We start from the raw sequence: 72,089 nt of genomic DNA on the forward strand, positions 1-72,089 counted from the left end.
ATGCTACAGATACTGTACCCTAAGTAACCTTCTCCAATAGAACCCATCCCTTAACTACTCACCAAATATCCAAGGTATGCAGATGGCATATAACTCGATCACAATCAAACCGCTCGAAAATGAAATGCTCAACCGACAATGATGCAGAACCATAACAATATAATCATGCATAAAATAAAAGAACTGAAAACGGAAGTCGCATACCTGCAACGTCCTGCGCTGCTCGCGTCTCCAAAGTAGCCATCTGGAAAGCCCTGCCTCCCACTGCAGGCACCTCGGCACGGTCCTGACGGTCGCCCGTGATCCTCAAGGTTGCAGGGGTAGGTGCCATCACCTCTCCTGCTGAAAACAAACTGGGGCACTGGGCCTTCTTGTGGCCCCGCTGATTGCAGTGAAAACATATCAAGTCTGATCCCTGAGTGACGGTAACAGTACAATCCCTGCTAAAATGACCAAACCGACCGCACCTGAAGCAGCGAGACTCACCACCACTACCACTCCTACACGCGCCCCCGTGCGCCCTGCCGCACTTCCCGCACCGACTGCGGTCCTGAAAATCCCTCGATCTCGAATTTGATCCTTTGGGCCTTTTGATCGAACTTGCGACTACCTGAACCTCATCCGGCTTCCTCTTCCGGATCTGCTCCAAATCAATTTCCCTCTCCCTGGCCCGAGAAATCATATCTTCCAGCGTCTTACAGCCGAACCTGCTCACGAACTCCCTGATGTCATCCCTCAGCATCTCGTGATATCGGGCCTTCTTCATCTCCTCATCCGCGAAATACTGCGGAACAAGAAGGGCTCTCTCCCTGAACTTGGCGGTGATCTCCGCCACAGTCTCAGTGGTCTGCGTCAAATCCTAAAATTCCCGGGCCAACTGTTGCACCTCAATAATCGGCAAAAACTCTGCCTTGAACCTTGCTGAGAAATCACTCCAATTCATCGCGTCCAACGCGGCATCATCACCCAAAGCATGACCAATCTCTTCCCACCAATCCTTCGCTCTGTCCTTCAGAAGACAGGAAGCGAGTTTGACCTTGTCCTCCTCAGGACACCAGCTCGTACGGAATGCGTTGGCAACATCAGCCAACCGTCTGCTGCTAGCGATGGGGTCCCTAGCCCCATGATAATCTGGTGCCCCGCAAGCCCTGAACTCCCGAAATGTCAAGGTACGCGCTCCCAACAAAGCCATCATCTCAGTACGGAAGGCTCCCAGCCTCTCATCCAAAATCTCCAATATACCCTCCTTGACTGTGTCAAAGATCACAGGAGTCTGAGCTAGAATACTGCGCGTAACCTCAACTGATATCAACTCTCTCATTTGCTCCTCGAGCTACTTGATCCCCGAACCCGAGCCTGATCCCTCTCCGGCGCCTGATCCGCCCGTTGGTCTCTCTTGCAACGTCACCATACTGAAACATATAACATAACCATTATTAGAATACTCCTCACTGCTGCGAGACCAAACATACTCACTACCAGGTTCCCGGTCTTGTCTCGGCCTTTCCCGAATCGAGTACGGATCCTCTGCTTTCAGTAGTACGGGCCCATACTACCTTCCACATCTATCCGTACTTTCCTCAAGAACTGCTTTGACTCCACCAGTTCCCTTTGCTACTACTATTGCTCCCAACACTACCTCATCCTAGGCCTGCCCTAGGGAAACCTCTGACTCAACTCAAACCAGCCCTCAGCTGCTGAAGGTCTCCTTGCGATGCCAATTAGTCATTACCTGGATACCATCACATGTGACGAGGCTCAGATAATCCTTCAAATAGAGGACTCGTTCCCACAACGGTTGGACTCAAACAAGAGCTGCGTAGTAGAACCAAACCCAACACTCTGAGATTATTCAACCCTGATCACATGTGTCGTACCGTATCCACCTAATGGCTAACTCCCATCACTCAGAATCCCACAATGCACAAAGCAAGCAGCATTCAGACAAAGGGAAAATCTAACCATAACATACTCAAGCAATCATATCCACATAGCAAGAATCTGAACTAGCATGCAACACAACTCATAAACTCAGGCATAACCTAATCAGGCTATCCTACTACTGTCTATTCAGCACTATCATGCAGATCAAAAGCACATATAACAGGCACATAAGGCATCCTCCCTAGATCCTTAGTCCTAATCTAGCATGTTGTTCTGTTACTGATAATCAACACATAGGCTTGTATGGGTATTTTGGGGTACTTACTTGAGCTCGGCTGATTGCATGCACCACACCCTTTTCTCTTTTCAAAGTTCTTTTCTTTCTGAATTCTTTTTGCTTTTCTAAAACCGTTTTATTTCTCAAAACTCTTTTTACAAAACTATCTTTCCATTTTGAAAACTTCTTTACCAATTCCTCAGTTTGAGTTCAGACACACCCGAGAGCATGTCCGAATCCCTCAAACCAAGGCTCTGATACCAACTTGTAACGACCCAAAATTTAGGACCAAAAATTTCTTTTAATAAAACATTAATTAAAGCAAGTCATCATTCCAAAACATAATATGAGTATAAGTTTTCAAAACACATGTTCATTATCAGAGTAAACGTTCCCAGGTTGTCTAATCTATGGTGTGTGCCATGCGATCACCCCGAGCTCTTTCCTCCGCTACCGGATGTACCTGAAACCAAAACTGAAAACCGTAAGCACGAAGCTTAGTGAGTTCCCCACCCTACCACATATAATGCATAACCACATACTGCACATACTGGGCCACGCCCGCTATCTTGGGCCTCGCCCGCTACAACGACCCCGCCGCTCCAGGCCCCGCCTGGCTTCGAGCCCCGCTCGGATACAGATCTATTTTACTTAAGCCCCGCCTATCATAGGGCCTCGCCCGCCAACAATTAATATCACATAAACATATCACAACACATAACTAAACACATACAACTGGTTCTGTCCTAAGGCCTCGCCTATTAGGGCTTCACTAAACAGCGTGGACTCGCCGAGTCCACGAATGGACTCGCCGAGTCGACGAATGGATTCCCCGAGTCCGGTCATGAAATAGAATGAACATCCGCGTCCCTACTCGGCGAGTCTTGGCGTCAACTCGTCGAGTTCCTTCACAAACTCCAAAAAAAAAATTAAATGAATAATAATATACCTGGGAATCCGGATGTTACATGGACCTAGCATGCAATATGAATATATGTTTGGTTGTGTGTGGTGCTTTTAGGGAACTCACTAAGCTTTGACTTACAGTTTCAGATTATTATTTTAGATACTTTAGACGATCGTGGAAAATCAAAGGCGTGATCATGTATATCATCTTGGTTTTATGATTTTTAATTTTGGAATACTCTAATTGTGACTATTACTCTTGGAAACAATGTTTTTGTAAACAACTGCGGTCGTTGGATTGTTTTTGCAAAAAATAAAAATTTTACTCTAATTTTTTATGATGTTACAACCACGTAGTATAATATATATATTCATGTATGTTAGTAGAATCTAAAGTGTAGTGTCTATATGCGTAATTGTAGTGATATTAGACCTAGGTATGGATTGATTGTGGAACAATTAAAGAGGTCGGGAACCTATAGACTCACATAGCTTTAGGTTGTGTTTAGCACGCTATATCTAGCTTATTTTTCGAGCTTTATTATGTTGTCATCTTTGGTAAACTAAAAAGTAGCTTATATGCTAGCTTTTCAAAAAGCTACTTAGACTAGCTTTTTAGGAGCTTTTCTAAATATTTCCAAATATACCCCTTAATTAATTATAGAAACATATTCTCTTAAATGTCCTTTTATGTAATTTTATATCTTTCAAATAATTTTACCAAACATCATTTTTTATTAGATAGTTTTTCAGCTATCAGCTAGTTTTTCAGCTAGTATGCAAAACATAACCTTAGTTGACCCACATAGCTTTAGTTATGGGGATGATTGTGGAACGGTTAAAGAGGTCGGGAGCCAATCCCAAGATATGTATTGGTAGATCGTGAACCATTGTTTGTATGCATGTATATGTATTGTAGTATATGGTATTTTTGAGAATTCACTAAGCCTTCGCATACCCAATTTTTATTAAATGTTTTTCATGTACTTCATGAGAAGGGCAATGTTCGACTGTATACACGAGCATTCGCCACATGTTTCCGCACAATGTAATTAGACTTTGATATATTTTAATAAATAAAAATTTTGGCTCGGAACAATACGATTTTTAATTTTTTCAATAAACACAATTTTCGATGGAGTGCATTTTTACTCATCCAATAACCAAAAGCAACCAAACTACACCGATTTAATATATCAAATAATTATATAAAATATTTATTATTTAGTTAAAATGATATATATATATATACTAGCCGTTACCCGCGCACAGCGGCGGGGACAAATAGCTTCTTTCAACGATATTTTTTTAAGAAAAATGTTATGTTCCAAAAGAAAGTTCATGTCGTGGGTGAGAGGAAGGGCGGTAGTCGTGATAGTGGTTAGTTGAAAGCGAAAGGAGGCAGAGTGGCTGTGGTGGTGGTGGTGATACTATCTTGGTTACTGGTTAGGTTCTTCGAGAGAGTGTGCGTATATTTCTTACTTTGAAGGGATTACGAAGATAGATATTATGCGATGGCTTGTTACCAATGTGAGAGAAGAGATCCTCTATAAATTGTTGACATTGACCGCTTCAAATGGCTGAAGTGTTGAGATTGACGGATTCAATTTGCAAATGAATTCTTCTATTAATTTGATACGAGATTTTTAGGGGATAAAGGATAGGGTTAAAGTTTTAATATTATTATATTATAAATAGGTTGTACTTCAAGCTTAATAGTTTGGACGTCTTAAAAAAATAATATTATTATATTTAATCTATTTATAGAAATAGTTAGATTTCTTTATAAGTAGTATATATATATATATATATATATATATATATATATATATATATATATATATATATATATATATATATATATATATATATATACCATAAATACTAAGATGCTAATTGTTAATTATTTTGGAAAATGGGGAAATTTAGTGTTTTTAAAGAAGAAATTACAAATTTAGTCATTTTCCCTAATTATTTTTCACTTAATAGCAAAAAACTAGCCTTTAGCCAAAAATAACCATCAAAATATTATATTATTAGCGAAAACTACAATTTCAGCATGAAACATACGGTTTCGTGATTTCCGGTTTTAAACGAGATATGGTTGGGTGCATTAAGCTACTGTTTCAGAACTCATCTACTCTTTGAAGGCCCTTTAACCCAAAATATATAAAGTCGAAAATTTCCATGTAAGTCATTTTCCATAGTTTGAAGCAGAGAAACTCTCTCAATGGTAGCTCTAACTCTAAACATGCGGTTTTTTTTTTTTTTTTTTTTTTTTTTTTTTTTTTTTTTTTTTGTTATTTTATATGAAGTCTATTAGCATTTGTTACATTTTTTTTTTTTGCAAAAAAATGGGGAAAAAACGGATTATGTAGGTGTCATTAGCCACCTATGGTGTACAAGATGTTAATGTACAAATTATATATTATCAAGTGGTAAACCGTATGTGCTAACAACACCTACGGTTTCCGTTTTTTTTTTTCGTTTTGTTTGTTTCAAACTTGTATAGTGATATAGTTGTTTATAAAGATAAATTATTTGGGTTGATTCTGTAGTTTGATCGAAAAAATAATTGAAAGTCAAGAACAAAACAATAGTTATTCGTAGGAAACAATAGCTTTTAGAAGGAAACAATAGTTATTTGAAGGAAAAAAATACTTTTTATAAGGAAACAATAGCTAACCTCATCTATGGTTAGGAAAACCATATTTTATTAAGAGCATACAGTAGGTGAGTTTATCACCTACAGTTTCATATGCAAAAATGAATATGGGAACACCAAACCATAGCCCATCCATGAAAAAGTTGGCGTGTTTGCTCGTCTATGGTTTTCTTGGCTATTTTTGGGTATTAAATAACAAGTAATTAGGGAAAATGGCTAGATTTGCATTATCTCTTTTTTAAATGTTAATTGTTAATTACTTAATTTTATTGGTTTGATGGTATTTTAAAATGTCCGAAACTTTCATGGTATTTTAAAATGTCTTGAAATATGAAAATTGGTATGGATCAAATGCATTTTTAATTCAACCGTATTTTTTCTTCTAACAAATTTTGGATTTTATCGATGTGTAATGATGTTAATTAAAGGGAAATTAAGTAATGTAACACATTTTAATGTGTATTTGAAAAACATAACCAAAAAATTGTTTTTTTTTTTTTTTTTTGCAAAAATAACGGATTGGTCCGGAATAGACATTTTATACCAAGGAAAAATACCTTTTCTAACAAAAAATACATTTCAAGCCGACTTCGGAACGACATTTTAGATTCCTGCTTAACATTCTAAATTTCGGACTGAAATTTCGGATTTTGAAAAAAAAAATAACTCTAAAATTTCGGATTTTCACCTTAACAATTTTAATACTAAAGACACCCCACCCCCCAAAAAAAAAAAATAATAAATAAATAATCCCAGAGTACACTGGCGAGTGCCTTTTTTCGTAAAATTATCCAAGATATGGAAGTATATTTCGACATGAAGACTCGGCAGAAATCGGTTTTCCAGTGCTTACGTGCACCACATGCTCAAGATTTTCTTTTGGCTATCCCTATAGATGGGCTTAGCCAACACATGTCTCCCGTTGAGTATTGTACTATTCTCAAATATCGACTCATGATTCCCATTTTCCCAGCTGACGATATATGTCATGTGTGTCGCAAGGCATGTTTGGACTCTTTTGGAGAGCATGCAGTTCACTGTAAAGAACTCCCGGGGTTCAAATACATGCACGGTATGGTTAGGGGTGTTTTGTTTGACATATTTAAGCGTGTCGGGGTTTCCGCTAAGAAAGAGGCACCTGTTAATTTCTTGACTGACCCGACAGAAGGAAGGTCAACCCTCAGACCGACTGACATTTTGATTTTTGGATGGGTCGGAGGGAAACACGCATGTGCGGATCTTACAAGGGTATCCCCTCTCGTGGTCCTGAGGGCTGGGGGTTTCACAGCGGGACATGCTGCTTTAAAAGCAGCCACAAGCAAAGTCACCAAACATGAGAGATCGTGCCTTGAAAATCAACATGTGTTCATACCATTTGCATTTGATACGTTTGGCTTCCTTGTACCGGATGCGGTGGAGCTTCTTAAAAGAGTACAATGAATCATGTTATATCCCCTAGATCTTCGGATGTAGTCTTAAAAGAATTAGCTTTACCATTCAAAAAGGTTTGGCGGCACAATTTGTTGCCCGTTTGCCATCTCACTCATTGTATGATGACTTTTAGTTTTAAATTATTTGTCCTTAAAAAAAATTCTGGAATTTCCAAGAAAAAAAAATTCATTTTTACTTAAACCTAATAAATAGTTAAATAAGAATAGTAAATCAGAATTATATAAAATATAAATGCATAAAATTAGATATTATATTGAAAAACGGTAATATTAAACATTTCGAAATGTAGTATTTAGAATTTCAAATAAAAATAAAAAAAAGTTTCTTTGAAAACTAAAAAAAAAAATAAAGAAGAAATTCAATATATGAACATTATTGAAACCAATTAAGTATTAGAAAACACAAGTAATCAAACTAACTCTTTGATTAATTGGAAAATAACTCAAAACCAATATTGTTTTTCTGTACAAACCATGACTCGGTATATATATATATATATATATATATATATATATATATATATATATATATATATATATATATATATATATATATATATATATATATATAACATTCCTAGTCTACCAACTTGTAGAATAAGATTTGGAGACTAAAACTGACTTGCTTAAGCCCCAAGATTCTTGGACTCTAAGTCCTACGTGACTTAGAATTCCAAAAATCACCCCCGAATCTATAAGTCCTTCTAGAGAATTCTTCAATCCCGATCAAGCTCCGCATTTCCTTGAACTTGGTTCGAGCTAGTGGTTTCGTAAGAATATCTGCCCTTTGTTCTTCACTGGGAATGTATTCCACCTCCACTTGTTCCCTTTTGACGCAATTACGAATGAAGTGAAACCTCGTGTGAATGTGTTTACTTCTTCCATGAAAAACGAGATTCTTCATTAGTTCGATAGTCGATTTGTTGTCAACTCTAAGAATCACTTTCTCTTGCGCTTTGTTCAAGATTTCTCCAAGCAAATCTTGAAGCCATATTGCTTGACATTTGGTTGTCGTGGCCGCCATGAATTCCGCCTCGCAAGATGATAAAGCAACGATATCTTTCTTTTGCAAACACCATGCAATTGGAGATGACCCATAGTAGAAAATGTGACCGGTTGTGCTTCTTCCGTCATCCGGGTCAACATTGTGACTACAATCACTATAACCAATAAGTCGCCTTTGTCCCATCCTCTCGTATTTAATTCTGTATCCCGTTGTTCCTTGTAAGTACCTTAGAATGTGTTTGAATGCACCACCATGTGATTCTCTTGGACTTCGCATATATTGGCTAACAACTCCAATCGCATATGCCATATCGGGTCTTGTTTGCAAGAGATATCTAAGACATCCTACCACCTTTCGATATTGTGTCGGTTCGATTTCGGGTTCATCTTCGGCCTTTGACAATTTATTTCCTGGTTCCATTGGTATGTGGGTCAAATTGCAATCATGTAAACCGATTTCTTTTAAAATGCGTTGAGCATATGCTTCTTGGTTTATAGTAATCCCTGATTCTTCTTGCTTAACTTCAATGCCAAGGTAATAAGTCAATCTTCCAAGATCCTACATCCCAAAGTTCTTGGACATCTCTAATTTGAACCTCTTGATCATGCTCAAATTTGTACCTGTGACAAATAAATCATCAACATAAATTGCTAAAATTAGCAAGTTAGATCCTTCACATTTCCGGTACACCGATGGTTCTTTCATGCACTTTTGAAATTTCATCCTCTTCAAAATCCCATCAAGCTTCTTGTTCCATGCTCGAGGTGCTTGTCTTAGATAATATAGGGCTTTTGTAAGGCGATATACTTTATGCTCGTTGCCTTTCTTTATATAGCCTTCCGGTTGTGACACGTAAACAGTTTCTTTTAATTCTCCATGTAAGAACGCTGTTTTAACATCCAAGTGGTGAAGCTCCCACCCATGAGTAGCTGCTAAGGCTATAAGAAACCGAATGGTTTTGATTCGACCTACCGGAGAAAATATTTCTTGAAAATCAATATCAGGTTGTTGCACGTAACCTTTAGAAACTAACATTGCCTTGTATTTAATAATGGTGCCATCTGCATTTTTCTTCAATTTGAACACCCACTTGAGTCCAATTGGCTTCACCCTCGTAGGCTTGTTCACAAGAGTCCAAGTATTATTTTTGTTTATCGACTTGATTTCCGCATCCATGGCCTTGACCCATTCTGGTTCTTTCTTCGCTTCTTCAACCGATATCGGCTCATCATTGGTTGTTAGAAGGAGTTCTTCTAGATTATCAAGATCAAGCTCATAATCTTGAAATCGTCTTGGAGGTACTCTTGTTCTTGAGGATCTTTGATTTACATCTCCTTGTTGAACATTATTACCGGACTTGGTTGTTCATTATCTTGTACTTCCGCTCTGTCTCTAATCCTAGATCCGATTCAATTGGTTCAATTGGATCATTGTCTACATCGTTTCCTTGGTTGTTGTTCGCATCGTCTCTCGGATAGTCCCATGGTATTATGAATGAGCTCGGTTCTTCATTGTTGGTTCCTGCTTCTTTAATCTAATCCCACCCTTTGGTTTCATCAAAAATAACGTCTCGACTCACGATTATTTTTTGTGTTACCGGGTTAAACAACCGATAAGCTTTCGTACCCGGTTCGGAACCAACATGCACTAGTGGTCTTGATCTTGCATCCAACTTCTTTAGATTAACCGGTTCAATTTTTGCATGTGCTAGACACCCAAATATACGAGCATTTTCTAAATTTGGTTTTCTTTTATACAACTTTTCGTATGGAGTTGTATCACCAAGGACTCTTGTGTAAACGCGATTGATTAGATTTTGTAGAGTGATTTACCACTTCTCCCCATAAGTAGTTTGGAACATGCATTGCCTTCATTATACTTCGCGTCATGTCCATAAGTGTTCGTTTTCTTCGTTCCACAATTCCGTTTTGCTGTGGAGAGTATGGGGCGGTAAGATGGTGTTTGACTTATTTTTTTTTTCACAAAAAGAATTAAACTTGAGAGAAGTAAACTCACCTCCTCGATCACTTCTAAACACTTTCAAAGGCTTTCCAATTTCATTCTCCACCAAAGCTTTGAATTTTTTGAAGTGTGTAAATGCCTCACTCTTTTCTTTTATGAGATAAGTCCACATAAATCATGAAAAATCATCAATTAGTGTAAAAATATACCAATTTTGACCCTTGGTTGCCGGCGTGATTGGACTGCATAAATCACCGTGAACAAGTTCTAATGGCTGTTTCGCTTTGTATGTCATCATAGTCGGGAATGACTTTCTTGTTTGCTTGCCCACCAAGCACGATTCACACAATTGATTCTCATGATCAAATTGAGGTAACCCTTTGACTAAACCCTTCTTGGACATCGTTTTCATTGACTCAAAATTGATGTGCCTAAGTCTTGCATGCCATCGCCACGTATCTTCACTTAGTCTCGAATGAAGGCAAATAGGGACTCCAATCTGTAATTTTATTTTATAAAGGTGGTTTGGTGATCTTTGTACTTTCATTAATAAGCAATTATTGGCATCGTGCATGGTTAAATAGTTGCCTTTCATTCGAATATCACAACCGACTTTAGTTGCTTGTCCGAGACTTATAATGTTGTCCTTGAGATCCGGTATGTAGTAAATCTCCGTCATCAGCCTTTGTTGACCTTTTTTGCCTTGGAAAAGTATAGCACCTTTTCCCTTGATTTTTACACACGAATTATCTCCAAATTTAACCCTCCCGGTTATGCCTTCGTCAAGCTCTGAGAAAAATGACTGGTTCCCCATCATGTGATTGCTCGCCCCATTATCCAAATACCACACATCGTTGTCCTGTGAGTCGTATCGAGACTGTATCACCTTCTCTTCATTCAAAAACACAGCCTCGTGTAAAAATATGGTCTCGTCGGTATCGTCATATTCGGCAAAATAACTTTCTTTAATTTTTTAATTCGGTTCGGACATTGAGACGTGAAGTGACCCATCTTATCGCATCGGTAACATATAATTTTGGATCGATCCTTTTTCGGTTTACTATTCAGATAAGAATTAGGATTGGGCCTACTGTTGGATTGGTTAGTATTGGACCGACCATTATTTGGCTTTCCTTGGGCCTGTTTTGATTTAATTTTGCTTGGGCCAGCTCCACTTGATCCATTCGACCCACAGGATCCGGATCCACTTGAGTTATTAAACCCATGTGTTCTGTTTCCAGACCCGTGAGCTTCCATCGATTTCCCCTTTGATCTCCGGTTGCGATTCGAAGATCCACCATCGACGAACAAGGCTTTTGATCCTTCTCTTCCATCATCTGCTTCCTTCACCCTCTCTTCATACGCTTTCAACTGCTCGACGATGTCCTCAAACCCGACTGTCTTCAAATCAAGAACCTGCTCAAGTGACGCCACGATATGAAGAAACTTTCTTGGTGCGGATTTTAGCAGCTTCTTCACCATCTTTGATTCTTCGATGGTTTCTCCCAGTGACGCTGATTGAGAGGCGATTCCTGAAAAATTCCCGGCAAAGGAATCGATTGATTCTTTCTCTGACATCATCAATCTGTCGAACTCGGTATTTAGGGTTTGAAGTCGGGCTTCTTTCACCCCGATCGGCGCCAACATGCCTCGATTTGATCGAGTTCCAGAGGATTTTAGCTGATTCGATATCTCTCAATTGCATAATCAAGGATTCCGGTATTGCTTGGTACAACAATCTGATTGCCAAGTAATTTTTTTCTTCATTCTCTTTTGTTCCAGGGTAAATTACACTCCATGCTTTATGAATTCTGAGCACTACTTTCATCCTTAGTGCCCAGACGGTATAATTAGTGGAAGTAAGCAGTGGACATGCCACTGTGGTTGTCCCAACCTCCTTCACTCTCACCGGAGGAGGCCCTACACCGTCTTCTACGTCTGACATACTGACCTAGCTCGTCAATAGGTAAGTAACTCGGTCTCACATCTTCTTAACTTAAGCTCTGATACCAATTCAAGTATTAGAAACACAAGTAATCAAACTAACTCTTTGATTAATTGGAAAATAACTCAAAACCAATATTGTTTTTCTGTACAAACCATGATTCGGTATGTATATATATATATATATATATATATATATATATATATATATATATATATATATATTTATATATAACATTCCTAATCTACCAACTTGTAGAATAAGATTAGAAGACTAAAACCGACTTGCTTAAGCGCTAAGATTATTGGACTCCAAGTCCTACGTGACTTAGAATTCCAACAATCAAGGCATCATAAAAAAAAATTATTTTTCAAAAACTTTAAAAAAAATAATAATAATATATTTTCTTAATATAAGACCAGAGCTCAAAACCGGACGGGATAGAGCCAGACAAGTCCAAACCGCCGACCCTAAATCAATCCGTTGTTTTCACTTTTCTTCTTCGACGCTGATTCTCTTCAAACCCCGATCGCTATTTTCAACAGATGCTCTTCAATATTACTCGTCGTTGTTGGTCGGGATGTCAAGCCCACCAAGAAACTTACACCCTTTGATTGCTAAATAAACGTAATATAATGGTAAAAAGGGGTATCGATCCTCGGGGAAATGGTTGTATTCAATCACCAATGCAATTCAATAGAACTAGTGAAATTAAACTAACTAACTAAAATTAAAATAAAAGAGGGGGTGTTTGATTACTTGAAAACTAAAATACTTGAATAACTAAAAACCTTGCAATTAAGCAAGTTGATGAGATGCTCAAAGATTGGGAATAATTGGTTAACTAAGGCAATTCAACACAATGAACATTTGTGTGTTTATCATTAGGATCTAATACAAAGCTTATCCTTCATCCCAAATTGGTTTTAGCAATCATGAAGCATGATATGCCAAGATTCCTCATAGGTAGTATGGAGGTTGGGGAAGCCCACAACACACCTTCTTAATTAAGATCATGGGTTAATTGAAGCAATTAATCCCAAGAAATCAATTAGCCTTAAGAATGAAGGAATCCCCAATTCCTAGAGGATGTCAAATGCTTACACATCCATAAAGGAGATATGATTCATAAGCTAGAGATGATTTCTACCATCATAAAGCCTTTGTTCTAGATGAATTCAATGATCCAATGTAAAATCAATGAAATAAATCAACTATTGCTCAATCAAACACTAAGTTCATGATCAAAGTATCAAATAAGCATAAGAATTGCAAACTAGAATCATAAACATGGAATAAATTGATAATCAACATAAATCCTTCAAAACCCACAAACATTCATTGGTTTTCAGCCAAAGTCAACCAAATAAGAGTATTAGCCACTCATGGCAACAAAGAAACAAGAATAATAATCTAATTGCATAAAGAAACTACCTAAGATTTGGAAAGATGAAAGGAAATGGTTTCTAGCTCCCAAAATCGCCTCTTGCAGGTCTCCAATGGTGGAAAATCGTGAATGAACCTCCAGATCTGATCCCCAAGGGTTATGGCAAGCCAAATGACCAAAATGCCCAAACTGGGCAGTTGCGCGGGTACCCGCGCGACGGAAATTCCACCCGCGCAAATGTTGCTGTAATGCTATTGGTCCACCAAGCCACTCCACCCTTCCACTACCAAAGATTCCTTTGGTCCCCCCTTCTTGTCCATGTAATTTGAAATGCACCAATCATCATTTAGCCACCAAATGGATGCTCCAAGCCCAAAATTTGAATTTTATGATCCATCTTCACAAGCCCAAATAATCCAAGTCAATAACTTTCAAAGCCCAATTCTTCCTCTTTGATTCCGCCAAGCCCAATAATGCCTCGGGAGCCCACTAAGCCCGTCTCCAATCAACCCGCAACCGCAACAAGCACCGAAAAACCTACAAAATATCTTATGCAACATAACAAGCACCCGGTACGGTCAATACTAAAGAAAAATAAATAAAATACAATGCATTAATGATAAAAAGATCTAAAAATCTAAAATAAACTAATAAAAATAAGGAAATAAAATAAGCTATCAAATCACCCCAAGCTTAAACCTAACTTGTCCTCAAGTTAGAACAAGACTAAAAATGAGCTCGGGATGAACTATCTAAAAAGGAAAAAAGAAAGATACCATAGAACTTGGTCAACATCAGTCAACATGGTCAGAATTAGTCCTTCATGGACACTACGCATCTTCAAAATGTTCCCCGCTTTAGAGCCATAAACCACATTTTCAACCACTTGATGGGCGAATAGATCACGGCTGGATGCGGTCGCGGTGTGCAAGACAAAGGAAACAGAGAGATGCGCCCAGTGGGGGCACTTTAAATCACCAATGTAGACCATAGTGCACGAAGGAAAGGCGCCTCTTCACACACTATGATTCCTACATTTGTCAGGCCAAAGTGTATAATAACGAAATAGGGTTTTGCAGCACGGCCTCCGGGAAAACATCCGGTTTCAGAGGCTTCTCCCTTGTACTGTCCTTTACAGTCTACCGTCTCATCTTCGGGGCCTTTTCTCACCAAAAATCAAAAATAAAATAATAAAAATTATACTTAACCTAAATCTTCAATCTTGAACTTCTGTTATTGGGTCTTCAATCACATTTTCTGCTTGACATCCAGTTTTTTTTTTTTTTTTTTTTTTTTTTGTAAACTAGATATATAACTTAAGTCTTGAACTTGGAATCTTGTTCTTCTTTTTGTGTTGCTCTTTTTCTTCATTTTTTTCTTCTTTGTTTTTGTTGCTTTTCTTGAATCATCTTTAATAGGCTCTTATTTTTTTCACTTTTTCAAATTTCTTCATTCTTTGTGTTGCTTCTTGGAAGGTCTAAGGATTTTTCACCAAGTAACATAGGACTCCAATAGTGAAAATTGATTGATAGATGGAGGCTAATATGAACACCTAATGATCATTGACAATGTGCCAAGATCAACTAAAAAGGGTGGGAAATGACTCAAAAATGGGTGTTACCGAAAAGACTTGGTCCCAAAAGATGTGAATTGGGGGACCCATTTCAAAGTTCATCAAGCACCAATACAAGGTGTGATAAACAAAATCTATCTAACTATCTACTCTAGACCCCTAGAAAATTGATAACCTATCCTAAAAAGGCGGTGAGAATCTAACTAAACAAGGCTCGGACGAGACTCGGGAGTACTAAGGGGTACTCCCTCCAAAACCAAGATGCGAGTCTTCAATATATTCAATGTCTTCAAAATACCTTACCGGGCTAGTCTTTGCTCGCACACATTGGCATGACCAACCACATCCCTCCGCACCTAGACCCAATCAAGCTACCTGCATCTGACCCCCACACAAGCGGTCTCAAAGTGGCCTGTGAGGCTCAAAACGTGCCCCATTCATCAAATACAAGGAATTTCATATCAAGACCCAGGACCAATCTATGATTCAATACTTATGACTCGGCGCTATGGTACCTGTAGGGATGAGAAGACAAGAAAGACAAAAATGCATGAACTTAAACTAGAATGCGTCTAAAAAGTATGAAAATTAGAAAAGAAAGAAAGAAAATATGCAATATTTTTGAATTTTTTTTTTGCAATTTTTATGAATGCCCTAAATGACTAACTCTAAATGCAACTATATACAACCTAAATGCATTAAAAATAAAAGATTAGATTACCTCACCCCAAGTTTAAAATTAAGCATTGTCCTCAATGCTTAGGATGAGAGTAAGGAAGGATCATACCGGGATCAAGATGGAGGAGGCCCGCGAGGATGGTATGGAAGCAACACATGGATCGCATAATGATGCTTGGATGGAGTTCTTGGCAGCCTAAATACACATGGATGAAAGCTTGGTCACGCAAAGGACGCACATGAAATGGCTCGAAATTTTCTTATGAAATGACATATTTGCGCGGGTACGCTCGCAAACTTTACGCGGGTGGGGGGCAGCCGCGCGCACATGTCAGAATACATCCCATGTTGGGGTAATTTGGAACTCGGAATCTGCGCGGTTGGGGGCCGGTCGCGCAATAGCTGCGCGGGCACCCCCGCGCAGCAATCAGAAAGCACCCCATGTTGGTGTAATTTGGAACTCGCGCGAAAGTCAAATTTTTGGAATTTTCCAAACTTCACCAAAATCACTGGAAGACTTCTATATGCTTATTTTTAGGCCAACTTCAAGTTTAGAAACACCCAAAACTTCAAGCGGAGATTATTTATTCACAATGCATTTATTTAACGTCTTTGCCAAGACATAGCCCCGCTTCCATCAACTTTCGTAATTTGGGATTTCCAATGTTATGTTGTCGAATTCTCCCATATCAAAGCCTTCATAAAATAGTTTCAAATGGTGCCCATTCACTTTGAAGATTTGGTTTGTTTCCAAACTCTAGATTTCAACCAAACTAGGATCAAACACTTTTATAACAATAAAAGGTCCATGCCATCGAGATCGCAATTTTCCCGGGAATAACTTTAAGCGTGAATGATAAAGAAGAACTTTTTGACCCGGAATAAAGTGTTTTTGGGTTATATGCTTGTCATGAAATGCCTTTTTCTTCTCTTTGCACCTTTTGAACCTTTTAATTATCTTCTTCTTGACCACTTCCATCATTGGAGGATCCAATCTTCTTTGAGGTTCCCTCTTAGGATTACAATCATCTTCCATGATTATCTTGTCTGTGCATACATTAGGGCTTATCCTGTTTATTAGCTCAATCACATCAACCCGATACAACGGAGAAATGTTACTAGGGTACCTCATTCCTTCAAAGATGTTGAAGTGAATGGTTTCTCCATCAAACTCCATAGTTATCTTTCCTTTATGGACATCAATGATTGTGTGAGCGGTATGCATGAAAGGTCTTCCAAGGAGGATCATAGATGATTTGGAAGGAGTCTTCTCTTCAAGATCAATGACATAAAAATCCGCCGGAAAAACAAGTTGATTAACTTGTACTAACACATCCTCCAACACTCCTCTTGGAGACACACTTGACTTGTCTGCTAATTGAATGATTACTCCAGTTTCTTCCAAAGGTCCAACATTAAGAGATTGAAAAACAGAATATGGCATCACATTGATCGAGGCTCCAAGATCTAACATAGCACTTTCGACATGCAAATCACCAATGGTACAAGGGATAGCAAATATTCCCGGATCCTTGCATTTGGGAGGTAACTTCTTTTGGATAATCGCAGAAACATTTGCATTGACTTGAATCTTTTCATTTGCCTTGAATTTTCTCTTCTTGGTGCATAAATCCTTGAGGAATTTTGCATAACTTGGAATTTGCTTAATAGCATTCAGCAGTGGAATGTTGATTTGGACCTTGCGAAAAGTTTCAAATAATTCATTTTCTACCTCTATCTTCTTGGAAAAGGCTAACCGGGAAGGGAAGGGAGGTGGTATGACCAATGGTTTAATGAGTTTGTTGGAAGAGTCGGGTTGATCAACGTTTGGCACAACCGGTTCCTTTGGGGGAGCTACAACTTTTGAAGGTTCAACCATGATGACTTCATCTTCTTCTTCTCTTGAAACTCTTTCCGGGTTGCTTTCTCCAAGTGTTTTCCCACTTCTCAAAGTTATTGCACTCACATTGGGGTTCTTCTTGGTTTGAGATGGAAGTTTTCCCCTTTGTTCTGTCTTGTTGAGAGCGGTTTCCAAGTCTCCAATTTGTGCTTGAATGTTGGAGAAAGTATTCTTGGTTTCTTGTTGAAATTGGGTTTGACTTTGAGCAAGAGAAGTAAAAAGTTCTTGAAGGCTCATTTGAGGGTTACCACTTGATTGACCTTGTTGTGGAGGGTGTTGGTAATGTGGCGGGTTATAAGAATTTTGTGGATACGGAGGTTTTTGGGATTGGTATTGTGGATGTTGGGGTCTCATCAACAGATTTGGTGGATTTTGCTTTGGTGGATAAGGGTTGTTTTGGGTATTCCTCCAATTTGGGTTGAAGTTATTTTGAAATCCCATGGGTTGTGGTTGACTTTGATATCCGCCTATTGCATTCACATCTTCCGGTTCACTTCCAAGTGTGGGACACTTATCCGTATAATGACCCGTCATTGCACAAATACCACATACCATCAATTGTTGACCACTTCCCACCACCATTTGACTTAACACATTAGTCAAATCCAAGAGCTTTGATTCCAAATGTTGAGTGTTGCTAACTTCACCAACCACTTGTGTAGAATTTCTCTTCATGTCATTTTGAGTCCCAAAATTCCTTTGATTTTGAGAAATGGTACCAAAAAGTAATCGGATCTCGTGAGGGGTTTTGTTGAAGATGTCACCACCACTTGAAGCATCAATCATCCTCCGATCTTTTTCATTCATACCCTCATAAAATTGTTGAAGAAGTAGTTGTTCGGGTATATTGTGTTGAGGACAACTTGTACACAAATTATTGAAGCGCTCCCAAAAATCATGAAATGTTTCATTTTCCCCTTGACGAATCCCCAAAATGTCACTTCGTTGGCTTGATATCCGGGAGATGGGATAGAATTTGCAATTGAAGGCCTTGAGTAACTCTTCCCATGTGTGAATAGATCCCGGTGGTAAGTTGAATAACCACTCTCTAGCTTTGTCTTCCAAGGTGAGCGGGAATGCGGTTAACTTGAAATCATCCAATGTCACATTGTCGGGCAACGTGCTAACACATATCATATGAAAGGACTTCAAATGCTTTTGAGGATCTTCTCTATCCAACCCATGGAACTTGGTAAGTTGATGGATGAAACTTGACTTCAATTCAATCCCTCGGCGGTTTGCGGGATAAACAATAGCAAGAGGTGTATGAGTAACATCCGTTTCCATCATTTGTCTAAGTGTCAACTCTTGAGGAGGATTGGGTGGATTGGGGTTATTGGGATATTGTTGCAAGTAATTGGGTGGTTGTTGGTAAGGTGGATATGGGTATTGTTGGGGATTGTAGATTGGTGGTGGATAAGGTTGGTAGTTAGGGTATTGGTTGTAAGGAGGTTGTTGTTGTGGGTACATTGGGTTTTGGTACATTGGAGGGGGTTGGTAATTGAGTTGATTTGGGTAATGTACTTGTTGAACTTGAAAAGCATTGTTTTGAGGTTGGTTGTTTTGGTGGAAGTGTTGGTTTTGTAGTTGTGGTTGTGGTTGATAATTGGGTTGGTTTTGAGGAGGGGCTTGATTCCAAGGTGGCATATCAATGAGAGGTTCTTGTGGTTGTTGTCTTGGTTGATGGGGTGGGGTATTGGCATCTTGATTGATTGGGTTTGGGTTGGGATTATGAGGTGGAGTGTGATTCATGGCTATGTGGTTTTCAAATGGAATGTCTTCAAAGGAATGACCAACAATTGGAGAACTCGGTTCGGTGTCGGTATCACTTGAAGTATGAACTTGATCTTCTATGTTAATTAGTGGAGAAGAGGAAGAAGCTTGAACTAGTTGTTGTTGCTTTGCTTGTTTGGCTAACTTTTTCAACCTTTTTGCTTCTCTTTCAATTTCCGGATTGTAGAGTAGCTCACCGGTTCTTGTAGACCTAGGCATAAACAATCAAATAACAAAAACCAATTTTCCCCGGCAACGGCGCCAAAACTTGGTCGGGATGTCAAGCCCACCAAGAAAATTACACCCTTTGATTGCTAAATAAACGTAATATAATGGTAAAAAGGGGTATCGATCCTCGGGGAAATGGTTGTATTCAATCACCAATGCAATTCAATAGAACTAGTGAAATTAAACTAACTAACTAAAATTAAAATAAAAGAGGGGGTGTTTGATTACTTGAAAACTAAAATACTTGAATAACTAAAAACCTTACAATTAAGCAAGTTGATGAGATGCTCAAAGATTGGGAATAATTGGTTAACTAAGGCAATTCAACACAATGAACATTTGTGTGTTTATCATTAGGATCTAATACAAAGCTTATCCTTCATCCCAAATTGGTTATAGCAATCATGAAGCATGATATGCCAAGATTCCTCATAGGTAGTATGGAGGTTGGGGAAGCCCACAACACACCTTCTTAATTAAGATCAAGGATCAATTGAAGCAATTAATCCCAAGAAATCAATTAGCCTTAAGAATGAAGGAATCCCCGATTCCTAGAGGATGTCAAATGCTTACACATCCATAAAGGAGATATGATTCATAAGCTAGAGATGATTTCTACCATCATAAAGCCTTTGTTCTAGATGAATTCAATGATCCAATGCAAAATCAATGAAATAAATCAACTATTGCTCAATCAAACACTAAGTTCATGATCAAAGTATCAAATAAGCATAAGAATTGCAAACTAGAATCATAAACATGGAATAAATTGATAATCAACATAAATCCTTCAAAACCCACAAACATTCATTGGTTTGCAGCCAAAGTCAACCAAATAAGAGTATTAGCCACTCATGGCAACAAAGAAACAAGAATAATAATCTAATTGCATAAAGAAACTACCTAAGATTTGGAAAGATGAAAGGAAATGGTTTCTAGCTCCCAAAATCGCCTCTTGCAGGTCTCCAATGGTGGAAAATCGTGAATGAACCTCCAGATCTGATCCCCAAGGGTTATGGCAAGCCAAATGACCAAAATGCCCAAACTGGGCAGTTGCGCGGGTACCCACGCGATGGAAATTCCACTCGCGCAAATGTTGTTGTAATGCTATTGGTCCACCAAGCCACTCCACCCTTCCACTACCAAAGATTCCTTTGGTCCCCCTTTCTTGTCCATGTAATTTGAAATGCACCAATCATCATTTAGCCACCAAATGGATGCTCCAAGTCCAAAATTTGAATTTTATGATCCATCTTCACAAGCCCAAATAATCCAAGTCAATAACTTTCAAAGCCCAATTCTTCCTCTTTGATTCCGCCAAGCCCAATAATGCCTCGGGAGCCCACTAAGCCCATCTCCGATCAACCCGCAACCGCAACAAGCACCGAAAAACCTACAAAATATCTTATGCAACATAACAAGCACTCGGTACGGTCAATACTAAAGAAAAATAAATAAAATACAATGCATTAATGATAAAAAGATCTAAAAATCTAAAATAAACTAATAAAAATAAGGAAATAAAATAAGCTATCAGTTGTCCTCGCATCTCCTTCTAGTAAATGTTCTTATGTTTATTTGGTTGTTTTTTGAGCTTGCCTTCGTTGTTTGTCAGATCAAAGTTTTATGTCTACCATCCGTTTGGTAATGTCTCAAATAATGTACGCACTTTTAATATATTTATATATCTACAAAGTCCACCAAATATATTTTTTATAAAACATCATCAAAATCATTTGCGATATCATATGTATTTATTGATGCACAAATGTACATATTCGATGTTTTTCGGGTATTTGTTGGACTCTATGGAAACATAAGTTAATAAATAAGAAAATTTGTTATTAATATTGTACCGCAAAGATGATGAGGTATGTGGCTTTGAGTTTGATAGATTTTTCGTTGCTGGAGGGGTACACAAACATGAACACTTATATATCCTTCCATGGTAGCTCATAAAATATATAAAAACAAATTCTTGAAGTATTTTTTGCATTGTATGCTCCTCAAAAGTTTTAGGTACTGACTTTTGCGTATCATATATGCCTAAAAATTATAAAAATAGTAATGATTTTGGTACTAAATTTCAATAATAGTCCAAGAAAAATCATCAACATAAGTCATCAAATGATAAAGCGTAGAAAGAACTTAATATAACATGAAGCATGAGGATGAAAATTGACTAAATGAAGCATTACCCCAACTATCAAGACTAACTCCCATAAAAATGAAACTTGGCCCAAAATAGGTAAACAGAGCCCCAATTGAAAGTTAGCATCTTTAATACTTTTATCACACAAGTTCTCCACAGGATCTATGACAAATCCAAGTGTTGAAGTCCTTAATTTTTAAAAAACTTAAAAGTTATTGAAAAACATATGTGCAGAACTGTTGACTCAAAACCTTGATCATTATCATATCTCTATATTATTATTATTAACAAAGATTCGAACTTACTTAAACCGAAACAAATCATCACATCTTCAAATAATCTTTTGGCGCACCAATTTTAGAAAGATCTGCCTCATACTCACCATTTGAGGAGGAAGACCCACATTTTACATCAATATTACGTTGTGCGTTTCTTTTTAGTTCATCTAGTTTGTATTTTAGTTGCATGAGCTCATGTATCCCAAGGCTTTTGATATATTCCTCATATGTGTTCCAACCCATTGATGCCTTCAATTGTTCTTGAAGCATTTGTCCTCGTTTTTTCTCATTTGCCAGTTTCTCATTTAGTTCATCAAGTTCTTGGTTGAGTGCTTGTACGTCGGACTCATGGTAAGAATTGACAAACCTTGTAATAGAGTCATCCGGTTGTTGGTCAACTTGATTCAAATTGAGAAATTTGTTTATGATAAAAGGAACACTCGGGATACCAAAAGAAAGAGGCTTTCCTCTTAAAGAGAAGCAAATTATTGCAATCTGTACGCCACATAGAGTTGCAAGCTCATTGGCCTTCTTAAATAATCCATTGTGTCGCTTTGTCAAGGTAACTGATCGTTCCCTTTCATTTTCAATTCTTTTTAGTTGTATCTTCCTGCGACCACCTCCTTTTCCTCTTGGTAATCTTGGCATGATTTCAAATCTAGAAAATATGAAAGAGTATCAAAATTCAAATCTAAAAATTGTAAAAGAACATCAAAAAATGTGAAAGAACATGAGGATGGTTGTGAAGAGTTTGATTCATGAATGGTATTTATAGCATGTTACTTCCAAAAGCATAGTCAATTTCCAATATGATGGTTGACCCTTTTCCCACTTTTAGATATTTGGTAAATAAATTAACAAGTTATTATTTAATAAGTTTGACTGCTTTTAGTTCGTGGTTTTTCACCATTAATACGTAGGTGCATTGATTGTAAAATGACGAAGCCATCTTTATAATGAGAAATCGAACACATGCGCGACATGTGTAAATTATGAATTGTTAATAAAATCCTCCTTAATAAATGAAGTTTTTTTTGCAACATGTCAATCTCTTATGAGTTTTGATACTTGTAATTTTGTGGTATTTTTGAAATAAATATTATCCATTTGTCAATTTTTGGTTTGTTTTAATTTTTAAAATTGAAATCATATATTTATATATGTAAAGTATTAAATATCATATATATGATAATAAATTGTAATAAATACATTTCTTTATTTCTTATTTTAAAGTTTTATATTAAAAAATATCAAAAAATTTTTTTTTTTTACACTTCAATGTTTAATATTTTTTAAAATCAATCCGTGTAATACACCGGGATCACACCTATTTTAAATATATATAAAAAAGAGTCCAACTAAAGCGTATATTTAGTAAGTAGCCTCGATCCTCATGTTCACTTTCAGGATATGCAATAAATGTTACATTATACTTTTTCAATCTTGATTATTTTATTTTTTTTTGTTGGCATAATTTCAAATTTAGAAAGTATGATATAATATCATGAAATGCAATAAATGTTACATTATACCTTTTTAATTTAGAAAAACATATTCTAATGTGAAAACGATAAACACTTTCACATACATAGATAATAGAACCAATTGATTTTTACAAACCAAGTTCATTTCACATTAAACATGTATGCAAACTCTCTCCTCTTGCTCTACATATCTTTTTCTAATGTAATATATATATATATATATATATATATATATATATATATATATATATATATAGGGAAAAGGAAATATATATATTACAGCCCCACCTAAGCTTAGGTACTAAACCTCTTGAAAATAAATTGTTTTACTACATAAAGACTACGGTTAATGGATTCACGATTAATATTTCAAGATGTAAATTCAAGATCGACACAGTAAGGTTTTGGGTTTTGGGTTTAGGGTTTAGGTTTAGGGTTTAGGGTTTAGGTTTATGGTTTATGGTTTAGGGTTTAGATTTTAGGTTTAGGGTTTAGGTTTGGGGTTTAGGGTTTAAATTTAGGGTTTAGGGTTTAGGTTTAGGGTTTAGTAATGTTCATTTAGGTGAAGTAATAAACGATAATTGAAGAAAGAAAACAGAAATGGTAAAACGATAATGAAAGAAAGAAATGTTATGGAGGGTGATATATTTACCAAGTGAAACCAAACCGGGTATATTTCGCATGATAAAACGATATATTTTAGAGGTTTAGTACCTAAGCTTAGGTGGGGCTGTAATGTATATTCTCTATCCCCATATATATATATATATATATATATATATATATATATATATATATATATATAATCAATTATCTATTTTTCTAATGTAATCAATTAGAAAATAGATAATTTCTAAAAATTGATGTCTTGTAGACTGCCAAATTATAACCCTGTTTGTTGAAGTAAGCCCCTGATTGACAGAGCCTTCTGATTGGGGGTATGTATTAGACCCATTTGGCATAAAATTGTTCTATAAGCTCTCACAACCAATTTCTTACATTTGTCCAACAGCCAAGGTGGCTTATCAAGAAAGCTGATGCTCTCGTGCAATGCTATTTGGTGTATAGATTGCAATCATTCCCTTCTCCATCAACTGAAAGCAAGACACCCTTTGTTCCTTGGTTTGTGAACAAATTTCTTAACTTGAATCAAGTTGTCCAACTTTATTTTGTCATGTCTTACCATGACTCTCAAGTACACGTGCGCAATGAAGAATTTAGTGAAGTGAATGAGCAGTTTTCTAAATGAGAAGTGGGGACAAATGATCCATGAAAGAATAAAAGCTTCATTGTTAGGAAAGCGTATGAGGAACATATGATTAGCCTTGGGATACATGGCTCATGCAATTGAAATACAAAATGTTCAAAAGAAACTCAAGTGTAATGATGACACAACAAGTTGGTCATCCTTCTGAAATGATGACTATAAAACGGATCAAACTGAAATTAGAGGACTAAAGATTATTTAAAGCTTTGACCATGATGATATGGTTTAGTCGTAATCAAGTAAAAGAAAAGACTCGAAATTAGCTTCTGATTCCTTAGCTATGGAAAAAAAACATAGAAGCATGTCATAATGATCGAAGTTTTGAGTTAAGACTTCTAATTTTGTTTTCAAATAATTTAAAATTTTGAGTTTTAATGTTCTCGCACTTTATCATGTATAGTTGCAACTGCCTAAACAAATCCTTGAGCAACCATGTTCATCCTGTTCTTTATGGAAGCATCATCTCTATATTGGGTAGAGGTGAGAAGATAGAAGCGTATCCACAAGAGGAACATTTTTGTCAATATTGTGCACATTACAAAATTGAAAATTCATCCAAACAGAAGCTACGATAAGATAATTTTGAAAATTCTCAAAAGTATATTCTGATTCGTATGTGTTATGATAAAGAATTAGAGCTTGATAATGAGCAAGAGTTAAGTCTTTGTTGATTCGTGCATGTGTAACAAAGTCACATCATGTTGTTGCACTTTTTATAACCTGTAGCAACAACTTCAAGAGAAATCACTTGAGCAACCATGCAATTCTTGATATAAACATTGGTAAGAATGTGCAGAAATTACTGGGGGTGAAAATGGGACCCGGGTACCCCCATTTGAAACTTGAACTGATGTGAGCGATGCTGGTTATGGATCCTAAACTGTTACATTGTGGATTGTAATGGTTAAAAAAAATTAATTTCAAGGCTTATAATCATATTTTTTTAATGTTCGGTTTGTAATTCTTACCATTTACGATCTGTATTGATATCATCAATATTAGATCTTATGAAACCAGATTTAAACAATGTTGTAAGTTATTCTTCAGATAGCATCATCTGGGGAGTTAGCTAAGAGGGTGTTTGGTTCGTACATTCTTTTTAGTAAATTTGGAACTTTTTTTTAAGGTGTTGGAATTCTATGGAATTAAAAACTTATGAAGTGTTTGGTTGAAAAAAAAAAACAAATGGAATTCAATTTAGTTAATTAGTAAATATATTCTAAATTTTCAGCTGTTCAAAAAAAAGTAAATATGTTCTAAATTACAGATTTATATTTATGGGTTGTTTCCTTGATCAAACTTAACCTTCCAAACTTAATGATGAACTGCAGATCGGAAATTGGCATGTAACAGCACAGATAAATTTTCAATCCAACAGTCCCACGCTAAAATCGCTGACTATGATTTTTATAAGTGACATTGACTATATACAATAATCCAAAAGTCTGTGTAATATCAACTGAAAGCTAACAAAGGCCATTCAGAAATTAACAAAAAAAAAAAAATTGTCTCTCCATCTAAAATTAACATGATTTGATCTTTCATTTTACATATTCAGCTTGTGAATTCAACGCAAACAAAAAAAGTTGTGTATGATCTTTGTAATAACATTTTTGGGGACCACACTAAAGTTACTTAAGATTCCCATTTTGCTTGTTTCCAATCTTCTTTCCATAGAACGGTTATCTTTTTTTCAGAAATCATCACTAAGCATCACTTTCTAGCAAAGGGATAAACATTAAACATATGGTCCTCTTAGAGGCTCATTGATTGCCTTTAACCCAGTCCAGAAGCTTTTGCTCACCAGGTTTGTGTGTTTGATGCCATCAATATTGCCTCTAACTCGGTCCACAACCCTCCGAAATCCTCCGACTCAGTCTAAGGAAAAAACGTCGGAACGCTTCCAACCTTTGATCTCTTTCAGACGCTTCCTCCCACCGTCTCCTCCGCTCGCTAAGGATCTTCACGCCGTCTCCTCCCATGTCTATTTAACACCGCCTGCGATCCTCTTCCAGCGGTACTACTTCAAAATTAAATACGTTAGATCGAAGGTCTTTCAAAATTGTGCCTTCCACCTCCATCACCGATTTATGATATAAACCCAGCTACTCATGTTCATAAAAAGATCGAAGATCTTTTAAAATTGCATCTTCACAAATTATATATGCTCTAATTTGTGCATTGAAGCCTTTGCTCTAGCTCAATCAATTAAGGTCTTCACCACATGCTAATGGTACGTAATGGTGTATGGAGTTAGCCCATACACAACAACAGTCCGACACAAGACAATAACTTACCAGGTCTGCTAAAGCTTTACTAGGATAAAATGGAAATGAAGGGTAGATATGGAACGACAAAAGGACAACCGGGTAGAAAAGTAGAACAATTCTCTAGATTCCTACACAATAAAATGAGATCTATCAAGTACACAAGACCCAATATTATATTAGTAGACTAATACACTAGCTAATATAATATTTTCATGGTCTTTCCTTCCCTGGTATTTAGAGGAAGAGAAGGAGCAATACGGTTTTGTCAATTTCGCTAAATATGTCCTAGATTTAGTTTTGAGTGTATGTGAAATTCCCATTGATTTTGGGTTTATGATTCTATAACAGACCCATGGTTTGATATGTTTCTATTATGGTTTGATGAAGTTTATTTTTTTGGATTTGCAATTACAACGGTTTATCTTTGTGTACACCGAAATGAGCCATTAAGCATGAATGTAGAGGAAAGTCATCCTGAATATTTCTTCTTGAACATTTTTATTTTTGATAAAGTAGTTTAATTGTTATATATTGGTGTTACCCCACAAGAGTTTAACATGTGTTTTATTACGTGTGAGTTTTTAGTAGATGTTTGTATTAGGATTAGAGGTGTTAAAACGGTGTTTATTTACATGATTAGTGGTGGCTTCGAGCTAGATTTGTAATACAAAAAAGAACGAGATTTATACACGAAAGGAATGAATTCAATACCATTTTCTATAATGAAGACAATTTATATGGTTAACTGTATGTTAAAATTCTCAAACAAAAATGTGTGAAAGTATACAAATGTTAAGAAGTATACAAGTGTCCATTATAAAAGATGTTTGAGGGTAATAGATTCATTTTGCAGCATTAGTCAGATGCAAAATCAAATAGTTCGGTCAGAACTTAACCTAGTTAGCAACTATCAAACGAATCGTTAGGCAATATTGGGTATTTAGCACCTTTGTATTAACTAACTAAAGAGGCAATGCGCCCTAGAAATATTGCCTTAACATGATTAGGAGACTTGCACACAAATTTTCACAATAATTAAGAGTAGGGTTAATATCATAAAAACCATCAAGTTTTCATTGTTTTGTCGGTTTTGCCCAAAGTTGAAATTTATGTCCGTTTTTACCCAAACATTTTTGAAAAATGTTCGGTTTTACCCTTTTACCGGTGATAACAGGTTTTCCAGGTTACCATTATATTAAGTTCATAAAAAAACCCTTAAGTTTACCATTTGTTTGCGTTTTTACCCTTAAGTTTATTATTTTTTTTTTACACTTTTACCCTAAGTATATTTTTTCATAATATACATATTCATATGATTTTTCTGCTTGAATACGTATAATATGAAAAAAAAAATACATAGGGAAAAAGTGTAAAAAAATTATAAACTTAAGGGTAAAAACGTAAAAAAACTGTAAACTTAAGGGTTTTTTTTGCGAAGTTAATATAATGATAATTTGTTATCATCGGTAAAAGGGTAAAACCGAACATTTTTTGAAAAATATTAGGGTAAAAGCGGACATAAAATTCAACTTTTGGTAAAACTGACAAAACCCTAAGAACTTGAGGGTTTTTATGACATTAGCCCTTAAGAGTAATACAAAAAGATTTACTAAGCAAAGCTTATTTCACTATAAAAAAATCAAACCATACTCTTGTACTTGTGCCTAAAAAGATAATAGAAAATCTTCGAGAAAATGTTATTGTAGAACAACAAAGTTCTGTGATTTTACCCATTTAGTCACTCAAGTTTTTTTTTTTTTTTTTTTTTTTTTTTTTTTTTTTTTGCACAATTAGTCCTTAAAGTAAGCAAGTACTGTCTAATTAAAATGAAATGGGGGAATTGTCTCCGGTTTACAGGTTACTTGTTGACGTGTCTTGACTTACATTGATACGAATAGACCATATCACCGTACATGTGGTTACCTTCCTTAAATGGAACCCTCAATCGAACCAAGTGCATCGTACCCCAAATTAGGTTATTGTCTCCCTCTCGAAACCATCTTCTCAATCGTTGTAACCAAAGCAATGTCTGTCTCGTTTGCTCAATCCAGCAACGTCCTTCGTCTTGGACACCATGGCAATGATGAACAATCCCCCCTGTAACCATAAAGATGGTATTAGCATCAAAAGAACTTCTTGTACTGATGATAACCCAGCTCGTAGGTTTTGGAACTGCAAAAATTCATTGGTGAGTATTCCTTATTTTAGTTCCACCCTATTTGGTATCTTTAACTAAAAAATTCACAGATTTATGGTATTCATAACCCTAATTGTATACTCCATTTTTAATTAGTCAAGTGAAGCTCCAAGTTATAAATTTTTCTTATGGAAATACAATGAAATGGAGGAGTACTACAAAGACCAAATTCATAAAATGAGGTATGAGATATGTAGAAAGGAAGACTATAGTGAGGTTGTGAAGGCTCATAAGAAAGTGGTTCAATTGAAGAAAGCTAGGGATGAACTGCAAGAGTTGAGGGAAGATGAGAAAGAAGTTTTCGAGATAGATTTAATGGAGTTGAACAAGAAAAATGAAATCATGAAGACTTACCTAGGATATGTTAAGTATTTGATCCTTGTTTTGTTCATTCCAATCATTAAGATGTGGTTAAAGTGTGCCTGATCATCACATCTTACTTTTGATGGTTGATGATATATAATTCCAACCACTCTTTTGAATAATGTATGGGTAGACAATCCTAGCATTAGAAAAATTTTGGTTATTGGATGTATGGGTAGATGATCAGGGCAGGTTAATGTATGGTTGTTTGATCAGGGTGGCTACATGAATGGTATGGTAGATATAGGTTTTGGAAATTTGGGGACATTTGTAAATAGTAGTCGTGTTGTTATAAACTTTTGTATCTAACTTATATGAATGAATGATCCCATGAATGAATGTCAATGTTTATTCACTTTTGTTATGGTTGTGGGATCCATTTGTTTTGTACTTTTTTCTACTTAATGATATGCATGTGAGAAAAGTATTAAACATTGTCGGCCATATGGACCACATTGTGTCCTTTTTATGTAATTGAATTATGTGTTGGGTCCCTTGTGTACAAACTTTCATAAGGATAGAATCTATTACCATTTTAAATTGTCACTATGTGCATTTTGTAAGTTCAAAATACCAATATATGCGTGGCACCATATAATGCCTTGCCATGCAACACAACAAGTAACTAAAAATAACAACCAACTTAATAACAATAACAACCAACTTAATAACAATAACAACCAAGATCACATTAGTATCATATTAACATCCAGCATAAAGTACATAGATTCAAACAAAAAAATGTACATAGTTTTATACTAAATACAAAATACACAATAAGAAAGAAAGTGCATTTTCACTTAATCTAAAACAAGAGCTTTATATTTTGAATTTCTAGGTGCATCTTCATCACCAACTCTCTTGGCCAACTTCATCTTCACAATCCTTTCAGATTTTTTTTCCTTTGGATGTTCTTCAAAATGGTTGCAATTGGTTTTACTCTCACCTCTTGTTACACCTACACATCACTAATATTATGTAACACGCGTTCTGAGAAGGTTCATTTCTAACCCTAAACTTTTTAAGTTTTCCTTTCAGGTTCGTACGTCGTCCTTACTTGGCGTGTACGCATGGCGTACTCATGCATAAGGAACACAGGTTCGCACGAGTATATCAGGCGTACTCAGCATGTATGCGAGGCGTATGCTGTTCAGACTAAAACCCTGGTTTGAGGGTTTGTACCCTATATAATCCACTTTATGGCCCCAAGACCTTCACCCTCATCAGCCTCCACCTAAAAATCATCCTTCTAGCAAACCCTAATTATGGATAGTGCACCTTGAGCTCATTTGTGTCTTTTGGTGGTATTCTTGAAGAAGAATAAGGTGGTGGAAGGATTTTGGAGCTTGGAAGAAGTTTGGATATGAGATTCTCACCTTTCTAGCAACCTTCAGGAGGTAAAAAGCTCCTATCTTGATCATCTTTTCTTATCGATCTAGTTATTCCTTTATCTAGGGCATTTTTGGTCCCCACCTTGGTGATTCTTAAGCATGGCATGCTCTTAACCAAATAAGCTTTCCTTTCAAATCCATTGAGGGGTCTTGAGTCATAAAAATGAGATCTTGATGCTTAGTTCTTCCCCATACATGCTCTAGAATGTCTTTAGGGATTAATAAGTTAGGATTGTTGATATTTAGCACTTAATGGACATGCAAAGTCTTAAAGTTGGAAACTTTATGACTCTCAGTGGTAATTTGGCCTTGGATCTGTAATTGGAATGTAAGAGCTTAATGTGTTAAGCTCTTATTATGAAAAAGGGACTTTGGTGCGTACGTCGTGCGTACGGGGTCAACGGCCCGGTTGTGACATCCCCAAAATCACGGCCAGAAAAGACTGGTGTGTTTATAATTTATTTCAAAATCAGAGTAACCTTTTAAGAAAAGAGTTGCGGAATTTGTCCCAAAACAATAATATGATAAAGATTTATCAAAAGCATTTCCTTAGAAATGTATTTCATTAAAATACTCGGGTTGTCATGTTCGATACAGTACATAAGTATAAACAATACAATATAAGCCTTACTACATTATTTCATATCTACAGGCCTATATCCGTAATCCCTCATCACATCACAACTATGCTCGAGCGCCACTACCTGTAATACATAAAATTGAGTGGATCAGGCTTGGGAGCCTGGTGAGCACATAGGGTTTTCAACCCACAATAAATAAGTTTATTGATTTCATCAACCAACGATAACCCGATTACGCGTTCCCATTATCCTCACATTACGTCCCTAAACATATATCATAAGGGACCTATCTTAAGGATCATTATCTGGATGGACACTACTGCTAAGGGGGCTCCTTAGCAATAAATGTCCTAAATGCAACCATGTGGGGGATGGAGTACACCGGTCAACACATCGTTCACAACACCTACAGGTTGCGAGCCTGTCAGCGTTTCACTAGACTGTCTAGAAGAGTCTGTGGTCGTCATCTATACTCTGCTAGATGACTAGATCAACAACAACAACATCAATGTCTCTCATCATTTTATCATACATCACCTATTACATCTACCCATGTTTTACCCTAACATTTTCGTAGATATAAAATACATATACAGTTTAAATCATTGAAAACATGTATAAAAATGTTCATCCATCATATATAGCAAGTATTCAGATAATATGCACACATAGCACGTAATTTATATAAAATACTTCATATCTATGTGTAAGCTGAAAGTAACTATGCACTCACCTGAAAAAGTGGTGATTCTGCACTCGGACAGCGCTTCGATACTCTCAAAACAATTTTCCTTCGATAAAACCTAGTATCAATACCACTAGGGTTTAGTCTAACGTCAACTGCGACTATTTAATAGTCTAGCTATTATTATTATTATATAAGCATTAAATAACACTCAATATAACTCATAATAATAGCACAAATAATTATTTTAAGGACTTAATAACATTACTATAATTATTTGAAAGCTATATTAAAAATTGCGTAAGCATAGCTCACTTATAGCGGATTTTAAAGAAAACCGGACTTTGCTTGGAGCAGCGTTTCCAAAACCGATAGACCCTTTCTCTCGGGACTTCGGGAGCCTCAGGGGTTCTTTAGGGTACTAGGGGATCACCTAGGCTTAGGGGAGGATTAAAACCCTTAGAGAGAGAAAGTAATTTAGAGAGAGAAAGAGAATGGTGTGAAATTTTCGGAAAGGCTCGCACCCCTTTTATAGGCGCCAGTAGCTTCGGATTACGCTAAGCGTACTGAGGGCTACGCTGGGCGTAGTCTTGGATGGGGTTGCCACCCCGGATCCAACTGTCTTGCACTCGTCGGTAGGATAAGGCCGAAGGTACGAGGGGCGTACCGGACCTCGTATGCGGGGCGTAACGCGAGGCAATGCGTCATTCATCCGAAGCGAAGCCTTGAGCAACATGCAATGGCTCAGATGTGGCCACGACATCTCCCTTCTCACAGATGTCACAATTTTCCTTCCCGACTCCTAAAAATCATAACTTTCGCATAAAGGCTCCGTTTTTGACGTTCTTTATATCCACGCGAAGGCGATAACGTACTCTAGAACTTTCGTTTAGACTATGTTGGCTATTTTTGGCTTTATTTTAAAAGTTATACCATTAACAGGCCGGGACATGATTGGTCCGTTAAATTCTCATAACTTCTTCATCCGACGTCCGTTTTCGCCCATCTTTTTCTCGTTACGCTACTCTTAACGAGATCTTCGATTCTCGTTTAGGTCGTGTCGGCTAAAAACCGCTCGATCTATTATTCGAATTTCGGGTTGTACACTGTTAATCCGAAACTTCGAAAAATCATAACTTCCTCATACGAAGTCAGATTTGGGCATTCTTTTTATTGACGCTCTTAGTTTAACATACTCTACGACTTTCGTTTAGACCGATAAGGCTAAAACTCGCTTTATCGTAAATTTGCTATTTATGCTTCCCGGTATTGTGTCGGTTCCGTCGTGAAACTTCAACGGATCATAACTTCTTCGTTATAACTCGGATTTCGGTGTTCTTTATATCCCCATAATCCTCGTTTCGACCACTATAACTTTATGTAGAGATATTGTGCTTATCTCACACTTCAATTTTGACGTTTATTTTTATTCTTTATTTATTAAACATTTATAAATATATAATAAGCATAAAAATTCACATAATTCACATAATACTCAAATATTTCATCTTTATTACTTCAAAATGAGTTACAATAGTTGACCTAGACTATTACATTGTCAAAAATGCTTAGCCCTAGAACTCGGGTGTTACAATTCTCTCCCCCTTATGATGATTCCGTCCTGAAATCATGCATCAACAAACAGATGTGGATAGCGACTCATCATGTCACTCTCTGTTTCCCAAGTGAGATTTGGCCCATTCGAATGTTTCCATTGGACTAGCACTAAGTCGACCATCTTGCGTCGTAACTTTTTAGTCTTACGGTCAACAATTACCTCAGGCTCTTCGATCAGCCTCTTATTCGCATCAATCCTTAATTTCTGAGATTGGAATTATGTCGCGAACTTCTCCCGTGAATTTCCTCAGATGACACACATGGAAGGTGTTATGAATACCATCGAGTTCTTCGGGCAATTCCAGCTTGTAAGCTTGGTTCCTAATGTTCTGAAGAACTTTGAATGGCCCAATAAACCTTGGACTCAGCTTCCCTCGTTTCCCGAACCTTATAAGTCCCTTCCATGGTGAGACTTTAATCAAAACCGAATCCCCAACTTTGAAGGTCATCGGTCGCCTTTTCTTGTTAGCGTAGCTCTTTTGACGATCCTGAGCTGCTAACATTCTTTCTCTGATCACTTTAAGCTTCTCAGCAGTCTCATGGACAATCTCGGGGTCCATAAACTGCTTTTCTCTAGCCTCAAGCCAACAAGACGGCCTACGACACTTCTATCCGTACAAAGCTTGATAGGGTGCCATCTTGATGCTCAAGTGGAAACCGTTGTTGTAAGAAAATTCTACCAAAGGTAAGTGCTCATCCCAGCTACCTTGGAAATCAATGGTACACGCTCTCAGCATATCCTCAAGTGTTTGAATCGTTTTCTCGCTCTGACCATCAGTCTGCGGATGGTAAGTTATACTCAAACACAATTTTGTACCCATTTCCTGTTGTAGGCTCCTCCAAAATCTCGACGTGAAACGACTGTCACGACCTGACACAATCGTTAGAGGTACACCGTGAAGTCTTACAATTTCCTTCACGCAAGCATTTGTGAGCTTATCCATAGACCACCTTTTGTTGGCAGCTATGAAGTGTGCACTCTTAGTGAACTGATCCACGACCACCCAAATCATGTCGTGACCGTTCTTCGTCCTGGGTAGTTTAGTCACAAAATCCATCATGATGTCTTCCCATTTACCCACGGGTACAGGTAAAGGTTCTAAACTCCCATACGGTTTCTGATGTTGTGCCTTGACTCTCGCACAAGTAACACACTCAGCCACATACTTCGCAACATCGAGTTTCATCGTCGGCCACCAATAGTAGGGTTTTAGGTCCGTATACATTTTAGTGCTACCGGGATGAATCGAATACATGGTTTTGTGTGCTTCTTCCATCAGAAGATTTCTTATTCCTCCCGTCTTTGGTACCCAAATTCGATCTTGGAATACCTTCAACCCTTGGTTGTTTGTACCGAACTCCAACGTTTTCCCCAAACGTTCCTCTTTTCGGTCATTCTTCTCAGAAGCTTCCTCTTGAGCTTTCTTTATACTTTCCAAAATGGTCGAGACAACTTCAATTCTCAATGCTCTTGGCCTTTTCCTTTCAAGATTGACTTTCCGACTGAGAGCATCAGCGACAACATTGGATTTACCAAGGTGGTAAAGTATATCGTAGTCGTAGTCCTTGAGTAACTCCAGCCAGCGTCGTTGTCTCATGTTCAACTCCTTTTGATTAAACCCTCCCCCACTTAAACCCTTGACGTCCTCGTCAAGTCTTCTATACATATATCTCGATCTTGTCACGGAGCTACTTCGTGTCTTTTCTTTTTCTCCAAAATATTTCTTCGAGTAAGGTGTGCTTTTATTTCTCAATGTACCTTGAATCATCCTTCTTCTCTCAGCCTCATAACTTATTGAGTAAATCTTTAAGGGGGATATTGATCCTTGTTCCTTAATGTATGCCTTGTTTACTCGAATTTCCCTTTTTGGATTCATATTCTTCTTGATCATATTACTCTAGCAATAACACATGTGCATACTTCCTTTTCTCCTCAGGGCCTTTATGAAACTTCATAGTTGAAAGGGTTCGAGCTTTTGTCTTGCTTATTTCCAAGGGAACTATATGGATAATTGATCCCTTGGTTACATGCATGGTGTTGTCTCTTTCGAACGACCAAGGACATACCATATCTAGGAAGTCCATTCCTAGTACCATGAGATAGTCGTCCATCGTAACCACTATCAAGTCGATGGTCCCTTCCCATTCTGCAATCTTCATGGGTATTCCACGAGAAACTCAAAGGATCGGATTGGATGGAGAGTTGACAACTTTAAACCGACCTAACTCCTTTGTATAGTGAATACCCAACATCTTGGCTTCTTCCTTTGTGATGAAACTATGTGTTGCTCCGGAATCTACTAGCGCGTTAGTGTTCCTTGAATTCACTTTGGCTTCGACAAACATTAGACTCCCTCCTTTATTTTCTTCCATCTTAGATGATTTTATCTTATCTTTCGATATTGAGTTCAGAAAACGCATTGAACTTATTTGTGCTTCATTTTTTTCTTCTTGCAACACCATCGTATAGAATGTTTTTTTCTTCGGACAGTCTCGGATCAAGTGAGGACCATCACACGAGTAGCACTTGATCTCCTTTTGTTCTTCTCTTTGGTATTTTTCTTCGATTGCTTTTCCTTTCGTATTCAAAGGTCAGAGTGTGTCTTGTTTTGGTTCCAATTCTGACATAGTTTGTTCTCCCCCACCATTCTTCTTAATCGTGCTTTCTCTTCGAAATTCCATTAGATCTTCAGCCACGACGATAGCTTCGTTGATGTCTCTAACATTTCTCCACTTGAGCTCATTATAAGCCCAATATTGTAGTCCATCCATGAAATAAAATAGTTTGTCTTTCTCTTGAATGTTGGGTAACTCTAGCATCAAGCTTGTGAACTCGACTATGTAGTCTCGGATGGATCCACTATGCTTTAGCCCACGAAGTTTCTTCATTGTTATGTCTTTAGCATTTTGTGGGCAGAATTGTCTCTTAAGTTGCCTCTTGAACTCTTCCCAGGTGTCTATGGTGTATAAACCATTTTTAATGTCTCTGTGCTTCCTTCTCCACCATAGAGCTTCACTTTCACATAGGTAAAGGATTGTCGTATCGACCTTCGTCTTGTCTTCCTTTACTTGACTAGCATTGAAGTAACATTCCATCGACCAAAAGAATTCTTCAAGTTCTTTAGGGTCGCGTTTTCCTCTATACTTCAATGGTTTGGGTGTGTCCGTATGTGTCAACTTACTCGTAATGGCTCCTCCGACGATTGCTGCCTTACACAAGTTTACTTCGGCTTCCAGCGTAGCTACCTTCTCACGGAAATCATTCAACAAGGTGTTGATAAGTCCAAGGACTTCTTCCTTGGTGACACCGATGGTCTCCTTCAATCCATCGCTCGTGTCACTTATCTCTGTAACAAACTGATCGACGGTATCCTTCCACTCAAGGATCTCACCGACGCTAATCTCCACCTTTGTAAGCTTGTTTTCTAAGCCTGCCAAAGGGTAAACGGATTGGTCCCTCCTCCTGGGCTTTCTTCTTTTCTCCTCGACGACAAGGGGAATGCTACCTGCATCACTTCCTCCTTCCATTGCCATTATCTCTTGCTTGAACGAACTTTGGCTCTGATACCACGTGTCACGGGATGACTCTTTTAGGCTAGTCAATATTATGTGCCACTTAGTGCTTCTCCGACCAAGTCAGGCTAACTTCGTCGATCTAGATGTACTAACGAACTTAGGAAGCAAGAGATGTGATAAGGAATGCTATGAAGTACAAAAGAATCTTCTATTATGTAACTCAACTTCTTTACAAGGCAACTTCTCGATGGTTTGGGCAAATGAACCTTACACCTCCTCAAATGGAAGTTTCTAGGTCCCGATCATTCTTGACTATAGACTCTTCCTATTACATACATGGATTTTACAAGACTATAGAGTATGGTACACTTGTTTACGATGCTCTAGAAATCTCTAGGTCGTCCCGACATTATCCAAATTGTGTCTTATATGATCTAGCATGTTCTAGATCGTTCCAAAGTCTTCTAGGGCATTCTAGCTTCGTCCAGTGCCTTCTTGATTATTCCGGATCGTTCTCCTTTGTTCCACATATATCTATAATATTCTAGTATCTTCTAGGGTCCCGTAGAGCATTCTTGATCTCTCTGGAGACTTCTCGAGCATATTTGATCGTTCCAGAGTTCTCTAGACGATCGTGGAATTTTCCAGAAACTTGGTCTGTGACACACAACACTGCTTTGAAACCTCAGATCCTTCTTGAAATCATGAGCAATCTCTCTTACTAGTCTTTGAAACGGAAGTTTCCTGATCAAAAGCTCGGTGCTCTTATGGTACTTACGGATTTCCCTCAACGTGACTATTCCCAGCCTGAATATGTGAGGCTTCTTCACTCCTCCGGTCGTCGGAGCAGATTTCCTAGCCGCCTTAGTCGCCAGTTGCTTCCTTGAAGCTTTTCCTCCGGTGGATTTGTGAGCGGTTTGCTTTGTTCTGGCCATATTTTAGCTAACAAGAAAATATTGACTGTGTTTAGACTAGAGAGAGATTTGATTGCAGATAGCGATTTCGTCAGGAGTTGAGTTGTTTTATAAGGGTTCTTGGGAACAATTTTTGAAAATTTTGAGGTGGACTTGTAGCGCAAGATTTAGACGGTTAGACGGTTAGATTACTGGAAGAGAAAGTAAACGACTGAGATTTGATATTAGGAGTGGACGCGGATTGAGATCCACGTGTACGACACCCGTGAAAAACAAAGATCCGTAGGGATGTATTTAATTTAAAAATAAATTTTTAATTTCGTATACTAGTCGTTAGACCTATAGTTGTCAAAATCACGATCCTGATCGTACGATCCTATAATCCTAAGTATGAAAAACAATTCGGATTGTAAACGAATCGTATTTGGGGTAGGATCGTAAGATCGTAGGATCGAGATCCGATCCTACCTTCCTTTGATTTTTTTTTTTACCATTTTATGTTTTTTTACCATTTACCAATTTATCGATTATCATTTTGTGTTGTGACTTATAACTAATATTTTGAAGTTTTTATAACTTTTGAACGAAAAATTGAATGTTTAAAATATTTTTCACGATTAAAAATGAAAAATTAAAATTATATTTTAATTTGTGGGATCTTAGGATCCCAATCCCGATCTTACGATGTCGATCTTTTAAATCCAAAAATGATCATACATAGGATCCCGATCTTGACAACCTACTTATATCCAAACTTTTTTAATTATCACACTCCTATTTTTATTACATTTTTTATTTTGAATTTGGTTTCTTTTTACTAATTAGTTGGGCTAACTCGTAATTATCTAGTAATGTCACAAATAAGTATAACAACTACTAAGTCAATCAATATTCAATATGTTTTTTAAGTTCAGCACAGTCAATATTCTTGTTCGTTATATTTCCCTTAATTTGTCTATACGATGTTTTTGTCAAGCATAATACATAAATTGTATCAACCTCTCCACACAATTGTGAATTGTCTTCTTCTCGAGAAGGCAATGAACTAAGAGTGAGAAAGGAGAGAAGACAATGATGTGTTGGTAAGACTTGAAAATAAAGCCGACAATATTTTAAGCGAGCAAAAGATAATATAATAGATTTTCGTCAAAATATGTTTGGAGGATTGGCAAATCTCGTTGCACCAATGCTACGCAAGTCAAAGAAACAGATGAAGCTGATGATGATGTGGAGATGGAAAAGATGGAATACTTAAGGATGATTAATTTATAAAGGATTAATATTAAAAATATTAAATAAGCTTTATTTACTTTGTGAATGTCAACCTCGTCCCCAAACAATTTATTACTCTATATCATATTTTATACTTAATGAACAATAACGTAACTTAAAGATTGTCCACGAAGAGATATTGCACATTCTCGACATTACTTGTAACATCCAAACATTACACTCAATTCTTGCTTTTTAAAACATATTTTATTAATTAAAAACAACATTTACTCCAAAACCTTTCACTCTTAAATCAAATCCCACAACTTAAACAACATTAAACAAAATCATAATTCAAAACTCTCAAATGGAAAACCCCAATCATTACAAAGAAATGACATTTAGTGGCATAGAAAAAAGATCACTAAAAACCGAAAAAGTGTCAAGGCCCGTAAACAATCAGTGGTACAAAAAAAATATGCCACTAAAGACTTTTAGTAGCACTTTTTGGTTGTGCCGCTGAAACTTTTTTAGGTTTTAGTGGTACTTTTCTATTATGCTACTATAACATGTTTATCTTTATAGGTTTTAGTGGCACAATTCCAGAGCTTATATTGTTGCTATTCATTTATCTTTGATCAACTTGGAATCCTCCTCATATGCTAACTTAGTGTTTCAACAACCATCTTATTGCTTCCTACATTGGAAGATATTCACTAAAGAAAAATATGATATAAACATGAGAACACAACATAAAATGCAAATAATTATAATTTTTGAAAAGATGGAGGCTATGAAGTGTTTAGTTGATTAAAAAAAATCATAAAATTCATTTGTTTGTCCTCGTAAGATTATTACAAGTTAGAATAAGACATCAATAATGTTTTCTATGCTAAATATAACGTAATGAACAAACTATTTTGCACGTCAATCATGTGGGAAATTTCACTGTGAATCACAGTTGAAAATAAGACAATTGAAGCTTACAATGTTTGTCTCTCATACCAAACATACTCCACATCCTTCAACCAGACATACCTAATGATATTCTAACACTGCCAAGATTGCTTCCAATAGTCGTAATGGCTTACTTAAAGCGTATAAAAAACTAAAGGTGTCATGATATAGATCATTAAGAATAAATATGATTTATACAAGTATCAAGAATTAAAGCATGACGTGCATGATTTCAAGAATCATAAATGGTTTCAGATGTTATTGAAAATGATAAATCTTAACATAATATTTACTTTCTATAAAAATTATATAAAAGACTCATCATCATATAGGTTCATATTTAAAGACCATAAATTACAAATTAGGTGTCATCTTTTATAGCTCATTTAACTAATTAACATCAATTTACGTCTAAACCAGAGACAATAACAACATACATGGAGGACTAAAAGGACAAAAGGTAGGGTTCAGTCACCTCATATTGAAACTAAACTACCTTCTAAGTGAACTAAAATTATTTCCAATGGAAACATGATAATTGACAATGAAACTTCGAAAAAGTTGAGTTTATGTATTTAACTAGAGTGACCAAAAGAATCATAAACAACATAATCCAAACAAAGTCTCTCATAAACATTGATGTAGAGGATGTCCAGTTTATAAAATGGATTTTAAAGAATCAAATACATTGAGGTTCATGAAGTGGAAACTTACCCATCATCACTTGGTTAACTATAGGCGTTAAACTATAAGAGTTAGGGTTCACTGCACATTGGTATTGCTAAATGTAAGGGTACTGGAAGTAAAGAAATTGCTATTGATTCTCAGTAAAGTAACTCTAAATCGTAAATGGCGGCTGGGGATTTCAACTCAGAAAGAAATAATGGCGGTCAAATATTAAGGGTTTGAAAAAGAGGCAAGGCAGTTGAAGAGAGTTAGGTTTTAAATGATGGGAAATGATGGGAAGATACGTACCTAAAGAACCAAAACAAAAACTTGTTGAAACGATAAATGATAGTCTATGTAATTTCAGTTCATAAACGCTAATATAGTTAACTTTAACTGAAAGGAAAGGTACCTTGTTAAAATTAGGTAGCATGGTTGTTCTAACAAACCAGTTCATCCTATTGATGAAAAAAAAAGATCACAATGATGCAATCAGTAAAAAATAGAAAATAAATGTACATAACAACTTACGTTTCTTTAATGTAAAGGGGAGGGACCGAACTATAAGCCCTAAATGGAACTCAGGTTGTTGATATCTTAACAAGCCCTCATTAAACTCAAAAAATAAAGAGAGGGTCGGAGATGGTTGAGAGAAGTTGTCGGAAGTACTCGCCAAGTATTCTTACGAACGAATGGAAAGTGAGTAGAGATCCATGAGAATTTGGGAAACGAACTAGGGCAAGGAATGGATATTAAGGTATATGGTTGAGACCAATCTTTTTTTAAGTTTTAGGTGGGCGAAATGATCTACTAAATTATGGGAAATAAGAGCGCGCAACTTGAATTCATAATTTCCAATGAAATAGGAGTGGGCTACTAGATTTTTGATGTATAGTGGCATAAAAATATTTGTGCCACTAAAAACTTGTGCCACCAAATGTAATTTTGTTTGTAGTTAATACAAACAAACTACACTAATGTGTACCGTGAAGCTTTGCCATGAAGTTTGTATCCTTTTGGTCCCCTTAGTTTGATATTTTGAGTATGAACTACTCTAATCCATTTAATATGTCATTTCAAACGTTTTGAGGTGTTTAGAAGCATAAAATGTAGTCTTGATAATTTATTCCCTTTCATGCATGAGTTACAAGGTCTTAATGGGTTAAGTAGTTAAGGTTTTTATTGTTAAACACATATTGTCCATGCAAGACCATAAATATGGAAACTTTATGGTCAAAGATGACATCTGGGGCTTGGATCTAATTTTGGACATAAGGACTTGGTGTATTAAGCTCTTAATAAGAAATGGGGCTGACTAGGTGCGTACGTTGGGCATACCAAATGGTACGATGTGCGTACACGGTCAAATCCCTGACTTTTGGGTAAAACAGAGTACGCCCCATGTACAAATGAGTACTCCCAATGTACTTGGTTGGGTTGAATCGACTGGTTTGTTGACTTTGACCTTTGACCAAGTTTGACCTAAGGGTATCTTAGGTAATTTGAGTGGTATTTGAGGTTCGATCGTTATTTGGTGTTTAGGTGACCAGTAGAGTTGTCATTCAGAGTTGTGTTCTGTCAGATATCTTTTCAGACTGAGATGTTAGTTTTCCTCACTATACTTGTGGGTCGAATGCACCGATACCGACCCATTATATTATTTATCGTGGTTCTAAGATAGTATTATGCTAGTACGTGATTGAGTAGTAAATCTATATGGTTATCTATATTTGATGGTTCTGTGTTTTTGTTTGTTTGTTACATATGGCGACATATTGTGGTTGGGTTGAGGCAGTCCTACTTTGTGATGAAGGCCAAGAGTGGTCGATATAGACTTTAGGCCATGCAAAGCGATCCAATCGTATCGAACGCTTATATTTGCATGCTTTGTTTTGTTATGTAGTGTGTTGGTACTTTGGGGGAACTCACTAAGCTTTGTGTAACACTGTAAAAATTAAGACAATTTTTCACATTTTCAAAACACATTCATTAATAAAATCTCATTGTATCATATCATTTTTCACAAAACATTTCCCAAGATCAAATCATAATAAACTTCGCAGGTGTGTGTACAGATCATGCCGTCGCCTTCCCGCGATCATCACTGGTACCTGAAACACATAACACATAACACTGTAAGCATAAAGCTTAGTGAGTTCCCCAAAATTCCACACATAACAAATACTAGCCACTCGAGACTATAACACTGTAGGCCCTAACTCTATGGACCCTCTGGTCCTAGCTCTGTGAACCTTCTGGTTTTAACTATGTTATACTCTGATATACACATGGCATAAATCACATAGAAATAATGCAGTGCAGCACATCACATAAATAGCATACAATAACTCTGTCACATAACTCTAATTACCACTCAAGGTAAAGTATAGTGAAAAGACTTACCTCAAATGTCTCGGTAAATCCCTAACTTGGTAGCAGTATAGTCTAGCCTCCGCCTAATCACATAAAGTAAAATACGCTCATAAATATAACTCTCGAGACTAGACCCAACCCTCTCTTAGCACCCTCAGATGGGTAAAATACCATTTTACCCCTCTTTTGACTCAAAGACCCCATTGTTGACCAATCCCTAAAAGTCAACAAAGTCAACGGTCAAACTTTGACCTGACTCGTCAAGTGCACTTGGGCGACTCAGCGAGTCTACACGTGTCCACTATCTCTCTAGCTTCTCATCACACGTCGAGCCTTCCCCTCACTCGACGAGTTACACCTGGCATGAATCACGGGGCCACCCCGACTAAACTCAGCGAGTTCCACCTGTAATCCTCTACCTCCTTCTGACTCACCGAGTCATTCCTCCAACTCGACAAGTTACTCACTGAGTGACTTACGGGAAGCCCTAGCCCTACTCGCCAAGTTTGTTCTTGGGACTCAGCGAGTTCATGCCATGCTCGAGCTCAAATGAGCTCCTGAGGTCAGATCCGTTCCTCTAACTCATAGATCTGGCCTCCTAAAGCAATAAAAACACGTAAAGTTTAGATCTTGATGCCCATGCAAAGACCTAATGGCTCTATTTGAAGAAATGGCCTCAATATGCCATCCAAAACTCATATCTCTCCAAGACACTCAATAAAGATCAAGGATTTAAGGTCTATGGACCTCTTTGGATCCATTTTCGAAGCCTCAACACAAGAAGGGACCAATTGCACTAGCAATCATACTCTAAATGGGCTAGAAACCCTAACTCTCAAGGATTAACACCCAAAACTAAAGAAGGATCGAATATGTACCTCAAGATGAAGTCCTTAAGCTCTGAAATCCACATATTAGCTCCCTCTCCAACTTCCTCTTGCCTTGGTCACCTTCTTCTTGCAAAATCACCCACACAGGGATAAAAAATGACTTCCTTTCTTTCTCAAAACTCTCACACACTCTGGGATCTCTCTATCAACTGGTAGCCGCAAATGAAGGCCATAAGGGCCTTTAAATAGGTCTCAAACCCCGGAAATTAGGGTTTCATTAAAACAGTGCGGACTCGCCGAGTCCACTAGTCGACTCGCCGAGTCCGGTCATTAACCCGGATGGAAATTCGTGACTCTACTCGGCGAGTCTAAGCATCAACTCGCCGAGTCTCTCTCAAAATATCCAAAATAATAAATACATAATGTACCTGGACATCCGGATGTTACACTTTGACTTACAATTTTAGTTTATTGTTTCAGGTACTTATGAGAATCGTGGGAAAGCGAAAACTTTATCATGCACAGCTTCCTATTTTCATTATATGGATTTTTAAGACACTGTGATATGACTTTACTTCTGAAACAATGACTCTTTTTGTAAACAATAATGGTTAATGGTTGATTTTTAAATTTTTAAAATTTTATGACTTTTAGAGTGTTACAAATTTCAGATTAATTCAGATTAATAATTAGTTAATCATAATTGATTTCTTATTAATTTATTAACTATATAAATTAGCAAATCAATTATTTAACTAATGATCTCGTGTTAATTTATTAATAAAATAACAAATTAATATATCAATTATCTATTCCCAATTAATGTACTAATCACATAATATATTAACACATCATTTTTTTTCTCTCTCTATCTTAATATCATTTCTAACTATGTCTTGTTATGAGGACAACCTAAAAAGGTATTTGTTTATACTGATACCAATTTAATTATGAGTTTAAACACCTTAATCCAACAATTTTATCGTAAAAATGGAAAATTTATGTTGAAAATCAGGACGTCACAACCACCATCACCAACGACGTCACTATCTTCCTCCATCATCACCAACTTTAACCACCTCCATTTCTGCTATACCTCCTTTACCTTTTCCTTCCACCTTCGTGCAAAAACCACTCTAGAAACAAAACCACACACAAAACATGGAATTGTTCCTAAGTTAGCCCCCATATATGAAAACGGAAATCAAAATGGAGTATTTAATATTTGAAATAAATGTGTTTTTTTTGGAAAATGGAAATTCGAACATGTTCATCCAATACGCAATACTTAACCATCAAACTTGCAAATAAATAAAAATAAATTTCAGCCATAGTTTCTTTAGCCATGCTCTTCACCAAAAAGGAGGGAGATCATTTTAGAAACCATACGCAACTCACATGACTAAAATTTATTAATTTACGAAATCTAATTGTTATTCGATGACACTAGAAAAAACAACGATAAATAAGCATAAAGAGAACGAAAGGATAGTGTAGAGATGAACACATAAAAAATGGAAGTAATTCCCAAAATTAGGGTCTTACATGCTTCCCTAAATGTTGTTCTTTCAACATCTTTATGGTAATATCTTTATGGATCAACACAATCTCGAATCAACTAAAAGTGATCTCTTCCCTTTCTCTTCATAAACATCATTTATGTCACAAAACTAATATTAATAACAAGGTTTTACATGAACACACTTGTACACCAACATTTCTCCTAAAATAGTTGAACACTAGTCACACATTCTAGATCGGTTTCGTACTTGAATGTATACGTATTTAGCGTAATTGAAAAGAACACGAGTAGTTGAAGGGAATAAAGAGGGAAGCCACTTGGTTAATCAGTGGCTGAATTTGGAAGAAATCTACAAGTTCGACCGATATAAATCGAGCCATCCAACGAACTAAGGTTTACTTGTTTCAACGGATTGGAATGACGAAAAAAAAGATGATTGTGTGTAAGTGTGTTCATGAAGATGTTTTTGAGTGTTTATGAAGAACTCAAACCAAAATAAATACACAATTTTTTTTTTTCATTTTTTTATGAATAACAATAGTATAAAATGAAAAAAAATAAAAAAGACTTTGCAATATGGTCCGACCAAAAATAAAAAGAAAAACCATAACAACCGAACTCGTAAAAATTTCAATAAGTTGTACTTAATTCAGGCAAACCATAGGATATATTTTTTAATATGTCAATCTATAATTACTTTTATTTTTACATTTGTCTAATAAAAAAAAGAATCGTAAAATTTACTCTAGGAGCCGAGCCGCACCCAGCCATTCATTGCAACCCTAATACACATATAACGCACCCTCACAAATAATTCCTTCTTTCGTTTCATCGTCACTCCCATACCTCCTCTCCTGTTCTTTATTCATTTTTTTGCTTCCACCGTTTCCAACTGATCTGTGTATAAATCACAGTTTTCCCAATCCATATTATTCATCATCATACATACACTTATCACGAATTCGCATCGGCAAGTAAGATATCTATCTATATGCTACCGTCTATTCTTTACCACAACTCTGTACTCGATTTTCATGCTTTTGTTGTAGATTCGATTCGATGTCGGACGGACTAATTTGAAAATACTTTTTGATTGTAGTTTATTTGTTGCTTGTAGATTGGGATTTGAATATGTATGTTTTTTGTGATGTAGTCTGATGTTGAAAATTTGTGTGTTTTTAGGGTTCCCAAGGTGTTTTGAGTCTGCACTGGTGAGATTGGAGTAGTTTATTTGTCGACATCATATTAGATTGATGGGAAAAAAGAAGCCGACAGCTCGTGAGGAGGACGGAGGCGCAGTTGGGAGCAAGTCGAGGAAGAAAGCTGTAGTAATTGATGATGATGAATACTCTGTTGGAACAGAAGTGTCCGAGGAGAAATCAGTTCAGGAAGAAGAGCATGTGGCACCGGTTGCTGGTAAGAAAAAAGGTAAGAAAGGTAAGAATTCGCGAATAAAAGAAGAAGAAGAAGATGTGGAGGATGGTGATAATCCTCAGGAGAGTCAATTTACCGGGAAGAAGAAATCAAAGTCCAAAGCGAAAAAAGGTGGGAGTTCATTTGGTGCTTCAACATCATTTGCATTACTTGGTGACGAAGATGATGAAACTTCTGAAGTAACAAAGGATGAAGAAGACGATGTCAGTGAGGAAGAGGATACTAGCCTTGTCTTTACTGGAAAGAAGAAGCCATCAAAGTCCAAAAAGGGAGGTAATTCATTTGCTGGTTCTGCATTTGCTGCAATTGGGGATGATGATGATGTTGAAGATTTACTAGAGGAATCAGGATCAAAACAACAATCTGAGGATGAAGATGAGCCAGTCATTTCCTTTACAGGGAAGAAGAAATCATCCAAATCTAATAAGAAAACCAGTGGTAGTATATTTTCAGCTGCACATTTGCTAGATGAAGAAAACGAGAAAGAAAGTGATGAGGAGGATGATGTCCCCATTACCTTCTCTGGTAAGAAGAAGTCTACCAAGTCATCAAAGAAGAAAACCAGTCCACCTGATGTTGCATTAGCTGGTGGAGGGACAGATGAAGATGTTTCAGTTTCAGGGTTGACTGATGAAGACTCTTCTACAATAAAGTTTTCTGGTAAAAAGAAGTCATCCAAGAAGAAAAACAGTAACACAGTGAATGCAGTTGATGAACAAGAACAGCCTAGCACCAGCATTACTAACAAAGAAGCTGATGTTGTACCAGAAACTTCCAAAAACAAAAAGAAGAAAAAGAAAGGTGGAAGAACAGCTCAGGAAGAAGATGACCTGGACAGAATTCTTGCTGAACTTGGTGAAACTTCCGCCCCTGCCTCTGCCCCTCCCCCACCTTCTGCCACTGTAGAACAGCCACAGGATGAGAAGGCTCAACCTGAGGCAGAACCAGCAGATGAAGGTGGTGAAAAGGATACGAATGAAGAGGCTGTAGAGTCTGCAGCTGCTAAAAAAAAGAAAAAGAAGAAAGAAAAGGAAAAAGAAAAGAAAGCTGCAGGGTTAAAGACAGCTGCAGCCCCTGTTGTGGAGGAAAAACAAGTGGAATCAAAGAGTAAAGTACCTGATAAGAAGGTTCCAAAACATGTTAGAGAGATGCAAGAAAGACTCGCAAGGCTTAAAGAAGCCGAGGAAAAGAAGAAAAGAGAAGAAGAGGAGAAGCTAAGGAAAGAAGAAGAGGAGCGTTTAAAACAAGAAGAACTTGAAAGGATTGCAGAAGAGAAAAAACGTTTGAAGAAGGAAAGAGAAAAGGAAAAAATGTTGAAGAAGAAACAAGAAGGAAAACTTTTGACAGCAAAACAGAAGGAAGAAGCCCGAAGATTGGAGGCAATGAGGAATCAAATACTAGCAAATGCTGGTGGTTTGCCTGTATCTGCACCAACAAAACGACCCAAGTACCAAACAAAAAAATCAAAGCCACATGCAAATGGCAAAGGTCCTTCTGCCAGTGCTAATGAAGTCACAGAAGCAGAAAAGGTTGATGATGTGGAAGTTGAGAAATCTGATGACATGGACATGGAAAAGATAGAAGCTCAGTCAGTTGAAGAGAATGGGAACAAAGAAGATGAAGAAGAAGAAGATGATGATGAATGGGATGCAAAGAGTTGGGATGATGCTGATCTCAAACTGCCAGGTATAAGTGCATTTGCTGATGAGGAGGAATCCACTGCACCTCAACCTAAACCTGAATCTGTAACCGTAGTTAAAAAGGAGATTAAGAGTAGTAATGATTCAGGGGCAACTAATGTACCCAAAGAAATGCATCAAAATCACGATAGTAAGGAAAATCAACCTGCAACAGTTGTTGCAAACAAAGGTAAGGGTAAAAAGGAAGAGAAGAAGGAAGAAGAAGATGGTGAAAAGACGCTTCGGTCCCCAATATGCTGCATTATGGGTCATGTTGATACTGGGAAAACCAAGTTGCTTGATTGTATTCGAAGGACTAATGTTCAAGAAGGTGAAGCTGGAGGAATCACCCAACAAATTGGTGCCACATACATTCCAGCTGAGAACATTCGTGAGAGAACAAAAGAATTGAAAGCTGATGCAATACTTAATGTCCCTGGTTTATTAGTTATTGATACACCTGGCCATGAGTCCTTCAAGAACTTAAGGTCTCGGGGTTCTGGTTTATGTGATATTGCCATTTTGGTTGTTGACATTATGCATGGGTTGGAACCACAGACTATTGAATCACTAAATCTGTTGAGAATGAGGAATACAGAGTTCATTGTGGCCTTGAATAAGGTTGACAGATTATATGGGTGGAAAACATGTCGCAATGCACCAATTGGGAAAGCAATGAAACTTCAGTCCAAAGATGTTCAACTTGAATTCGAGCATAGGCTCACTCAGGTAATTGTAAATTTGTAATCCCACAAGAACATCTGTTTTTCTTTTCTTGCTGGCTTTCTCATGATTTGTGCTTTGTGACTTCAGATAATTACAGAATTCAAGGAGCAAGGATTGAATACCGAATTGTACAGCAAGAACAAAGACAGAGGAGAAACTTATAGTATTGTACCCACAAGTGCTATCAGGTAGTTTTTTTATGTGATCTACTTACTGTTCACACACCATTTGAATACTGGGTTTTGAACTTTAAATCAAACTTTGCCTTTTGGGGGCAAAACAGCGGTGAAGGCATACCTGAGATGTTGTTACTACTTGTCCAATGGGCTCAGAAGACAATGATTGAAAAACTTACATACAGCAGTGATATTCAGGTATATTTATTATATCTTCTTTTTCCAATTCACCCTTTTTTCTTTTTCTTTGAGAGTTGTGATTACTGATTCTTGGAATGAAAATCTTTGTAGTGTACGGTGTTGGAGGTTAAAGTGATAGAAGGCCTTGGAACAACCATTGATGTGGTTTTGGTTAATGGTGTTCTTCATGAAGGAGATGAGATTGTTGTTTGTGGCTTTCAGGCAAGTGCAAAACACTTTGTTGATACATTCGAGTTACTTTCTGTTTGTATGCTTTAATTAATAAATATATAAATGAATGATGCTATTTTCTTGTTTAACAAATAATGCCTATGCATGTGCAGGGGCCAATTCATACAACAATCCGATCATTGTTGACTCCTCATCCAATGAAGGAACTCCGAGTAAAGGTGAGGATATGTTTTAACCTTTTTGGGCATTTTAAATTTGTCAATTGTTTTTCAAATTCATTAGTTTTGTTGAGTCTTTATGAATTTGTTTGTTGTTTGATTCAGGGAGCCTACATTCACCATAAAGAAATCAAAGCTGCACAAGGGATCAAAATTACTGCTCAGGTGATGCTAGTTTGCAAATTGTTTCTTCAATTAGATAAATGATTTTGAACTGTCTACAATAGATGCGATGTTTCTTCTTTTGAGAAACATGGTTCACCAAAATTTTAATTTCATTCCACTCAGTCATTATCAATGACGACCAGATCCTGGTGGGTCAGGTAATATAAGAGTCTGGAATTGGAATCTTGAATTCCATTCTGTGGTGTGTTTGGTTGCCAAAAGACAAAGTTATCCTCATAAACCGATTAAAACAAAAAGTAAAAATACATTCTTACTTAAACATAATATACATTCCAATTATTAGATAGATTTACAAGCAAATCAAATTAGCAGAAGGAATGTGATTGATTTCCATTCAACTTTCTGCCAACTAAGCACATGATAGAATACAATTCCTTCAGATTCTAAGGCAGTGTTGGGTGGAATGAAAAAATGCCACATTGGAATGAAATGTTATGCCTTCTCATGGGCTACTGATTATATTCCATGGGGGAGGGGGTTCTCTAAAAAAAAAAATTCATTCCTTGATAGAATGGAATGATACATTGTAATTATAACTTAGTTTTACTTCTAAACTCTTTAATAACATTTATACTTTTAAAAAACATCAAAATTTCATTTTAATTGCTCTTTGTTATTTTCCAAAAATAACAAAATATTTTTTGATCATAATTCTATTTTGATATTTATCTTTATTTGATATTTTATCTTTGTAATTTTTTTTGTCCGTAAAATTAAATAACCTTTTTTTTTTTTTTAAATATACCATTTGAAATGCATATAGTACAAATTTCAAACATACGAAATATGTTTCTAAGCAATTCTTTGCAATATATCTTTCTTGATTAAAGTTTATTATTATAAATAACATTTTATTCTTTATTTATGAATTTAGTTTCCAATTGTACATAACAAACATGTTCGAAAGACTCGTTCCATTCCATTCCATCATACCAAACAAACCCTAATTCCTTTGATAGATTCTTTGAACCAAACACCAACCCCTAACTCTGTTCAACTTGTTTTATTTCAGAATCTTGAGCATGCAGTGGCTGGGACCGCCCTATACGTGGTGGGACCCGATGATGATGTGGATGAAATCAAGGAGTCAGTGATGGACGACATGAGAAACGTAATGAGTAGAATCGATAAAAGTGGTGAAGGAGTTTATGTACAAGCATCTACTCTCGGATCACTGGAGGCATTACTAGAATTCTTAAAGACTCCAGCTGTAAACATACCTGTTAGTGGTATAGGCATAGGCCCTGTTCACAAGAAAGATGTCATGAAAGCCAGTGTCATGTTGGAAAAGAGAAAAGAGTATGCAACAATCCTGGCTTTTGATGTCAAAGTGACCCCAGAGGCCCGTGAGCTTGCAGATGACCTTGGGGTGAAGATATTTCTAGCTGATATCATCTATCATTTGTTTGATCAATTCAAGGCGTATATTGATAATCTTAAAGAAGAAAAGAAGAAAGAAGCTGCTGAAGATGCTGTGTTTCCGTGCGTTCTTAAAATCATGCCCAATTGTGTCTTCAACAAGAAGGATCCCATTATTCTGGGTGTTGATGTTCTTGAGGGGATTGCTAAGGTAATTTCTGTTGCTCTGCTATAGTTGAGTAGATTTTTCAAAGTAGAAAAAGCAATAATGTTTATGTGTGTGCAGATTGGAACTCCAATATGTATTCCTCAAAGGGAATTTATTGATATTGGACGGATTTCTTCCATTGAGAATAATCACAAGCCAGTTGATATCGCCAAAAAAGGATCAAAGGTGGCTATCAAGGTATGCTTCTTTTTTCTTTTTTTCAAGTTATATATACTTATACATTTCATTAAAATTCTAAAAAAAATGAGAATTTAATATCTTACATTTGAATTGGCAGATAACTGGAAGCAATGCTGAAGAGCAACAAAAAATGTTCGGGAGGCATTTTGAAATGGAGGATGAACTTGTCAGCCATATCTCAAGGAACTCCATCGATATACTAAAAGCCAATTATCGGGTATGTAAAAAAAAATAAATTAAAATGTTCAATTTTCTCATAATTAGTAATTTCACATTATCACATACAGGATATTTGTTGACTTTCTTTTTTTTACTAATCTGTGTGTTTTTACAGGATGAGTTGTCGAATGAAGAATGGAGGCTGGTTGTGAAACTGAAAAATCTTTTCAAGATACAATAATTTTGACGGGTATTTTCATATTTGTGGTTTTGCTTCAAGGTGGGTGGACAGCGGCTCAACAAGGTAAACAAAGAGAGTTGAATTTAAAAGTAAAATGTCAGAAACAGCCTTTCCTCCATAATCTCCGAATTCAGAGAATTTGTGTCTCCTGATTTAGTGTTCAAGAATGGTAAAAATGACAAAATCTGAATGATTTGAGTTTTTTGGGATGTTTTGGATTTTTGAATCGTGATATGATTTTGGTCTTTTATTAAAAATATAAGAGTTAATTTTGCGTCGAACAGATATGGTTATGTCGTGATGATGTCTTAAGTTATGTATTTTGGGTACTTCTATATTATCATATTATAAGAAGAAAAGGTATTAGTGCATATTTACCATAAAGTTTCACTCTTTATGACCAGTCGATATGAAAAGTAAACACTTTTTTTGTTAATCACCCACGCAGATGACCATACAAGATGCAAAATATTCTTATGAAGATCGATGCTCGAGCATCTAAGCATGCATGGGTTATTACTATAAATAAATAAACTAAAATATAGAAATAAATAAAAGAAGTAAATATTAATTCATATTCTTATAACACCTTGATGATTTTAAATTGCTATTTCTCTTTGATAAGGCTAATAAGGAGTGTGTAGATTTTTCATACTTACCAAGTGATGCGTGACTTGCATCCAAGCACCGCCCTCAACCTTCTGAAATGTGATGCTTCGTGAGTGAGGCTACTATCCTTCACAATCTATCTCCTCTCTCTCTCTCTCTCTCTCATGTTTTTTTCCCTCTCTACACTCACTACTATCTTACTACTACATATAATTTCTTAATCTTGGTGAGAATCATATGAGAGGTTGTTTGGATAATGTGACCATCTCTTTGGTGAGAATTATGCGTAAGAATCTCCAAAGCACTCCTTATAGTCTAACCTATAGCTATGTTATGGTAATCAACATTCATGAAAAGTAATTTTGGAAAGAGCTTTGATTCAAATGGGGATTTCTTTGATTATTTTGAAAATGATTTGAGCATGAAATTGTGCATCCACTTAGGATGGGTTGAGATTTGTATGGTCCAAACGTTTTAGACCAAGCGTTATTATACATACGCTTGGGCTAGTCTATGCTTGTATGATTCGGGGTTTATAAATCTATGATGGAATTCTAGACAGGTCACTTGCACTTGAGATTAGCCATGTAGAGAATGCATGTTGGGTATATGCTCCTATCGTTTGGAGTACATAGGCGTAGAATGTGTTTTGTGCCAGTTTTACACAGACTAATTCTCATCTTAAGGATGAGTGAGGTGTTGTAGTTTGAGATTGACTTGGGATTTTGGATTAGAAGTATATGTATTCCTTATTTGAAATCATTGAATTATTCTTGATAATAGATTTGAAAAGGCTTTATCCCGAACCATATACCTGAGCAATAGTCACCATAATGTAATGCCATTTTTAACAAGGCTCTGATACCAGTTTGAGTAGTGTACGGAGTTTTTTAATGAGAAGGGAATAGATGCAAAATTTGTAAAGAGAAAACTCATTAATCAACAAGTGTTTTGGAGTGGGTGTTATACTTACATAAATAGAAACTATTCAAGCCAACCTGTGTCATCCTTTGGTTTGTGTGATTGGTTTCCCTGTTGGTTTCATGCCTGCGGTAATATTGACCATCATCAATCTGACACTCTGTCACTTACAGGTTTCATGACTCTATTTTTGTATGAACACTCAAGTATAACAAAACATGGATTTATTGATAGAAGAGTTCCCCAAAAGGGAGCACTCTTACAATATTTTACATCTTCTCCCTTCTAAGGGAGATTTTACTCACAAGATATTAATTTGAAAATTTACAGGATAGAGAGTGTTTTTCTTGGACTCGTTGTTGTGATGTCCCTTAATGAAAACATAACTCTCAATTTATAAACACATTGAACGGGTCTGATAATTGCTTATTACGTCAAACATGACGTTTCTATCCACTTACGATTATATTATTGCGGACAGTTGGAAAAGCTAGCTGCTTTTAGATCGAACATTTTATCATCCTTTTGATGTCGGAGCATCTTTTTTTAATAATATAGGAGGCATTATTTTCTTGAGTGGTTGGGCCGCATCAAGCATCTTTCTTTAAGATGATGAAGATTTGTCATCTTCAGAGGAGGGACCCTCCTTTGTCGTGGAATCACTGCTTTTGCAGTAGTTGCAATGATGGTCTTCAAACAACTACTCTGCATGCTTACAGAAGATTTGTCTTGTAGTGGTAGATGCATCAAAGTTGTTGTTCATGAACTGTTCTCCGAATTTGGATGCTCGTTCAAGGTCTTCGTTACTGGTGTTGCCATAGCTTCAGTTGGTGATTATACAGTGTGAATTTGTATAATTAACTTTTTTCTTTGATCCTGAGATTATCTCAATCATCTTTTTAGAAATTCTTCGAAGGCTGTTGATACGATTTTGATGAAGGATTTCTTCGAATGGGAGATCTTTGCCTTCCGTGGGTCGAGATTGTTCGATGTTTTTTTAGCTTTTGCTAAGCCAATTTCTAGATAGTGATAAGGGGCAAGTGTTGCTTCTTGAATCCATTCTGGAAGAGAGGAGATGACTCTGATGTAAATTAGATCATCTTTTTCTTTGAGAACTTTCTTTCGGAAATTCTTAATGGTTTCTATCATACTGGTTGGGAAGAATTTTAGTTCTTGCAAATTGCAGCTTGATTAGATATTGTCTATTAATTCTGCCGAAAAGGCTTGTTGGATTAATCTTGGATCTGCTCCTTCTAGGGGTACAGAATCGAACTAGTACCGGTTATGAAGCAATATTGGATATGTTCATTCGGCTAAGTACTTGCAAGAATAAATTCTCAAATTTGGTTATTGGTGCTGTTCCGGGTAAAAATCTGTACTAATATTGGTACCATATATGTTAATATTCTGATCCTCATAACTTTTTCGAAAAAAAGCTCGAAACGAACTGATTTTTTTCTTCATATTATTATTTGTCTAGTCTTGGCTACAAGTTAGACTCAAGAATCAACTTAATTGGATAAGCATTGACTGAGTTACAATGCCTTAGCCATGTGGTGTTGGGGCCGTTTAACCTTTTTCTTTTAATTGTTTTTACTGTATGCCGACCCTCATAATTTTTTTTTTGTAAAAGTCTAAAATGAGCTCATTTTTTCTTGTATAGTCTTCTCTATCTTAGATACAATTTCGGCTCAAGAACCAATTTAACTGGATAAGCATTAGTGAATACCAAGAACGAATTTAACTTTGGATAGTTAGAATATATAGACTTTTAGAAAACACTATAATTAACTTAAATTTTGATAGTTTTAAGTTGTTTACTTTACCCTTGTCCTTGATTATTTTGTTATGACATTGTATGACTTAACAATCTCAAATGTTAAAGACTTGATCGGTTGTGATCATTTTATACAAAAATGATTTCCTAAAAAGATTATTATTTTAAAAAATTCTTAAAATGCTTATTTTAACAAATAGTTCCATAATTATTGTTTTTTGGACCTGAATACAATTTTGACATATGAAAACTATATTAGCTAGTGTTGTTCAACAAGAAGTTTAGTTTGACTTGCAAAACTCAAACAATTATTCTTGTTTATCAAATACGGGAATAACACTAATTAAGGTAATTAACTTTTCGGTTTGTTCATATGTAGGTAACTATCTTTTTTTTGTATACATCTAGGTAACAAATTTTTTGAAACTGTTCACATATGACCATTATGACCTGCTGTAGCAGGTTACCTCTGGTTACAGTAGGTCATAATGGTTACATGAGAACACTTTCAACAAGTTCGTTACCTAGATGTGTACAAAAGAAAAATAGTTACCCAAATATGAACAAACCAAAAGTAAGAGTAAATTACACGAATGGTCCCTGTGGTTTGGGGGAATTTATGCGTTTGGTCCCTAACTTATTTTTTTTAATTCGGATGGTCCCTACTGTTTTGTTTCGTTTGGTCCATGTCTTACCAAAAAAAACTAGTGTGTCCTTATTAATTTAATTTTTTTTAATTAATTTTCTTATTTATGTATTTTTTATATGTTTAAAAAAACTAATAGACCTTACATATCTGTATCTCCTCACCATTCTATCTTTCATCATCCTAAACTTCTATTTCTTTTCCATATTTAATGACAATGAAGTCTTCACCATCTATTCTTTTTCGGTCCTTCAACTTCAGCGAACCAACACCACAACCCAATAAAGTGAAGAGACTGTGGGTTATGGTGTTTGTTCGCCAGAGTTGAAGGATAAAAAAAAGGATGGTGAAGACTTCCATGTCACTAAAGATTGAAAGAAAATAGAGGTTGAAGAGGATGTAAGATGGGATGGTGACCGGTGGGACCCAAATTAAATTTCTCAAATGTTGTTTCAGATTTACGATGAGGAGATACAGATATGTGGGGTCTATTAATTTTTTTAAACATATAAAAAAAACATAAATAAGAAAATTAATTAAAAAAATAAATTAATAAGGGCATAATAGTCTTTTTAGGTAAGACAAGGACTAAGCGCGCAACAAAAATAAACAATAGAGAGCATTCGAGTTAAAAAGAATAAGTTAGGGATCAAATGCACAAATTCCCCTATACCATAGGGACCATTCATGTAATTTACTATTACTTTTGGTTTTGTTCATATTTAGGTAATTATTTTTTTTTGTACACATTTAGGTAACGAACTTGATGAAACTGTTCACATATAACCATTATGACCTGCTGTAGCTGGATGTAACCTGCTACAGCAGGTCATAATGGTCATATGTGAACAGTTCCAAAAAGTTTATTACCTAGATGTGTACAAAAAAAAGATAATTACCTACATGTGAAAAACCCGAAAAGTTAATTACCTTAACAAGTCCTATTCCCTATCAAATACCGTCTTCTTCTTTTGTTGGATATACGTTGGCGCTACTTCTTTTCCTTTGAAACACTTGGTCAATAAGTTTGACTCTTTTGGTTCATTATAAATGGTTTGTGCAAGGTTTGGCATACAAAAGCTAAACACAATTTTGTGCATTTTCAAGAACTATAAATTAGATCGTATATATATCTCATTTATTGTTGTATATCCTTTCCTATTTATCCTCTTGTAGTTTTGGTAGTTTGTTGTGTTTGTTCTATATAATTAGGGACGTCTTTGGGTTTTGATTAGTGAGAGGAGTCGTGTTAGCAACAACTCGAGCGGGAGATTTAGTTACCTTTAGCTAGAGGTGAGTCTTCTTACCACACTAGTGGGTTGAAGGCATCAAAGTCGTCCCATTGATTCGTATGTGTAGAATGTATGCAATTATGTGATTGTATAATATATGCATGTAGCCAATCTGGGCTCGTAGTCATTATGTGCTTGAGGTTGATATGGACACAGGGGGTGATACAGATCCGACACAACTATTTGGTGTTCTATGGGGTCGATACAAACCTAATGGTTGATATAGATTTGACACAACTACGTGCTGTTGTATTTATGTATACGGTATATACAGTATTTTGGGGAAGCTCACTAAGCCTTATGCTTACATATATGTTTTTGGTTTCAGCTACCTCCGATACTAAAAGGAAGGGACCGACGTGATGACACAACATTCTCCCCCTCATGATTTCTGCATTGATGATTTTTTTACTCTGATATTTTGTATTTTGGATGATTTTGAGACATGTGATGTTTGTGATTTATGAACTTCAAAATGAAAATTTTACTTATAAATTTTGGAATGTTACAATATATATATATATATATATATATATATATATATATATATATATATATATATATATATATATATATATATAGGGTGAGGTTCAATAGAGAACCATAATTAACCAACGAACCATGAAACCAATCGTGAGCATCGGAAATCATAACGATCAACGGCCAAGAAAATAGATGTACACTTTTACATTGGACGCACACACCGGATTATACCAAAAAATCCATCATTTACAAAAAAAACCCACCACTTTTTTTCGTTTAAATTTTTTTAGGCCATGTTTTTTATCAAAAAAAACCGAATATACCGTTGTTCACGATTTTCCTTCATCTTTCCATAGAGATCCATGATGATATATAAAAAATGAACTATTTTTTCCGAAAAAAACCCACTTCATTTTTTTAATGAAAAAAGTTAAAGTCTATTTTTTATAGAAAAAAATTAATAAATATATCAAAATTAATATTTTTGTACTTTTTATACATAGATTCATATTCATATTAAAAAAAAATGATATTTCAGTTCAGATTCACATTGTGAACTTGTTCAGATTCATATTGTAACCTGTTCAGATTCACATTGTGAATCTCCTCAGATTCACAGTGTGAATAATAATAAATCAGATTCACAGTGTGAATCTGAACTGATTAGAGCTTTTCACATTGTGAATGTTAAAATCTGAAATATTTACAATTTAGATTCACAATGTGAATCTACATTGATCGAGGTTTTTTTTTTTTTTTTTTTTTTTTTTTTTTTTTTTTGTGAACATTCTCAGATTCACAATGTGAATCTGAATTGTTCAAAAATTTTCATATTGTGAATGTTAAAAATTGAAATATTTACAGTTTAGATTGATTTTTTTTTATAATCGGTGTTGATGTTTATTAATAGAGTACAAAAAATTAATATTTTTGGTATAATTAGTTTTTTTTTTTAAATAAAAAAAGTTTAAATATTGAAAAAAATAAGAAAATTAAGTGGGTATTTTTCGAAAAAAAAATTAGTTTTTTATATATCATCATGGATTTCTATGAAAAGATGATGAAAAATCGGGAACAACGGTATATTCGGATTTTTTTTTTCGATAAAAACTAGGCCTAAATTTTTTTTTTTAATGAAAAAAAGGAACTGGGTTTTGTTATAATCCGTTACATGTGCGTCCTTTATAAAAATTTACAACTCTTCATTTTGCCGTTGATCGCTTTAAATTCCAACGCTTTGGATTGGTTCCTTGGTTCCTTGAATAATAATGGTTCTCTCTCTCTCAATATATATATATATATATATATATATATATATATATATATATATATATATATATATATATATATATATATATATATATATATATATATATATATATATATATATTCAATAGAGAACCATAATTAACAAGGAACCAATAAACCAATCATGAGCGTTGGAAATCATAATGATCAACTGCCAATTAAATAAATATACACTTGTACATTGAAGGCACAAACACCAGATTATACTAAAAAATCCACCTCCTTACCAATAAACCCACCTCTTTTTTTTTTTTTTTTTTTTCGTTTAAAATTTTTTTCGGCCACATTCTTTATCGAAAAAAAAAAATGAATATATAGTTATTCTCGATTTTTCGTCATCTTTCCATATAGATCCAACTTTTTTTCCCGAAAAAAACCCACTTCATTTTGTTAGTTTTTTCAATATTTAAGTTTATTTTTATAAAAAAAATAATTATACCAAACAATATTAATTTTTTGTAATATATTAATAAACATCAACACCGACTAGAAAAGAAACCTCGATCAGTGTAGATTCACACATTGAATCTAAACTGTAAATATTTCAATTTTTAAAATTCACAATGTGAAAAAGCTTGATCAATTCAGATTCCCATTGTGAATCTGACTTGCTATTATGCACACTATGAATCTGAAAAGGTTCACAAAAACAACCCTCGATCAGTGTAGATTCACACTGTGAATCTAAACTGTAAATATTTCAATTTTTAACATTCACAATGTGAAAAAGCTCGATCAGTTCAGATTCACATTGTGAATCTGACTTGCTATTATGCACACTATGAATATGAAAATGTTCACAAAAAAAACCCTCGACCAGTGTAGATTCACACTGTGAATCTAAACTGTAAATATTTCAATTTTTAACATTCACATTGTGAAAAAACTCGATCAGTTCAGATTTACATTGTGAATCTGACTTAGTATTATGCACGTTATGAATCTAAGAAGGTTCACAATGTGAATCTGAACAAGTTCAGAATATGAATATGAACAGGTTCACAATGTGAATATGAACTGAAATATCGTTTTTTTTTAATAATAATTATAAGTTGATAAATAAGACTAAATAAATATCAAACCTAAAGTGTATTCATATATATATATTAAATGTCAATATTAAAATAATATATTTACTTCTGCTAATAAAATTATGTTTTTAACTTTTAACATATTATACTTAATTTATTAGTTTTAATATATTGTTGTATGTAAACGATTATCATTTTAAAGATACAATTTTGGAACAATTTGTATAAAATAGTTAAATTATTAATTTAAATATAACATTACAGGGTCAACTTAAATATAAATTTTAGTTTTGCCATAAACAACCCAACAAATATTTTGTAAATAGTTAAAAGTGATAAATTGTAGTGTTTTTCTAATAATGATTATAAGTTGGTTAATAAGGTTAAATAAATATCGAACGTAAAGTATAATAATAAATAAACTAAATTTCAATTTTAAAATAATATATTTACTTCTACTTATAAAGTTATGTCTTTAACTTTTTACATATTATATTTAATTTATTAGAATGTTGTTGTATGTAAACCATTATCAGTTTAAAGCTACAACTTTTGAACAGTTTTGAAAAATACTTAAATTGTTAATTTAAATATAATATTACAGTGTTAACTTAAATATAAATTTTAGTTCTACTTAAAAAAACCAAAGAATATTTTGTAAATAGTTAAAAGTGATAAATTGTAGTGATAAACACAAAAACTAAATTATAATCTCAATTTAACTAAAATATTTCCTAAAGACATTTTTATAATCATTAATAGTTTTCAAATAAGTAACTTAAAATAACTTACAATAACAATAGTTAAAAATAACTATATATTAATGATTATATTATTACCTTTAAAATAAAAAAAACAATTTTGATGTTTTAAATAATTATAATGATAGAAATTAAAACATGAAGCAATTAAATTTTTAAAAACTTTATTAACAATAACAATAACTATAAATAACATTAAACCAAATATTATATTTAATTTTATTCATATGTGACTCGTGGGTAGAAGTCATTCAAACGATTGAGATAATGCAGTTATAATAGATGTATATATTATCATATAATTCAAAATAATCAATATATTATATCAATTTAGTGTATATGAATTATTATATAAAATTTAACAACAACATTATTGTTATATTTAAAAAAAACATATGTTTGTAAAGACTTAAACGATATAGGTGTTTCTGCTATATATATATATATATATATATATATATATATATATATATATATATATATATATATATATATATATATATATAAAACGATCTCTATAAAATCTTGCTTTGATAGAGAGCAACTGCTTGTTGATGACTTCTTGGGAATTCCTCAGCTTCTTCTACTATTTCCTCTTTTACCCTGACAAATCGACCAACGTGGTCATCCTTTGGAATCTCGACTGATAGTCAATGTCTTGATAGTTGATGGAAAATCACATGTTCTGGATTCTGAATACACTTGCAAAATCAAATTGCATATTCTCAATAATAATTGTTCTCCAGCTTACTGTAGCCGTGAGGCATAGTTGTAGATAAATCATTTCATCACGATCAGTATGAGTAGATTGTTGGGTAATCTTGATGGGTTAAGTTATTCATGAGTACGGATTTGAATGGGTTGCTCCAGTTTCCTTTTCCACAAGTTGAATAATCAGGACTTGGTCTAATGAAAGACCTGGTTTGGTGGAGCTTCAATAAACGTGGACTTAGTAGTCCTATGTTTGTGGTTTTAGCTGATAGTTCTCCTTTTTCATAGCATGTTTATTATTATAAATAGAGTACGGTTTATCTTCTAGGGAGTAGGACGTGTATGTATGTATTTTCTGTTTTCATGAATGAGTAATACACAGAAAATTGTCCTATCTTCAGATTGCATGTTCCTTCTTTTACTGTGAGTATTAATGCATGTTTGATATTGTGTAGAGAATGTTCCAACATAGATTCCATCATTCTCGTTCCTTAAGAGAATTTCATCCCTTATATGGTTTTAAAACCTCAGGTTCCTTTTTCATATATAAAGGTACCAACTATATATATATATATATATATATATATATATATATATATATATATATATATATATATATCGATCATGGCAGCTGATAGGCCCTCACCTTTCTCAAGTCTTAGTTAGTTGATTCTTCATGGTCAGCTCTTCCTGTTTCATCTTCACGAGCTGATCAACATAGACAAATTGAAATTTGTGTTTTTCTGGTGGAAACTTGTTTTGATTTTTAAATATTTGGTATTTATTGAAAAGCTAGCAATAGTTAATTTTGAGTCAGCAAGTCATAATGATGTTTTACTATATATATTTTGGGTTTCGGAATTACATCTAGATTATCTCTAAATATTATTAAAAGAGAAACCTTAAGATATCTTCTAAAACAATCTGGATCGTTGATTGTGTTTTCTTTATAGGTTTTACACCCTTAGATCAATTTGCTTACATCACCTTGATCAAACAAGAAGTCAATCCGTTATATTAGGAAATTAAATGTAGGAATTGAATGAAAATGATACTTGAATTCTTTCCAAAGTTACAACTACAAAATTGGTTCCTTATTAATGTAAACCTTAAATTTAGGCCTTATTTCCATTCAAAATTGCTTTCCAAATACATTATAAATTGAAATCTCGGAAACTATTAATTTCAATTTTCAAAAGTTTCGGATATTTTTATGAACCAATACAGTTTCAAGCATGATATCTTCTATTTTAAGTTTAAATGAGATTTCAATTGATTACCTGCAAAATTTCATCATATTGACTTGTATATATATATTTCAAACCTTTTTAATAATCGATTTACACAAACATTATGTCATAATTCCCACGTAGAAAACAAATGCAAAAAAGCTTCAACCTTCCCATTAGTTTGATTAGTCGAATAAATGTATGTATTTCTTCCTTAAATCGTTTTAATCTGTAAGTTTGATATTGTTTTCAAAATTATATGTTTTTACTCATTCGTATGGTTCTTTGTTGAATACTTATAATTTGGATGTATAATGTTTTTTTTTTTTTTTTTTTTTTTTTGATGTTGTGTTCGGTTCTTGGTTCCATCTTTTTAATCGGTAACTATGATCCTATTTTCGAAAACAGTAAACTTAATGTTAAAATTGGATGTTGTATATAATGAAATTATGATGTTACAAGTGTGTGTATACCTTCGTAAAAAATCAATAGACAAGACAAGAGATGACATGACATGATATAACAGACGGATTGTACAAAAGACATGAACGCCCTCATTAGAAAGTTTTTTTATGTCTCCGGTAGTAACAAAATAAGAATAAGAAATATATCTTCTCAACAATTGATGTGAGCTTTAAAGTTAAATATAAGCATGTTGTGAAAGATGAAAATAGGCTCCCGTATTCTTTTATCAAAAAGAATCAGTACCATACATGGACATGTAAGAATGCACAGTATAATAGAAGTGTGCACTCAACTAGAGTCAGCATTTGATTCTGAAATACCAAAAACGCCCCTCAGAACCTTCTGAAAAAAAAAAAATCAGGTATACTCAAGGACCAAAAATGTAATCTACTCTAAACTTAAGTAAAAAAAAAAAGAAAAAAGAAAAAGAAAAATATAAATTTTGTTGTTGTGTTATATGTTTTTTAGTTTTGGTTCAAAGGCAAAATGGTGATTTAAAAAAAAAAAAAAACTAATAGATAGGTTGTTAACTTAGGCAACCATAAAAGTTTTATGAAACAGTGAAACAAGGTCCAAAAACTACAACCTGATTCTTTTAGGGACCAAAACCAAAAAAATAAACTAAACACAGGGACCAAATATGTAAATCACTAAAAATAAACGAAAAAACTTTTGTTTACACTGATCCCACCTCCCCCCCCCCCCCCCCCCCCCCCCCCCCCGTTTTGAGGTCATGGTGGTAGATTGAGCTGTATCACTTCTGCCCCTAATTTGCTCTTTGCTTTATAGTAAGGAATGTTCTTTACTACTACTGGATCATTTCTTGCATGTTCATGATCCATTGATATAGTCTCTGTTGTATTTCAAATTAAATAACAAAATTGTAATTAATTAATTTCTCATTGAAGTTAATAAATTATAAATTTATCTCACTTCCTGCTCATCCAAGTTTTCTCATTGCTATAGCATCACGAAGTTGATCATATCGCATATTTTTCTAAATAAGAAACACTAATATCAACAAAAGAAGCTATTTAATTTCGTAATAAAGTTGAATTAAAAAATAAGTAAATAAATAAATAAGAAATAGAAGAACCTTGTATTACCACCATATTTTATGTTTGACCTCATCACCATATTTAAATCCTCTCATAATTTGAGGCATTGTGATTAACCAAAATGCACAATGCTTGGATCTTTCATGCTATCAATAATATGTTGAAAAACAAAAGTAGTTGCTTTGAAGTGAGATAATTGTTACAAGAGGAAAATGTGTAGAATCTTAATTGACATTTACCTCATAAAGGTTTTTTGTTTTTTTATTATGTTGTAAGCTTTGCATGTAGACTCGATAATTTGCAAAGTAAATAAAACTAAAGGGGTGTTTTTTTTTCCTTCATTAAACTCTATAGTGAATGACTATATGGATAAAGTGTTATATACATAAAGATTGTAGATAAAGATGGAAAATAAAACGCAATGGAGTATGAGCAATCATAAAAAATAAGAACCAAACCTAGGAACCAACATCGAACAAAAACCCTACTTTCTTTACTTAAAAAAAATCAACATACCTGCACATACTCAAAACCGTAGAAAGAATTTCACAAAAAAAATGTTATTTCATAAAAAAGGAGCCTTAAAAATAAAGATGGTGGTAAACCGAAGAAGGCATATCAAAATTAACAAAAAAAAAAAACGAAGATATAAACATAAATGATGGACCTGATAAATGATTTATGTCATATTATCCCTAAAATAAAAAAGAAGCCATCAATGAATCTTAACATTGTCGATGATAGTGACAATAACTTAGATTGAGGAAAAAAAGATATGATATTAGAGATGAAGTGGAGGGAGATGATTAACTTCGTTGCAGATTTATTGGTTATAGTTTCTTTATATTTAATATTGTGGGGGGTTTTATGTGGTTCATTTTGAAGGAACATAAATAAGTTGCTATTTTTTGAAATAAACAGTTATATTTCGCAATATAGACATAAAATAACAATGTATTTTGAAAGCATATTGTTAAATGTTGGATTATACTTGTGTAGACCCATTTTCACTCATGGTTGGGTATATATAGTTGTTTTCCGTGTCACATGTAAAAAATGTTTGAAGGTACTTATATGTGACAAATAAGATCATTGAACTAATAAAACAAAAAATGTTGTCTATAAAGAGGTTCTTTAACACTATATATATATTTACCTATTTTAGTGTAATTTCTACACATTTCAATAATACCAATAACCCTACTTTTTTTATAATTATTTTGTAATATCTATATAAATTTACATTTTGTTTATGTGTTCCCCGCGTTTAACGCGGATCATAATCTAGTGATATCATCAGAAGAAAAGATATTAGTGAAACTTGTGTTGGTTAAAACATTAATTAAGTTTGTGGTTGTGGATCATTTTAGCATAATTAAAATGCATGTTGTGGACATTGTATCGATGATTTTCGTACTGTAACTTCTGTTCAAGTGTGCTCTATGTACAACTAAAATAATGGGTGTTTATGAATTATGATAGTAAAAGTTTATACCTTAATTACTAATCAATATTTTTTACGCTTTTGCACGTCTCTACTTATAAAGGGTGTTGCGTGTAATATCAAAAACTTCATGGGTGCTATTTGCACTTTTCCAACTCTTTGAGGTTGCTTCTTGTACACTGGCTTTTAGTACCCACGTGCACGTCTCCTTTCCTAGATCAATTTTCTTATATAAAGAAAATCTTTATTACATAAAAACAAAACAAAAAAGGCAAACACCATTACGGACGGTTACATTCTTAGCATGACAAAGAAAAATTATAATGTTTATGAAGTAAGAAAGATGATGTGTATGTTTGAATTTTGGGACGTCGTGTATGAATTCTCAACTTCTTATTGACATGGCTGACATCTTTGTTACATAATAATACATCAAATACACAAATAATAAACAATACGTCAAGTTTAAAAATAATAAGCAATCATTTTATATCACCTCGTATTTTATGTATTAACCTTCATGTGTTTTTGTGGATCCATACCCTTTTTATATCACCTCGTATTTTATGTATTAACCTTCATGTGTTTTTGTGGATCCATACCCTTTTTGCTAGGGATGTCAAAAGGTCATACGAAAATAGGGTTTGGCGGTATATTGGATTTTATAGAGTTTAATGGAATACAAAAATAAAATGCAAAAAATATATGGTAAATAAACTACTGATATAAATAAACTATATGTCAATCTATTTAATTTTATGGTGTCGAATGAATTACCAATTTCCTAAAAATCATTTGTACATTTAGATCGTGAATATTGACTTAAAGTTTTGGAAGAAGAAAATGCCACTTTAAAAAAAGTTAAAATAAAAAGGATATTAATCAAGAAAATGCCACTTTAAAAAAAGTTAAAATAAAAAGGATATTAATTATTAAAGGAAAAGTACGGATTGTGCGTGCCTACACAAGGGTCACCCTGAATCTTATCACAGATGTTTGTGTTGAAAGTGACTATATAATATATCAAATTAGATAATCAGTTACCATATAATATTGTGTGAAAATGAAGTTATAATAAGCACTTTTGATTTTTAAGCATTTTTAACAGTCTACTTATTAGTCTTGTTAACACTTGGCCACTTGGGCAACGCATTTGTAACCTTCAAGTTTTGAAAAAAAAGTGGAAGCATAATGTAGAAGATTAACATAAATAGAATTTAAATCTTCTTTTGATATAAAAAAAATTCATTTTAATAGAAAACAATTACAAAAGGCAAAGAAAAAATTCGTATCTTGTTAAGTCGATCAAAGATTTACGGTGGACAAGTACGAAAACGTTGTTTATAAATAAAAACACATGGTTAATAATCGCATTCATTTGTGTATCTATATACATACATAAGGGTCCCCTATCTTTTAAAGAAATATAGCTTGATTTAAAATAAAAGGTGCAAATTATATATTTTGTAAGTATTCATAAATAAAGGATAAAAACCATGATATAAGATGCAAGTAATGCTCCATAGACTTCAATGGAGCCCCTTTGCACCAATTAACCTTGTTAAGCCATATGTAATAGCCATAGCCATCCACCCTCCAACCACCACCCTAATCGTAGACTTGACCGCCGGTGCCCGCCCCAACGCCGCCCCTAACCACCCAAAAACCGCCAATGCCACTGTCACCGCCCCCGCCATGACCAGAATCCTCACCTTATAAGGCTTGATAAACGAAGCGGCTAATAAAGGCACCATAGCACCCAAAGAAAAAGCTAGAGCTGATGCAGCTGCGGCTTGCCAAGGGTTTGGCAAGCCATCAGCTTCAGCTACCTCAATATCTCTTCTATTGAAATCTCTTTTTAACTGAGCGACTTCTATATCGAATTGTGAATAAACAGATACAAATTCTCCAATTGCCATACTGCAAGCTCCGGCTACCAAGCCAGCAAAGCCGGTCAAGATCATGGCTTTGATATCTTGCTTAACGGCTCCAACACCCATCATTAGGGATGCGGTGGAGACTAAGCCATCGTTGGCTCCTAGGACCGCCGCTCGTAGCCATTGGGACCGTTTTGAGTAGTCGAATAGGTCCTTGGGTTCGAGCTCAAGGGTGGGCTGGTGGTGCACAATGCTATTTACAGGGATTGTAGTCATTATAGATGAGTGAAGCAAAAGTGATTTGAGTGTGGGTAACACACGCCTACAAGTAAGCTATTTATAAGGAAAACATTGAAGAATTTAATTACAAAAATGATCCTTTGACTCTTCCATAATTTACAATATTGGTAAATACAAAAACCGTTTGACATTTTGGTCTATCTATAAATAGTTAATACTTGATCCCCATTGATAAAAATATAAACAATATACTCATTATTATTTATTTTTTTTCGTTTCCAAAAAAAAACTAATTTCTGAATATAAAACATCTGTTTATATATCCCAATATAATTAAGGCTTTGGATGCTTGTTAGTTATGCATATAGGACAATATTTTTTTTCATTTATTTTAATTTGGTGAGTCTGACATAAGAAAAGTAAAAATAGGAATATGATTGTGAAATTGTTTCTATTTGACGTTAAAGGAAAAATAAGACTTAAAAAGTAAAGAAAGCACTTGGTTTGTAGGATTCCTTGGGATTTTGCAACAATTGGAATTCTATTCCTAGGAGATCATGCGTTTGGTCGTAAATTACTAGGACCAGACGGTATGGCATGTGAGGAGGGGTGCGGGATGATTCCCGCATACGGGAACACCACACTGTGTGTGGGAAACGAAGCACGGGAAAGAGGGTGGAGGGTGGAGATGCCACGTTCTCACTCCTCATTTGATTTATCTTTATTATTATTTTTTTTCTTGTTTTTGATTCAAACGGATATATATATATATATATATATATATATATATATATATATATATATATATATATATATATATATATATATATAAACTATAAATACCACACAACATCTAACCATTTTTCTAACCCATACCTTATAATTCTCTCCAAAAATATTAATCAAAATGTCATCATCTTCATTATCCGATTCGACGGTTCTAGAGGATGTTAAGTTTATCGGTTCCGTCATGACGAAAACGGTTGCATACTTTCAAAACCGATGTACATTTTCAAGCAAATGGGGTAGCATATAAGCGTGGATACTATCTGACTGACGGTATATATCATCCATTGTCTGTTTTTGTGAAATCGTTACATGTCCTAACGACCCGAAAAGGAAAAAGTTTAAAGAGGCGCAAGAGTCAGCTATGAAGGATATGTGTCACACCCCTAGACCAGAACGACGAAATCGTTCGAGGGCGGATGATTTCATATAGTATCGTAACAATTGAATACATAGCAAAGAAAGTAAAACAACCACCATATATATAATTTAAGAGTTACATTGTTGAATAATACTTGTTCTAAACAAATTACAATATGGTGACAAAATGAGTTTTAAATTGACGACTTAGCGTCACTTCTCCAAAAACTGAAGTCTACTCGTATTACTGAATTGATCACCTAAACCCTAAACTATCGGTTTCTATTTATAGGGGTAAAATCCGAGGTTCACGTCATGAGTATGGGTGACTCACGTCGTGAGCTCGACCTGCCTCCTCTCGTAGACTTGATAACTCATTGATAGGCTCTGGAACCCATCAGTCACATGTTCACGTCGTGAGCTGCCTGACAGCCTCGAGTTTTGTGTCCCAAACTTGTAAAATCCGTAACTTCCGCGTACGAGCTCTATTTTCGACGTTCTTTATATCCACGTGTAGGTGAGATCATGCTCTACAACTCTCGTTTAGACTCCGTCGGCTAATTTTGAATTTATTTTTAATATTATATTTTTAACAGGCCGGGATAGGAAAAGTCCGTTAAAAATCCCTAACTTCTTCATCCAGTGTCCGTTTTTGTCAGAGTTTTTACCGTTGCGCTACTATTGTTGAGATCTTCGATTCTTATTTAGGTTGTTTCGGCCAAAAATCCCTCAATCTCTATTTCGAGTTTTTAGTTGTCTACCGCTATCCCGAAATTTAGAAAAATCATAACTTCCTCATACGAAGTCGGATTTTGACATTCTTTTTATGCACACTCACGGTGTAGTATAATTTACGACTTTCATTTAGATACCTAAGGCTAAAAATTATTATTGAAATTTCACTTCTTATGTTTGCCCGTGTTTTACCGGTTTTGACACGAATTTTCGATTGACCATAATTTCTTCGTTATAACTCAGATTTTAGTGTTCTTTATATTTATGAAAATCTTGACATGATAACTATCATTTTAGGCAACCCAATAGAGACTTTTGAACATTTTATTTTTGACACTAATTCCATTATATCAAAAGAGATTACAATTCTTGACTTTTAGGTCATTATATTGATTCGAAATATTGGGTTGTCACAATGTGGAGCGAATATTTGGTGTACTTAAGAGACGTTGGCAAGTATTAGCAGTCGGGGCAATGTCATATGAAGTGAAAAGTTACAACACGTAATGTATGCATTTATCATATTGCATAATATGATTCTTGAAGACGAAGGAAGAGCGATATGTCGGTACAACAAAAATGAAGTTTTGCCAAAAGTCGAAGGAGTAGCCGTAGGTACACAAGAGTATATGGCGAATATAAGAGAAATACACAATCGCGACATTCATCACGCCCTTCGTGCCGATTTAGTGGAGCACATTTATATGACTCATATTCAGCGACCGAAAGAGTTTTCTCACGATGATTTCTTTGACGAATCACGCGGGGATTTTGATATGTTCGTCGAGAGCGAAGATTCCAATGACGAGAGTAACGTGCGGGAGAATGATGACGACGATGGGGACGATCGATGATTCCGGGTGACGTATTTTGTTTTTGTTTTTTTTTTAATTAGGATTCTATGTCGTGGTTTGTTTGATTTTTTGTTTGCGTTTTTTTTGGTTTTTAATTTTCTACTTATTTAAATATTAGGTTTAATGTATTTTTTATTTTAAATAATGAAATGCTTTTTATTTTTAATTAAAATTTATGTTTATTATTAATTTAAAAATTATAAATCATAAAAAAGAATTAATTTTATTAAAAAAAATAAAAATACAAAATAGTGAGTGAAGCTTCTCACCCATTCCTTGGTATTGGATGCACATTTCAAATTCCAGTTTTCTTAGAATGACATATAATAATTTATGTAAGCTATTGATGTATAACTAGATGAGGAGCCCCGCTTTGCGATGATGGAGTTAGACAACTCTGATCATTTTGGCCACTTCGTGCTTGTTATCGATAGAAAGGGTTACATAGTAATTTGGTCTGTCTTTTGTAGATATTCTTGCATGGACAATTTGTTTGCGGAATGTGATGACTTCACTATGAATTTTGTACAAAATATTAATATGGACATATATATTGCTATTATCGGGAAAAAATAGGACTATATTGTTATTATGGGTTTACATATTGCTATGATTGTCACATAAAGCTGATTG

The 72,089-nt window shown here is 35.1% G+C and overlaps 4 protein-coding genes and 1 pseudogene across 4 annotated transcripts; 1 reads left to right on the plus strand and 4 right to left on the minus strand.

The window, feature by feature from the left end:
- Nucleotides 1-16,491: 16,491 nt before the first annotated feature.
- Nucleotides 16,492-18,441, minus strand: LOC145002013 (uncharacterized). Its single transcript, XM_078961331.1, has one exon. It carries the CDS (start codon nucleotides 18,439-18,441, stop codon nucleotides 16,492-16,494), a length of 1,950 nt encoding a protein of 649 aa, XP_078817457.1.
- Nucleotides 18,442-22,110: 3,669 nt separating this feature from the next.
- LOC145002025 (agamous-like MADS-box protein AGL29) lies at nucleotides 22,111-26,798 on the minus strand. Its single transcript, XM_078961339.1, has 2 exons — nucleotides 26,725-26,798; nucleotides 22,111-22,723 (listed from the first exon to the last, which is right to left on the minus strand). The coding sequence occupies exons 1-2, from the start codon at nucleotides 26,796-26,798 to the stop codon at nucleotides 22,111-22,113; spliced, it is 687 nt and encodes a 228-aa protein (XP_078817465.1).
- Nucleotides 26,799-46,720: 19,922 nt separating this feature from the next.
- Nucleotides 46,721-53,150, plus strand: LOC145038637 (uncharacterized). Its single transcript, XM_078986955.1, has 11 exons — nucleotides 46,721-46,884; nucleotides 47,093-49,752; nucleotides 49,837-49,937; nucleotides 50,033-50,123; nucleotides 50,217-50,327; nucleotides 50,450-50,515; nucleotides 50,621-50,680; nucleotides 51,714-52,271; nucleotides 52,347-52,466; nucleotides 52,567-52,686; nucleotides 52,804-53,150. The coding sequence occupies exons 2-11, from the start codon at nucleotides 47,164-47,166 to the stop codon at nucleotides 52,867-52,869; spliced, it is 3,882 nt and encodes a 1,293-aa protein (XP_078843081.1). The 5' UTR covers nucleotides 46,721-46,884; nucleotides 47,093-47,163; the 3' UTR covers nucleotides 52,870-53,150.
- Nucleotides 53,151-67,929: 14,779 nt separating this feature from the next.
- Nucleotides 67,930-68,784, minus strand: LOC145038736 (vacuolar iron transporter homolog 2-like). Its single transcript, XM_078987022.1, has one exon. It carries the CDS (start codon nucleotides 68,755-68,757, stop codon nucleotides 68,134-68,136), a length of 624 nt encoding a protein of 207 aa, XP_078843148.1. The 5' UTR covers nucleotides 68,758-68,784; the 3' UTR covers nucleotides 67,930-68,133.
- A 3,269-nt stretch (nucleotides 68,785-72,053) lies between these two features.
- The window catches only part of LOC145002036 (serine/threonine protein phosphatase 2A 55 kDa regulatory subunit B alpha isoform-like), a 1,275-nt pseudogene continuing 1,239 nt past the window's right edge, over nucleotides 72,054-72,089 (minus strand).

Source organism: Lactuca saligna, chromosome 1, assembly GCF_052625555.1.
Source record: "Lactuca saligna cultivar CGN05327 chromosome 1, ASM5262555v1, whole genome shotgun sequence".
NCBI lineage: Eukaryota > Viridiplantae > Streptophyta > Magnoliopsida > Asterales > Asteraceae > Lactuca > Lactuca saligna.

Excerpts from the sequence above, each read along its gene's own strand:
- LOC145002025 (XM_078961339.1), bottom strand. The coding sequence starts at position 26,798 with ATGGGAGGAGACGGCGTGAAGATCCTTAGCGAGCGGAGGAGACGGTGG. Across the intron at positions 22,724-26,724 it reads GCGTCTGAAAGAGATCAAAG|ATTTGAAATCATGCCAAGAT; the intron begins GTTGGAAGCGTT and ends CATATTTTCTAG.
- LOC145038637 (XM_078986955.1), top strand. The coding sequence starts at position 47,164 with ATGGGAAAAAAGAAGCCGACAGCTCGTGAGGAGGACGGAGGCGCAGTT. Across the intron at positions 50,516-50,620 it reads TGAAGGAACTCCGAGTAAAG|GGAGCCTACATTCACCATAA; the intron begins GTGAGGATATGT and ends TGTTTGATTCAG. Across the intron at positions 52,467-52,566 it reads GATCAAAGGTGGCTATCAAG|ATAACTGGAAGCAATGCTGA; the intron begins GTATGCTTCTTT and ends TTGAATTGGCAG.
- LOC145038736 (XM_078987022.1), bottom strand. The coding sequence starts at position 68,757 with ATGACTACAATCCCTGTAAATAGCATTGTGCACCACCAGCCCACCCTT.
- LOC145002013 (XM_078961331.1), bottom strand. The coding sequence starts at position 18,441 with ATGAATGAAAAAGATCGGAGGATGATTGATGCTTCAAGTGGTGGTGAC.